At 42.3% G+C, this 57,303-nt stretch overlaps 3 protein-coding genes across 4 annotated transcripts; all 3 read left to right on the forward strand.

Moving 5' to 3' along the window:
- Window positions 1-1,923: 1,923 nt before the first annotated feature.
- On the forward strand, window positions 1,924-10,920 carry tes (testis derived transcript (3 LIM domains)). Its single transcript, XM_058075903.1, has 7 exons — window positions 1,924-2,359; window positions 4,932-5,017; window positions 6,212-6,683; window positions 7,407-7,877; window positions 8,915-9,130; window positions 9,204-9,362; window positions 10,232-10,920. Exons 1-7 carry the CDS (start codon window positions 2,087-2,089, stop codon window positions 10,421-10,423), a joined length of 1,869 nt encoding a protein of 622 aa, XP_057931886.1. The 5' UTR covers window positions 1,924-2,086; the 3' UTR covers window positions 10,424-10,920.
- A 21,742-nt stretch (window positions 10,921-32,662) lies between these two features.
- Window positions 32,663-39,482, forward strand: cav2 (caveolin 2). Of its 2 annotated transcripts, none has more exons than XM_058076546.1 (4): window positions 32,663-32,838; window positions 33,750-33,996; window positions 34,172-34,359; window positions 37,140-39,482. In XM_058076546.1, the coding sequence occupies exons 1-4, from the start codon at window positions 32,792-32,794 to the stop codon at window positions 37,288-37,290; spliced, it is 633 nt and encodes a 210-aa protein (XP_057932529.1). In that variant the 5' UTR covers window positions 32,663-32,791; the 3' UTR covers window positions 37,291-39,482. The 2 variants fall into 2 exon arrangements, with proteins under 2 accessions (XP_057932529.1, XP_057932530.1); XM_058076547.1 differs by lacking the exon at window positions 32,663-32,838 and adding an exon at window positions 32,958-33,237.
- Window positions 39,483-41,389: 1,907 nt separating this feature from the next.
- cav1 (caveolin 1) lies at window positions 41,390-49,348 on the forward strand. Its single transcript, XM_058076514.1, has 3 exons — window positions 41,390-41,599; window positions 42,345-42,515; window positions 47,966-49,348. The coding sequence occupies exons 1-3, from the start codon at window positions 41,564-41,566 to the stop codon at window positions 48,305-48,307; spliced, it is 549 nt and encodes a 182-aa protein (XP_057932497.1). The 5' UTR covers window positions 41,390-41,563; the 3' UTR covers window positions 48,308-49,348.
- Window positions 49,349-57,303: the final 7,955 nt, after the last annotated feature.

Genomic DNA, 57,303 nt, shown 5'->3' on the forward strand with positions numbered 1-57,303 from the left:
GGGTGTCATTTTCCACTACTGAAAAATCAAAGGCTACAGGAGGCATTACTTGTCATTACTTGATATTACTTTTGTTGTTTTTTGTTGAAAATTATAATTTTTTGCAATACAAAGAAATTAACTTTAATTGTTCTATACATATTTAGACTTAATACATTCAACACCACAGCCAATACTTAATTATTCCCCTGTAATATTGTAGTATTGTTGACACTTTCGCTAATGGATTTGTCCACAGCTCTATTGACCCATCAGGAAAGAAAGTTAATTTACGGTGGAGATTTTTTTTTTTTTGAAAATTATTTCTAAATGTGTTGTGGGCCAATAAACAAGCAGAATGTCAGAAATGACTCCTGGGCTGCACTTTGGAAAATCTTGTTGATAGGCCACAGGTCCATATCACTATATATAAAATACATTACGGAACTTAAAATTCCTTAACACACATGAAATGTGGGAACATTGCTAGTTACAAACATATGGTTGGCACTTGTCCACCGTAGGAGCTTGAGCAAGATTCTGACTCAGATTCAGACTTTGACTCAAATATATGACTTCGTTCACCATATTTAGCACTTCAAGAGAGGTGACAATATTCCGAATTGTCAGACCCCATCAGTCACTAAGAAGGATGAAGATCCATCGAGTCTGCATGGTTTGATGTGTATACCAGAAGTGTAAGATCCTTATCAATTATGTTGTTGAAAACTGTCCAGAAACATCAAGGAATAAAATAGATACAGTAGATGCACAACAGTAATTATTTTTTACAAATAAAGGAAGAAGAAGACACCTACAGTAGCACCTTCCTCTTTTGTGGCCTTGCCGCTTCACTTCAAGCGCATAAGTCCACATTAGGTAAAAAACGAAGACAAGCCTTGAGTGCATGTTAGTGTGAAAGAACATGTGCTCCGTTGGCAGTCTCTTTGTAGGTCCAAATGAAAGATTCTGATAACACACGCTTAAATATATGTTTGCTGCCCACATTCTACCGGCAATGTTCAAATATTGGACATTCCTTTCTTCTCTCATATCCACTTTATTTAAGTAACCTAGTTAAATAAACCTACATCATTGCTTACAAACTGCAACCTTGTGTTATGTAAGGCAACTGATGTCAATACAGCAAAGTTAAGTGAGCTAAGCGATAAAAACACCTGCTGTACTCTCACACACACAGCAACAATAGACCACCAATCAGTATGTTCTCTTACCTGCTCACTGTGGACATCAGCTCGCTATCTCCCACTTGAGGCATTTCCTGTTGTAATTCTAGTGACTGTGAGACAGCATTATGAAACGCAACTTCCTTTATTTCAACATGTTCTTTAAAGTCAAACTTGAAGATTTGTTAGCAGCGTTTAAATAAGTCATGGAATGCATACAACCAGAGAATATTTGCATGGCTCCACTGCTGTATAGAAGTTTGTCTGTGCCCGGGGGGGCACAGTTGCCGGCCTTGCCTGATGACAAGCAGCGCCCCTGCTTACAACATCATTATTACTATCAATTGCAAACGATGAGTATAGTTTAAAATATTAGTAAAATGAGACCAGACTATTCAATCTACAACATCAGCATCAGACTACATATCTACTGTAACTACAATTGGCATGATTGCCCACAAATAACGTCACAAAAGCAGTTGTTTAACAAGACCATCTGTCTTAAACTGTGTTCCGTGTTAAATAAAACATTAAAAATAGTGTTTGTGTGATGGACATCTTAAAAACGTCAGCAAGAATGTAACCAACTCATTTGAGCCTTTGTTAGGATGAGGCCACGCCTTTACTACACACTGATTGGCTGCCTTTGAGTGCACGGCTGTGCCATCCACGTTGTTATTGGTTCCCCGCAAGTCAGTTAATACGGAAGAGCCTTCACTTCAATGTGAAAGTAACACAGACCTCTGAATGCAATATGCTGAAAGATTACTAGCGGGAAAAGAAAGGAAAAGACCGTTGATTTCAAAATAAAACGTCGCTCGCGTTTCATAATTACGTAAATCACATTGGATTGCCTTTGTGTATAAAACCCACAATGGAATTCAAGACATAATACCTAATTATACTAATTGCAGCGTACGATGTTTACACTTAATCAACGCTTATGGCGTGTTCATATTAATTTTGTGACTTTAAACCGGTTGCTGCTGCCTGTGGTTATAGCTAACTTGACGAGTATACGGAGCCGGTTGACGTTCAGAAGTGAAAGGCTGTGTTCGAAACCACACATCTGTCGTCTCCGGTTCTACTGCTTTGTGTTGCTGACGGCGTCCGCCTCCTTGGAGTCTCCCCGGTTTGGTTGGTGTGTTTTGTATCCGAAAGCAAACATGGAGATCGAGAAGGAAGTGAAGAAGGTGAGTTTCCGGCAAGTCAACGCCCAGTTAAGGTGCGCCAACATACAGCAGGTGGCGTCTCGTCCCCCCAAAAGTTGATAAGTTGTTATATTTGCAGTTTTCACATTTTTATTCTTAATGTTCTTCTTGAGTAACTTTCTTTGTTAATGTGGTTAATCTATCGGGACATTCGTGTTCATGGCGTTTACTCATTTACATTGAGTTGGTTTTACCATGACTTAACTAAATTAGCTAACTCGTCATTTGTTTATTCATACTGTGTTGAGCTAAACTAAATTAGCTAACTCGTCATTTGTTCATTCATACTGTGTTGAGCTAAAAACACTAAACATACCTAAGTTAGTTAGCAGTCAGAGCCATTTTGGCAGCTTGCGAACAACTTGTCTTTTTTCTGACTTAATCTTAATAAAGTATCTGATAATGCCCATCTGTTTGTGTGCTGTTTATGCCATAGAATATGCTTCATTGTGACTTGGTTGACCCAGACAGGCTGCAGATGGGATTTTAATCTGTAGAGGAGATAAATATCTTTTTAAAATGCTGCTGGTGGCCATGACTGATGATCTCCTGTGCTTCTTCATACACTGTCAGCTAAGGCTCATCCATCCATACAATATGCAATACTAAATAACCATCCATGCAGCTGTGTTTGCTCATCAAGGCTCATGTCTCTTGTTTCCTTCATTAAATAGATGTTTGATGGACAGCCCTGACACCATGCATCCACCAGTACCAGCTTGGAGTTTGTTTTTAGAAGATTATGTGTCGCTGTTTGATGTGTCTTCTTTCTCTTTGGGCTTTTCCCTTCAGGGGTCGCCACAACAAATCAATCGCTTCCATCCAACCCTGTCTTCTGCATCTGTCTCTCTCACACCAACTACCCTCATGTCCTCCTTCACTACATCCATAAACCTCCTCTTTGGTCTTCCTCCACGCCTCCTACCTGGCAGCTGTAAACGCAGCCTTCTTGTATCAATATGTTCACTATCTATCCTCTGGACATGTCCCAACCATCTCAGTCTGGCCCCTCTGACTTTATCTAACATGTAATGCCCCTCTGATGTACTCGTTCCTGATCCTATCCATCCTGGTCACTCCCAATGAGAACCTCCACATCCTCATCTCTGCGATTTCCAGTTCTGCTTCCTGTCTTTTCCTCGGTGGCACTGTCCCTCTTCTACCACACATCACGCCCGACATTTATTTGCCACCCGTTCTATCCTGCCTGCACATGCTTCTTCACCTCCTTTTCACAATTTCCGTTGTTCTGAGCTGTTGACCCCAAGTACTTTAAATTCTCCACCTTCTGTATCTCTTCTCCCTGTAACCTCACTCTTCTACTTGCATCCCTCTCATTCACAGACATATACTCGGTCCACTCCTTTCCAGGGCAAGCCTCCACTCTTCTAGCATCTCCTCCACCTGTTCCCTACTCTTCACTACAAATCACAATGTCATCTGCAAACATCATAGTCCATGGAGATTCTTGTCTAACCTCATCTGTCAGGCTGTCCATCACCATAGCAAACAAGAAGGGGCTCAGAGCTGATCCCTGATGCAGTCCCACCTCCACCTTGAACTGTGTTAGTGTGAATTAAGTTGAGGTCGTGGACCAAACAAATATGCACGTAGCACCCAATAACATAATTAAATATTATCTTTATGCAATCCCACATAGTATCAGCATTTGTAACCAAATATGATGTGAAAGACGAAGGGGGAAAATACCATATAGTCGTCTTTAGTTTAAATGGTGTGTTCAAGGACTGTAGAACAAAGTGTGACAGGTTGCCACTTGCAACAAACATGCATTTTTTTTATAAAACAATAGCAAATATTTCCAAAATTTATATCTCTTTACATAAGTTTGACATAGTTATTTACAGGTGGTTTAAGAAAATGTTTAGTCATTGAGCTTGATCCCTGCCTTACAGCATGCTTGATGATAGGATATGGTTTTATTACACATTTGAAAATGCTGTCAAAATTCCACTTTTATAAAATTGGCTACTTTATGTTTATATAAACAAATGTAATAATAGAATCAAATGGTATTGTTGATACACCGTATCAAATAGTATTGAATCATTCTGTTTTTTAAATGTATTGTTTTTTAATTGTGATTACCTCAATGACAGTGTCAATCCAAAAGTGAACATTGTTATTTTTGCAAAGGCTGGGGATTTGAGTTGGATCTCATTCGATTGTGTGCCTAATGGCCGGTAAGTGTTGACAAAAGAGGATGTGTGGCTTGTGAACTGTAACTCTTAAAGTGTCTTGTAAAAGTAGACTTTGCCTGGCATTGAGTCAGCGTATCGAGAAAGCACTGTGAGTCACTGTGAGGGAGAGCATCGTGACAGTTTGGCCATTTGTGGCACGCCTATCTCTTGTAGTGGCCCTTTGGTGTTAATGGAAGCATGTATAAGCCCTGTGGGATACATCGTGGTCACTTACAATCATGCATTTCTAATTTTCACAATGATGGATGACCATCGCCACATGCTCCATCATCATATCATCATTATGATCTGTTTTGTCACTTACCACCTCCTTTGTGAACTTTGTGTTGCAGATGACGCTGGGACATGAGTTTGGGGCGGGAGCGTCCTGCTTGAAGTGTAAAGACAAGTGTGAAGGCTTTGAGCTTCACTTCTGGAGGTTTGTACAAATTTAACATGTCTGAGTAATCCGAATACTATTGAGCATGGTGTGTTACTGCAACTCACTGCAGAAATGTATAAATACACAGTAGAATAGGCAAAGTGAAAATTTAGCCTTGTATATAATAGTAAAAAATGAGCCATGAAGCAGGCATTTATGGAACCATCTTGCTCACTTCAGTGCTGGGAATATTGTCAATAAACTCTAGCAGTGACTAGACCCTTGGTGAAATGTTTCAAAACAAGACAGGACCTGTGTAGACATTTGACTTCAGGCGGTACCTTTTTTAAACAGAACAGTGCGTCACACTTGGGAAGAACTGACTCATATAATAAGATTCCATAGTGTTGCCGTGCTGCTTGAGGCCAGTAGCCTGTGAAAACTCCAGTTCGCCACACTAGTCTCTATGGTCGAGTGATTGTCACAACACAAAGAAACGCTACAAAACACTTGTGTGGGTCCAGTAAAACTAATCTTCTACACTGCTGAGATCTCATTTCAACTTTAAACTAAAAAAACGTGAGTAGGTGAAACTGTGGATTTACTCAAGTCAACATGCAGGAGTTCTGAGTCATGCTCTTCATTATAGCTGACGTCATTTCATCTTGCGCAGCAGTAAATATACAACTGCTTGACATTGTTTGAATGAAAGTCTGGTCTTATTGGTGAGAAATGACGAATAGATATGCTTAGTTATAACTTAGTTAATAGTTATGACAAAATATGGCATCTGCTTTCAAGTTGTGAGAGCTTTAATGGTGTAAGAAGAAGGGAAGCAGAATTAATAATTACATTTATTCCTTCATTTTCTACCGCTTATCCTCATGAGGGTCGCGGGCGGTGCTGGAGCCTATCCCAGCTGTCTTCGGGCGGGAGGCGGGGCACACCCTGGATTGGTCGCCAGCCAATCACAGGGCACATATAGACAATGTGGAGGAAACCAGAGTACCCGGAGAAAACCCACGAACGCACGGGGAGAACATGAAAACTCCACACAGAGATGGTCAAGTGTGGAATTCTCTGGTCTCCTAGCTGTGAGGCCTGCACGCTAACCACTCTCCGCTGTGCAGCCTTCAATAATTACATTTATTCTTAATAACAATCTCGACTTTGAAGGTTCAAGGTGTAATTTTCCAAGATGAGTTTAACAGAGTTAATCAAAGAGTGGTAAGAATTGTTGGTCTGTTGCAGAAAAATCTGTCGGAATTGCAAATGTGGCCTGACGGAGCACAACGTACAGATGATCTCTGAGGAGAACAAGAAGGTCGGCAAGCTGTTCGAGGACACCAAGTACACAGGCCTCATCGCCAAGCTCAAGACGGACGGCGTCTCCATGTACCGCAGCAACGCCATCACCATCACGCTACCCACCCAGGCCACTGCTCACACAGTCTTACCTTCCACCGCATCCAACGCCGTGCATCATGCAGCCTCATCCTCAGCCACCGTGCCTCCAGCCACTGCAGCTGCTTCTGTGCGACCAGCTGCAGACTTTGGGGGGGCAGGGTCCAGGGCTGTTGCTGTTGCCGTTGCCCCACTCAAAGTGACCACAGCGACAGCTTCCATCGGTTCCTCTACAGCTGATGTTGTGCCGGTCGCCCAAGATACCCCCCTGAAGTCTGTCACGTACGATTGGGCCCCCCCTGTGGCGAACAAATATGTGGTAAGTGTTTACACATTGTCAGTAAATGTACTGTACACGGTCATCATACTGACTTAGAGTAATAACCAACATTTGCAGATTAAGTTCTTTCCAATGAGTCTGTACTGTAGCTGCTTTCTTCTCTCTAGAAATTAGCTTAAACCTTCCCTTCATGGTAAACTCTCCTAACTGCGGGACTCTCACTGACTCTGGTAGACGCAGCGGCGAGCTCCCACGCTGCCTGCGGAAAACCACTGCTTGACCAGAGAGTGCTCTGGAATAGACCTCAAACGGACACTTTCCGTTGTGCTGTACAGCCGCTGCAGACGGAACTGTACCACACAGAGCTAGTGTGAGCCCTAAACAGTCAATCTTGTTTATCATTTTGTTCTCATATTTGTACTGCGTCATGTTACCATGACAGTCGATGAACGCTAGAGGGCGCCAAACATCAGGAAGCTAGAAATAATCTATAGTAAACACAAGATGACAATATTAAAATAAACACCTTAAGATTTTAATGTCTACTCTGTAACATTTAGAAGCAGAAATGTTAAATGTTAATACTATATATTTATAAACTCCCCTCTGCTACCACATAATGAGGTCCTGAGGTGTCTGTATTTGTTTAGTCTCAGGCCATATCTTGTTATTAGAACAAGATGGTTGTTTTCCTCATCCTCTGCTGTTCTTCAACCATCATCCTTAATCGACATTTTCTTATCCTCCCTCCCTGTTTTGCAGGCGGTGCGCTACATTGAGCTGCTCCCACCAGAGAAGCGCCCTGTGGCGGGCTCGGAAGGAGCTGCTTACCGTCGTCAGCAAATGGCCCACCAGCTACCCGAACATGACCAGGACCCCGCCAAGTGCCACGAGCTGAGCCCGGCCGAGGTCAAGCAAATGCAGCAGTACGTGCGCAAGTACAAGGATGAGGCCCTGGGGATTGGGGACGTCAGGTTACCCGAGGAGATGGTTCTGGTGCAGGCGGCGGCGGGTCAGAGTGGACCACTTGGTGCTGGTGCAGCTGGAGGGGCTAAAGGTGGAGCTGTATCCACCAGAGTGGGCTTGAAAGATGCTGCTGGAGTTGGAGGGACTGGAGATGGGGCCACTTCAGCAGGTTCAGGTACAGCTGGAGGCAATGTGGGTACTGCAGCCACCGCTGGAGCCATGGTTGCCCCTGGAGCGCAACAAACTGGACCCTCACAGCAAAACTTTGTAAGAACATTTATTTTTCTTCTAATATTTGTCTCATTTTATGATAAAAAATGAAGTAAATGAGATAAGTAAGCACAAGGTGGAGCTATTTTACAGTTCAGAATTATTTCCTGTGGGTAGCTCTAATTTAAGATCTCAAAGTAACCTGTACCCTTTCCCCCCCAAACAGGAAGTTCTGTGATTGTAAGTTGAAAGGTCAAACCTTTCTTTTGTCACATCAAAGTGGTACACTTTGACGCTGACATCGACCCAGTGACAGATGTTAAACTGTTTGTGAGCATTGTGTGCTTCTTGGCACCAGATTGGTGTTTTGTTAGTGGCCTAACAATGACTACAACACGCTACCATCATTAACCTATCAGCAACAATTAGCTGATATTTAGTTCATATTTCCTGTCATTCTGTGCTTTTTGGCCTCTCGTCTACATAAAAACTGCCTTGTAGGTCAGAACGTGAGCCAGGGTTAGCTATTTACCAGTCAATGTAGCACTTACAGTACATGCTGACTGGGAAATTACCAGTATACACGCATGCATCCATATCATTAATATTGAAGTGTGATTCAGGAGTAACTAAATTTGACTATTTCTGCCTTCGCTGGACCGGCGTTCACTTTATTAATTAGTAATTTTCATCATAGTTTTTGTCAACAACGTAAACCAAGATGCTAACTAATCAAAACAGACATACATAAATAAAAGGCCTATTTTTGTCAGGTATCCTCCACAAATCTGTCAAAGTCTGTGTTAGTGACCAGCTCTCCTTTGCCAAAATCATCCAACCACCTCACAGGTGTGGCATAGCAAGGTGCTGATTAGACTGAATGGCTTTGTTGGCCACAGTAAAAGGCCATCCCAAAATGTGTAGTTTTACCACAGCAGCACAGTGCTATGGATGTCGCAAGTGTTTTTTGTGTACATAGAAAATGAAAATAAAATGTATCTTACATATGCAGTTGGAATTGCATGTCTGACTACATCTTCCTTAATAGCATGGTAGTGCCACATGACCATCATGTTGTTTGTCTTCCCTCCCAGTCATGCCACCACTGCAAGCAGCCGATGCGTATGGGTGACCCTGCCGTGTACGCCGAGCGTGCAGGCTACGACAAGATGTGGCACCCAGCATGCTTTGTGTGCTGCACGTGCAACGAGCTGCTGGTGGACATGATCTACTTCTGGAAGAGGGGCAAGCTCTACTGCGGCCGTCACTACGGTGACAGTGAGAAGCCACGCTGTGCCGGTTGCGATGAGGTAAAGGGACAGATTTGGTTAGCGTGATGCAAGCATGTCATAGTGCTCATTGTGTGTTGTCGTGCATCTACAGCTGATCTTCAGTAACGAGTACACTCAGGCTGAGGGTCAGAACTGGCACCTGAAGCACTTCTGCTGCTTCGAGTGCGACCTCATCTTGGCGGGAGAGACCTACGTGATGGAACAGGAAAAGCCTGTCTGCACTCCCTGCTACATGAACAACTACGCTGTGGTGAGACACTGAACACACTCCACTTGGTCTGTCTGTAATACTGGAAAAAAAGCCTCCAAGATGCTTTTATATTGGCATTCTTACAGATACGGAACTGCTGTTTTAATCATTTGAGACATGAAATAGGTTAATATTATGAAGATGATATCGGTGGCATAAATATCAGCATAAAAATATGATATCGGTTGACATTGGTAGCAAGATTTTTTTTCATTCATTCATTCATTTTCTACTGCTTTTTGCGGGCTGTGCTGGAGCCTATCCCAGCTGTCTTCGGGCAAGAGGCGGGGTACACCCTGGACTGGACGCCAGCCAATCACAGGGCAAATATAGACAACCATTCACACTCATATTCATACCTATGGACAATTTGGAGTCACCAATTAACCTAGCATGTTTTTGGAATGTGGGAGGAAACCGGAGTACCTGGAGAAAACCCACGCATGCACGTAGAGAACATGCAAACTCCACACATATATGGCCGAGGGTGGAATTGAACCCTGGTCTCCTAGCTGTGAGGTCTGCGCGCTAACCACTCACACTCATATTCATATCTATGGACAATTTGGAGTTGGACTTTTAAAACAAATGTCACAGCCAAAGCCTAATGGCGAGTATTTGTCAGATGCCACCATGACAATCTAATTGCTGATGCTCTATCCATTAGCTTCACAACATCGCATTCCACTGCAGAAGATATGTCACGTTACACATATCGGTGTTGGCTGATATTGGTATCAGAAATTGAGAGTTGGATAATATCGGCATATCAGTTATGGGCAAAAAAGCCAATATCAGACATCCCTTGTAAGTATTTAAGTCAAAGGTATGTTAAAGAATTTGCTGACATGTGTCTTTGATCTGGACAGAAATGCTCATCCTGCCAGCAGTCGGTGGACCCAGAGGCCCAACGCGTGTCGTACGGCGACTACCACTGGCACGCGGCAGCCCAGTGCTTTAAGTGCTCAGGGTGCAGCAAGTGTCTGATTGGCCAACGCTTCATGGCGGTGAAGGCTTGCCTCTTCTGCTCTGTGGAGTGCAAGAAGAACAGCGCTGCCTAGATGCTCCTAAAGGTACCACACTCGGAACCAGAACTCTGTGACAGTCGTGGTGAGGTAAACATGTCAATTAGTCTACAAAAAGAGCCAAATGGTGTTGGGCCATCAAGTCTACTGCTCTTTTGTTTTGTACCCCAGCTCTCATATAACCGTAATAGCACTGATAAAGCAGCAACACAACTTTCTCACGCTTTCAACTGCTGACCGTCACCATGCAACATTCCTATAGCCTCATATTGCTGCCTTAAAATATTAATTTCTGCTTTTGATAATGACTCAATACTTTTTGAATGTTTTTTTTAATACACTTTCTCAGGAAGCATTGTGAGGATGATACATGACCCGCTACACAATGTCAATAGTAAAGTTTCGGCTGCCATTCCTCAGCTATAGTTCATACAGTAATGCATCATTATGCACATATTAAAGAGAACTGTGATACAATGACAGGATGGCTGTATTTCATTGAAATCTGTAATAAAAGTCTTTAAAAATGCAAATATTCATCCTTTTTAAGTCAGGACAAATACAAACTTAACACTGACATTAAGTAAGGTGTCAAATAAGACAAGTGGAAGTTCCTGCGTAGCTTTCCTCTTTTCACTTTCTTGGTGGAAACTGTGAACAATTCTAGGAAGCTTCATCTCTGATGACCTCCATTGTGTCACATGGCTTCCTCAAGCCTCAGGCTGAACGGCTGCTTGACCTCTCTTTCTTGGCCTGCCACATCCAGGCCAGGAGTTACAGGATGATATGACGGCTCCATCAGTGTTCGGGCTAAATAGTCCATCATTGACTGCAGTTGCTCCATTGACATCCAGGGGGCGACAGTGTTTGCAAGAAGCTGTTCATCGAACTTTCCCCTGCAGGGAGGTTTACATGTCAATGATTTCATAACACAATAAATGACCGAAGGCGTGGCCACCTTGTGATGGACAAGTAGCCACATAGCATCCCATGTCAAAATATGTCCGTGTCAGTGGTTGGAGCTGTGGAACTAAGGTTTTGTACGACTTTAGAGGGGTATTTTACTCAAATTTTACTATTTTACCTGACTTGAGCTTTCACTGTTTATTCTTTTGAAAGAGGTTATTTAAACGTGATAGTATGGTGTCAGGTTGTTGCCACTGATGTCATGTTTAGTTTTGCATTTTATATTGTTTGGAGGCAAAGATTTGCATCATCTTGCAATAATTTGCATGATGTGCAAACAATGTTCACAATTCTATAGGACCAAAAAACAAAGTAGTCCAGCCTTCATATATTCCACCTCATTGACATGAACTTCAAAGATACTTGTTGTACTAGTACATACTGTTTTTTCCCCATAATTCCGCAGTTTTATGTAAGAGCACCTGTTGAACAAATGTCTAACACACATCACCCAAAGCATCTCTACTGATTCTATTAGAACCACATTTTCACAAAGCAGTTCGGGCCGGTGGGGGGGTTTGGAAGTCTAAATGGTGATGTGGCTGGGCAGGATCAACTACACGATGCCACAAAAGCGAATACACCCCTCACATTTTTGCAAATATTTTATATGCTTTCACGGGGCAACACTCGAGAAATTACACTTGGATAATAGAGCATAAAGGGGTCGCTATACAGCTTGGATGCTAGTGTAAATTTAAATAAACACCAAACCATTCATGTTGAAACAGTAAATAGTGAGTAGAGCCAGTGCTGTCAACTTGGTGACGAAACCTCATGATATTCCAAACTTTTAACGTATTTTCTCAAAAGCGATTGGCCACAAATCTAGCAACTATGCTGGCGTCGTTGGAGACTTTTCTGGTACAAACCTGATCAAAAACAAATTGAACGACCTCGTCCTCTTCAATGCCACAAATCTGCCCTTTAGACTTTGCCAAGAGAGCATCAAACATGGGACATTGAAAGGTGGAAAAAAAAAGTTTTATTCTCTCATGAGAAAAAATGACCTTGATCGACCGGAAAAAATGGCCACATAACATCAATGAAGGAGAAGCATCAGAAAGCGTTTGTGTTCATTAATTTCAACCATGGACAGTGTGTGATGGCTCGCAATTGTTTGGGTGAAGTTCTGGTTTGGTATTTATATACTGGTTAAAAATAACCCTGTGAGAAATTTATAGTAAAGTAATTTGTAAGAAGTTTATATAACTTTAAAAAGAAATCATGGAGACATTCAGATATATTTCATCCAAAAACTTTGGTTAGCACCCTCATTAGAACTTTTTTTGACCCTTCCTCTGAAAAAATTGGAATTGAGAATAGTTTGGAAACGGAGTCTAAACCAGAATAACTCAAATTCAAATGGTGGTGGCGGTGGATCTCGCCCTGTTTCACAGAGCACGATCTAAAAAGTAAATGTTTCTTAATATTCATTAAATTACTAATTATATTCATTCCTCATTTGGGCCCTGTCATTATGTCAGGACATGTGATCAGAGAACGTTTTGTGATTAAAACACTGCATGGGTGGAGGCTGGGGGCGAGTCTGGATGTAATTATTACGCTTGTCCTTTCTGTCCACCGATCAACACACCACACTGTCTAGCTCTGCCCTTTAGGTACACTACCACAGTGCTTGGCACCCACACAGGATGTGGAAACATCTTTACTTTTTCCAGATGAAATTGATGACTTGGACTGTTTACATTTCAAAATAAGTTCACACGCTAACTTCCCAGTGTTTCAGTTAGTATGCTATGTGTTCCCATGACAAGCAACCTTTGTACTCATAGGCTAGACTGTGGCGCTGTTTGTGGGCATTGTACAGTACACCAGTACACCCAACCCCCCCACCCCCCCCCCCCCCCCCACCACTACCACCACCACCACCACACACACACACACACACACACTTCCCATTACATGTTTCCCTTTCCTGCCATTGTCTCAGCTGCACTAGCAAACATGGAAAGTGGAAAAAAGGTGCAGTGGAATTCCAATCAAGCAATACATTCAAGGGCCTTCACTGTGATGAGTGAGCCATTGTGTAGTAATGTAGTGCATGTGCACATTTACAATATACAATGCAACGTTTGGCATGGTTCAAGGTGACAGGTATTGTTATCATCATCCATTTTCTATACTGCTTATCCTCACTAGGGTCGTGTGCATGCTGGAGGCTATCCCAGCTGACTTTGGGCGAGAGGTTCACCCTGAACTAGTCGCCAGCCAATCATAGGGCACATATAGACAAACAACCATTCACACTCACATTCATACCTATGGACAATTTGGAGTCACCAATTAACCTAGCATGTTTTTGGAATGTGGGAGGAAACCGGAGTAGCCGGAGAAAACCCACGCATGCACGGGGAGAACATTCAAACTCCACACAGAGATACCTGAGCAGGGTATTGGTATGTGGTCTGCACGCTAATCACTCATCCACTGTGCAGCCCGGTATTGTTATCATGTTTAAAAAAAAAAAAAATACACAAGCAGAGTTCCATTGCATTTCGGTGCAGATCCAAGTATTTTGGAATTTTTGAGTCAAGCTGAAACTATTCCCACCCCCTATCAGAGCACAGTTGGTCTAAACCTTACAATGTATTTGTTGCTTGGCAAAAATCCTGTGGCTAATTATTTATGCACCAGTGCCATTTCTACAATGAAAGTAGGCCCGTTTTGGTCTGTGATGTCCCCTTAACCACTTCCCTGCTGAGAAAGGACAGGGAGAGGTGGCAGATGCCGGAAGTTAAATTTTGAGGAAAAACACATTTTAAACGCAAAATAATCAAACAAGTTCAGTTTTGTAAAGAAATGACAACTTTGTAAAGGAATCAACCTGCAGTTGCATGCAAAAAATCACCACCTCCACCAACTTCTTATCCTCAGCTTTCTTATCAGAAGGAAACTTCCCAGTCCAGAGACTACCTCCCTAACGTTTTTTTGACCTCGGGTTCTTTACACGCTTACTTGCCCTCATTAACCTTGACCTGCACTCATCCCGCTCCGTGAGTGTGGCCCCCAGATAAGACCACCTCCTCCTCACGAGGAGAAGAAGTGTACGAGCGTGGCAAAGTGAGGCAGGAATGTGGTGAAGCCTTGTATGGTCATAAAAATGGACCGCTGCCTCTCTTCTATTTTTTTATAACCTTCACTGGAAGATTCCTTCTGCTTCTCATACTGTACGTTCTCACAAAGGAGAGCGATACACTGACCACTCCTACCATAGAAGTTTGGTTTTAATGAGCACATTCCAGCTTGCAAGCATGACCACACAACACAACAAGGCCCACAGTCTAACATTCATTTAAATGTTGTTCCACATAAACACTTTCTCAAGCTGTCACTTGAATGCCACTGTAACCGGTACCTGCATTGGAGCCAATGGGGAGCCTGAAGAGGGAAAAAAAATCTGGAAAAAGAAAAAAACAATTTAGGATCAATGAATAATAAAATACAACATAATCTGGTGATGCTGTTCCATCCACTCCAGTTATACACAGTACAAAGTGGGCGCGAAGCAGTAAGCTTTTTTCACTACTGCTCCAGCTGCTCCAGCTGCTGGAGCTGGTGGGTCACTGCCCCACAAGCAGCATCACTTTTCAATATTTAGCTATGTTACAACTCGAAAATTGAATAAATTCTATACGCAACACCCAATAATAACAGCATAACAATTATTAATTAATTAATTAATTAATTATTTTTAAACGCAAATGTATTCAAAATACATAATTATACATAGCCGAGTGGTTAGTATGTGGTTCAATTCCACCATCGGCCATCTCTGTGTGGAGTTTGCATGTTCTCCCCGTGTGCGTGGGTTTTCTCCGGGTACTCCGGTTTCCTCCCACATTCCAAAAACATGCTAGGTTAATTGGTGACTCCAAATTGTCCATAGGTATGAATGTGAGTGTGAATGGTTGTTTGTCTATATGTGCCCTGTGATTGGCTGGCGTCCAGTCCAGCGTGTACCCCGCCTCTCGCCCGAGACAGCTGGGATAGGATCCAGCATGCCCGTGACCCTAGTGAGGATAAGCGGTAGAAAATGAATGAATAATTATACATAATACATGACATGCATGTTGTCTTTTGAATTAATCAATTAATTAATTTTCTACCGCTTTTCCTCATGTGGGTCGCAGGGGTGCTGGAGCCTATCCCAGCTGTCTTCGGGCGAGAGGCGGGGTACACCCTGGACTGGTCACCAGCCAATCACAGGGCACATATAGACAAACAACCATTCACACTCACCTTTTGAATTAATTGTAATATATATTTTTATATTGCATATTATGTATTAATTGATTTTTGTGTCAAATTAATAATTTGATAATAAAATAATATGTGTAGTATATGATATGCACATACTTTAGTGACACTTAGACATAGTCATTATTAAGAAAATACTAAAGTATGTGTATGAGTTGATGTCCTAACTAAGGTGAGCAGTTAGCACTCCACACCAACAGGGGCAGCAGAGGAGGACTGTACAGTCCCAACTGAAAAAAGAGGAAATGCTAACATACTTTGCAGGAGCTAAGCGTCAAAATGTAGGTCAATTTGTGTAGACGTAAAAAGACCACAGGGGGATCCTATGGACCCTCATGGAGTCTCTGGGTTACATTGTCCTTCAAGATTGTCTTCTGTCTTGCTTCCACACTCGTTCACAAATTTCATGACTGAACGACCTTTGACCTCCTCCAGGTGCCGAAATCCTCACTTCCACCAAATGAGGAAGCTCACATGGAGGTGACATGCACGCGTGCGCACACACACATACACACTAGAACTGTATTGAAACACACACACACACACACACCAGATCTGTATTCATGTCATATTGTAATTGTAATCTCTGCTTTTGTCCCTTGTGGGGCTTCTCCCATCACTGCAGCTAATTAATCTGTAGCTCCTTATGTTTAATTACATCATTATTACTGCTGTGGTTTCGACTGAAGGGTTAGAGTAAGCGTACAGTAAATGTTTGTAAAAGTATTTTGTTTACTCTCTCATCATTCCCCGCATGCCTCTTACAAACAAGTCTTGCATAGAGAGTTTTGGTTGAACCGGCTAACAAGTGCATGGCTGTCATACCTACAGGGTGAAGGAATGAAAGTTAGTCTTTGTAACACTTAGTCCACTTTGAACACACACTAACTAGATTCTTTACTTTGGAGAGACAAGGTGGGAAATTCAAGCGTTAATCTTCAAATGTTTGAAATTCGACCACAGAGATGTTAGTCTGATGGAAGTTGGCCTTGGCAGCATCCTTGCACTTTCATTCTTTGAGGCTTAGCTCATCATCAGTGTAAATTTATAGAGGAAGGACAGAATCCACTGACTAAAATTCTGATTAAGGCCTGAATCTTGCCAGTTGTGGCACTGGTTATATGGGTACTCTGGGTACCCACATTTGAAAAACATGTATGTTATGTTAATTGGATATTCTACATCAGGGGTCTCAAACTCAATTTACCTGGGGGCCACTGGAGCTAGGGTCTGGGCAAGGCTGGGCCGCATCAGGTTTTCCAGAAAAAAAAAAATGCATTTATTAAAAACAGAAAAATATACAAACTTTTTCAGTGCTTTGGTTCGATTTTCTACAATAAAAGCTCTGATAAAACATTCCACTGTTCTCAAATATCTTAATTTCTATTTTTCTGCACAAAATAAGATGAAAAATAAATAAACAAATCAAGAATAAATAAAATCAATCAATCAGTTATAAATAAATATAATAATAATAATAATAAAATAATAAAAACTTAAGAAACCACATATAGTTGGTGGGTAGACAAATTATTTTTTTCAGATAAAAATTAACAAAGCATTAGAGCCCTGTAGACATGACAAAACACGACTATAGTCACATTTATACTTTTTTTATTTACAACATATTGCGCAACTGCAGGGTCTTGAGACACATGCTAACTCGCAAACTAGAGAGCTAGCGACCTAAACGATAGCCTTCAAGTTATTTCCTTTAAACTTAAATAGCCAAAAACTTACCACTTCCACACGTATAGCGAGGATAACTATTAACAGTTATTTAACCTTTAACATGAACATTAATCAAACGTAATAATTTTTTCTGGGTGCATGATACCATACAGCATCCATATCAAACTTGCGCGGGCCGCACTAACATTAAACTTTCATATCAAGGCAGGGGCCTCAATTGGCCCGCGGGCCGCGTGTTTGAGACCCCTGTTCTACATTGTCCATGTGTGAATGCGTTTTAGTGGTGGGCAAAATCGTTCATTTCAGTGAACCGGATCATTCCGGTTAATTCAGTGAAAAGATCCGGTCATTTCAGTCAATTGGTCGTTAGCCTGTGATCTCCCCCTGTGCATAGACCCGGTCAGCTGTATCGAGTCAGTCCGTCCGAACTCCCCACCCTACTATTCTCGGTCCCGGTCTTTCTGATGGTCCCGGTCTTTCTGATGGTCCCGGTCTTTCTGATGGTCTTTCAGTCAGCTAAGCCCACCTACCCACAGAGCGAGGCACGCCGATTGGATAAGACAGGCAAGCACAGAGATAGCCCCGCCCTGCAAAAGGAACGATGAACTGACTCTCCAGCCAATCAAAAAAAGCATTTACAACTGAGCAGACTGAACGAGTATTTTGTATTTTAGAAGCGGTGACCTCGTTCATTCTGTTCACAAAAAATAACTAGTTCTTTTGACCCGTTCGTTCATGACTGACACACCACTAGCTTGTTTGTATATTCTGTATGTCAGAGGAGGGAGTCTGTCAGTATTTTGCAAGTCTCCAGAAAGTCTTTAATTTTAATTAATTTTTTTCTCTCATGTAAAAGACATGCAAGTCCAAGTCAATAATAGTGCACAGTAGTGGTAAACATACTCAGTGATGAAGTCCAAGTCTGACCTTTGTGTGTGTCCTGTGATTGACTGGTGATGGGTCCAGTTTGCACCATGCCTGTCACCCAAGGTCAGCCAGAATAGGCTCCAGCACATATTGGAGCCTAAATGAGGACAAGTGGTATAGAAAATGTTTCAAAAAGCTACTAGTCTTCATTATGCATGAGAACAGAAGCATACAGCTGCTTCATGTCATCACTGACTGTTGTGTTTGTGTGTTCTCATTCATACGGTACCTCCCTGAGACGGAACATGTAAGCTGGTACCACCTGGAGATGGAAAGGTGAATTAGAGTGAGTCACGTGAGGGTGTATGCGGAGTATCTTTGCCAAAATGTCAGCAGGATTACAGAGGAATGTTGAAGTCAGGAGGCCGTGCCATCTCTGCATCAGAACTCAGCAGCGTAAGAAACTCTTTTTCCAAGCTATTCCCCCCCAGGGGCAGAGCCAAATTGCTCTAGTGAGTCATTAGGTACACTACAAATTGGGGGGATAAAAGTGGAAAATGTACAACAATGACATCATGTGTAACGTTGTTCTCCTGAGGCCCAGCTTTCATGCCTGAAAAATGTTAAATTGGGTCCAATCATGGCGGGCACCTTGACCTGTTCATGCTGCTTTGTGACATTGTGGAAACTTTGTTTGACCGCTCAATGGAAGCCTGTTTGCAAGATGTAGGGGGGTTGGTCGGGGTCCCTTTCATGGCTGCCTGTCTGGATGACTGCTTTGACCCAATTGGCGGAACATTCTGCATCAACCATAGGCATAGAAATAGGACATCCTTGAAATTAATATTGAACAACACAAAGATGCTAATTAGTGGCCCATTTAGTATGTCCATGGCCCTATGCACACTACTAGCTTCATTCCCTGCGTTTGAGAATCCTTGGGTGGGCTCTGGTTGAAAGTGAACAAAAACCTCTAAGCATTTTGTTTTGGCTTTATAGATACATTGTTGCTTCCTTTGACAGTCCTAATCATTGTTTGTCCACATTTTACTCAATTACTTTAAGTAAGGAGTCTTACTTGTCTGTTACAAATAATCTGTTCCAGTGTAAAACTGAACCCAATTTTTTTTTGGGTCAAAAGAACATTCATTCATTCATTCATTTTCTACCGCTTTTCCTCACGAGGGTTGCAGGGGTGCTGGAGCCTATCCCAGCTGTCTTTGGGCAAAAGGCGGGGTACACCCTGGACTGGTGGCCAGCCAATCACAGGGCACATATAGACAAACAACCATTCACACTCACATTCATACCTATGGACAATTTGGAGTCACCAATTAACCTAGCATGTTTTTGGAATGTGGGAGGAAACCGGAGTACCCGGAGAAAACCCACGCATGCACGGAGAGAACATGCAAACTCCACACAGAGATAGCCGAGGGTGGTATTGAACCCTGGTCTCCTAGCTGTGAGGTCTGTGTGCTAACCACTCGTCCGCCGTGCCACCGTCAAAAGAACATTTTTGATAAAAACGAAGAAAAACAAATGCGTTTCCAAGAGGACTTCTAACAAGTCAATGCAGTCCTCCCCCAAGGCCAATAATGTCAGATAGTGGTAAACTCCCTCCTTAGTGGCTATTTTTTCTCGCTTTTGGCTTTTCACTGTCCGGAGTCGCTGGAACAAGTCAACCGCATGAATGATGCAGGAAATTGAGCCCATGTGCTCTACAATAAGAGGTACTAGATATGTGTACCATCATAAAACCAGGGACTTCGGGGCTTATATATTATTGGAACCCTGCGGTTTAAACAGCAGCGCAGCTAATTTATAATCTTGTGACATCTCCGTTACTTCACAACTACTACTGATTGTTTAAATACTGTGCCAAGCACACGTAGCCAGTCATGCACTCACAATGAGCCAGTCAACCCACTGGAAATCGCAGGAGGTCATTATGTATAACAGTGTAACAATAACAGTCTGACTCACTGTGTCATCTTACTAAGAACACTAAACTCATCACACAGCAACTTGACACTTAAAAGGTATACCTGGCAAATATACACATGTTTGTGTATTTATAAGGTGTGCCTTTTGAGTATTAAGTTGCTGTGATCAGTTAGCGTTTTTAATAAGATGACACCGTTATTCAGACTGTTATACTGAGTAATGATCTCCTCTAATTTCCTACAAAATTAGGATTTTTTTTTTCGAGCTCCTGATTGCCGCTTGTCAAATAAAAAGCTGCCTTGTCCTCACCGACTCGTGCGCGCCACAATATTTTAGGACGTGGACTGCATGGTGGACTAGTGTTGTCGCCCCAAACGTTCCCACATCATTCCATGTCAGGATATCATTCTTGTTTGGGGAAGAGGACACATGAACAGGAGGTTCAGTGTTTGTGCTCCCATCAGGATCCACTTTGGCCTCCTAAATGTCCTCAGTAAATCCTGCAGACTCACAAAGACGAGCACCATGGAGCTGTACAAAGAATGAACAGTGTGTGTGTGAGTGTGTGTTATTGCACTTTACAGCCATTGTGTGAGACTGTGTGAGCCCCGCCCAGCCAGTCTCTCATCTCCAGCTATTGTTTCAGCTGTTTTCCTTTGGCCTGTCAGAACATTCACTGCATTCCAACGCTCAGGTGCTTTTGGAAAGTTTGCACTCCGACAACAACTTCCATGATCTTCCATGTGCTTGACCTGCCCCTCGTTCCATTCACTGCCTACTCTCTCCATTCTGTTCTTGTCCATCTTGAACTTATGCACTTATGTTTATGATGGTGGATGAACAGCTTTGAGAAGAACAGGAAGAGAGATTAGATGGACCATCAGTGACCTCTGTCCCCACGAATGGTCAAAATTACCCACAGACACGGTGCAACATCTTGAGTGGAAGGAGAAGAAACAAAAATACACTCCATACTTTTCACTTCCTAGCGGTCCAGTTACTTTTGTGCATGTCTTTCTGGGGCTTCCATGATGTGATTCCAGCTCAGGGATGTCCTCCTGAGGTGACTCTTTTTCCAAACATAACATTCCGGCCTTTGCTCTCAGCCGGGACGTCATTGGGATATTTTCCTGGTTGGATTGTGGAAGAGAATCCTCCCAGTGACAATATGTGGAAGAAGCCAGCTGATTCCTGGCTCGTAAAAGTTCCAAAAGCGAACCTCCCTAGGGCGTCGTTTTTATCGGAACACGCACTTACATCCCTGGGACGGCAACACAATAGTTGGATTGAGGACATTGTTAAACTGGAGGACGAGGGCGTGTGAGGAAATCCCTGCACACACAAACATCATTCCACCAACGTCGTTTCATCCGGAGTGGGGCCACCACGTGGCTGTGGGGGTGTCCTCGGATGTTTGACGCTCCCATTTGCCAGTTTCTCTCTCTGGGTTTTCCCTTTTTTATGTTGGAGAGCAGATGTGAGATTGTGTCACTCAGTGTGTGTGTGTGTGTCTGTGGTGAGAGGCTTTGGAAGGAATTCCATGGGATGAGAGGGTTTCCCTGTCAGCCTTTTGACAAACTCTCCTCTTTCCAACGTAGAATTCCCGCACATATGGCAAAAGGCATCATTACTCTTTCCTTCCTCCTCCCTTCTTAGCGCTTCACGTCCAAACATTTGCCTGAAGTGTTGCTTTAGAAAGATAACGTTGAAGAACTATGTCTGCTTTTCCTCACACACGTATTTGACATGTATCGGTTCCTTACAGAAACCACCAAAATTAAACTCAAGTGGAGCTCTATTCGCCCCCAGTGGCTGGTAATGAAAATGTCCTGTTTAGGAAAACCACCCAACCATCTACTCCCAAGTCTTTGTGGAATGTTCTTGCTGAAAAATGGAGCAATATTGACTCAAAATTCACAGAAACATGGTGAAAGGTTGCAGATGTAGCATCCAACATGGCGGCCACTCCATGACGTGCAGATCAGGCCACTACTTACATTCTGTTCGCTTCTCTACAAAAATTTCAACTGAATAAAGAGTGGACTTCATTCAGTTAATATTTCACTTTAGGCTAGCTCAGTGATCCCAGACGGAATTGTTCAGGCGTATCCAAGGCCACCCCCAGGGTCCAAAGTGAAACAGCGCGCAGTCGGGAAAGAGCCTGTCATCCCTCTGTTATGTAATCTCATTGTCATGGCAACCAGCTACCAACATTCGCCACACCAGAGGGGAAAAAGTTGGAGTGGTTTTTTGTGGCAATTGACATCAGCTGTGGGGAATTCTGCCTCCTGTATTGTGGCTTGTCTCGTGTGTGTGTGTGTTACATCACCTTGGTCATTCTGTTAAGCTTGAAGAAGCTGAATAAATACATAGCATGCTTGTATGAAGAAGAAGGGAAATGTGAGTCACTGAGCAGAGAGAGGAAAGTAGTACTTTTTATGAGGTCTGGGGGAAAAGTGTGTTTTAAATGTGAAATATTTACACTCTCCTGGCTGCTTTACACCACTGGAGAGCTTAGATTTGTCTTTGAGCACAAATGGAACGTCTACTGTATATCCTAGTAGGACATGTTCTGGTTAATATCCCCCACTTTGATGTACTCCAGAAAGATGCAGCACACATCTAAAGGCAGAAGAGAACACATCATGCAACCATGAAGTGGAGATGTACATGCTTTTATTTTGTTGAGTAGGTCACATATAGTGGAAATCGTCTTGCTTTTATTTTGTTGAATAGGTCATATATACAGGTCGCACAGTGGACGAGTGGTTAGCATGTTAGCTACATTCACAGGGTTCTGTTCTCCGCTTGGACATCTCTGTGTGGAGTTTGCATGTTCTCCCCGTGCATGCGTGGGTTTTCTCCGGGTACTCCGGTTTCCTCCCACATTCCAAAAACATGCTAGGTTAATTGGTGACTCCAAATTGTCCATAGGTATGAATGTGAGTGTGAATGGTTGTTTGTCTATATGTGCCCTGTGATTGGCTGGCGACCAGTCCAGGGTGTACCCCGCCTCTTGCCCGAAGACCCCTGGGATAGGCTCCAGCACCCCGCGACCCTTCTGAGGATAAGCGGCATAGAATATGGATGGATGGATGTCACATATAGTAGGAAAGTCGATGCCTTTATTTTGTAGAATAGGCCACATACAGTGAAGTGCATGCTTTTGTTAACATTTGTTTGTTAAATATCAATTAAAGCTGCAACGTCCATGATTATACTGTGTTAAATAGGACGCATATAGGGAAAATGTCCATGCTTTTATTTTGTTAAATCACTCACTATAAAGCGGAGATGTCTATGTTTTTATTTTGTTGAGTCAGTCATGATAATGCGAGATGGTCATGCTTTTATTTTGTTGAGTAAATCCCCATATTAGTATTGTGGAGATGTTCTATTTGACAGGTTTTGGTGGTTTCATGTCAAGCAGCAACGTAGTCATCTTCCATGTGTGCTGCATAACAAACATCTGCATGGTGTTGGACTATTATGGGATGTTTGGAGTGCTGGTGGTTCCTGATGTTCCATGTTGGAGGTCTTTTCTCCTCCCTGCTTCTGTGCAACATTCCAGGAAAAAGAGGAGTGGAGGACATTTCACACTTTCTTGCTGCACTGCAGCGCTTGTGGGAGGCTGGGTGAGGTTTCCAGGGGTCAAAGTTCACAGCTGCTGACTTAGCACATATGAATGACTAGTGTTTTGTTCAATGTATGTAAATATACGATCATATGAGATCATTCTGACGAGCAGGTTGATGTTGCTAGCATGACACGTTCAATTTATGACGACTAAAAGGACAACATTTGTGATCAAGTCAACAAGGTCACCTGACATGGCGACTGAAGCAGTGTGTGATGAGATCACACTGCAGGAATTCTCACACGCACACACACACATTGTCCACACACTCAGACCGTCCACAGCGGTCCACTCAGGAAGTATGTAGCTGAGATAACGAGGCGTGGTGTGTATTTGTTTTTGTGTGAACATCAGCCATATGATCTCAAAAATGGAGCACTAATGTGCAGTGGCTAATTAATGACAGCTAACAGGAAGCATGCGCTTTGTTGTGGTGCGGCCAGGCGCTTTATCGCGGACCCTCAGCATCCCCGGTCTGACAGCATGTTATCGGATCAAAGATCAGCTGCTGATCTTTTAGCATTAGCGCTAGCTTAGCATCACATCCATCCAATCTGTATACGGTTTTAAAGAGTGTTGCTGTAATATAACTGCATGCATGTACTGTTAGCATGTGGACTCTAACAATGCCATCTATAAAAAGCCTCACTGGCTCGCCCTTCTTCCCACAATCCTTCTCGCTGGCTCTCAAGCACAGCGGCCGACGCACACTTTCCTGGCCCGGGTTCAGGAAATTGTCGCTCCAAATAAGGAGGAGGAGGATGTCAGCTTGGAGACGGCCGTTTTGCCTTGGAGACAATAATAATAAAACACACACTGCCTGCTTGTGTTATCAGGACACCAGTGTGTGTACATCTGCATGATCAAGAGCAGGGGTGTCAAACACGCGGCCTGCGGGCTAAATGTGGCCCGCAGGCCACTAGTTTGAGGCCCCCGCCTTGATATGAAAGTTTAATGTTAGTGCGGCCCGCGCAAGTTTGATATGGATGCTGTATGGTATCATGTACCCAGAAAAAATTATTACGTTTGATTAATGTTCATGTTAAAGGTTAAATAACTGTTAATAGTTATCCTCCCTATCCGTGTGGAAGTGGTAAGTTTTTGGCTATTTAAGTTTAAAGGAAATAACTTGAAGTGCATATTTTAATCTTCTGTAATCTTCTGAGACCGTTGTTATGTTGTTGTTGTGGTTTCACGCTGTTTAGTGATAATGATGAACAATACAACACAGTGACATAAACAGGCCTATTTTTCATAGACACTACTCATACATTTTACGTCGACAAAAGCGGTCTGCCATGTATGTCGATGTTGACTTAAGACGGCGCATTTTAGTAATAGGACTTAATGAGTTGGTCCACATAGACAGGAAGTCAACGTAAACTCCATTTTCTATAGGAATGACACCTTTGTTTCTCACATGTATGTTGATGTCGACATAAGCAGGCACTTTTTAGTAAAATGGAAAACACGGTGGACCAGAATGACCTGATGTTGGTCCACATAGACAGGATGTCAACATAAACTGACCCATTTTGTCATAGAAACGATTTTTTGACCTTTTTGGCTCTCACATAAGCAGTCAATCATTTATGTCGACGTCAACTCAAGTGGGCACTTATTCATTAATAAGAAGTGGACCAAGATATTGACATGAACTGATCAACTCAACTGAAATTTTTTTTAATAAATGACCCATTTGGCTTTCACATTTTCATTAATTCATTCATTTTTTACCTCACGAGGGTCGCGGGGGTGCTGGAGCCTATCCCAGCTGTCTCCGGGTGAGAGGCGGGGTACACCCTGGACTGGTCGCCAGCCAATCACAGGGCACATATAGACAAACAACCATTCACACTTACATTCATACCTATGGACAATTTGGAGTCGCCAATTAACCTAGCATGTTTTTGGAATGCGGGAGGAAACCGGAGTACTTGCATGCACGGGGAGAACATGCAAACTCCGCACAGAGATGGCCGAGGGTGGGATTGAACCCAGGTCTCCTAGCTGTGAGGTCTGCGTGCTAACCACTCGATCGCCGTGCAGCCCGCTTTCACATTTTATGTCGACCAAAGTGGTCCAACATGTATTTTGACTTAAGTTGGTACTTTTTTATAATATGTGTAACACGGTGGACCGGGACTTGACTGAGTCTTGCTAAGATGAAGATTTGGTGACTAAGGACTCTTGTCCATCCTCTCATTCATTCATTAGGAGTTGTGTGTCCCAATACTTATTTTTCCAAGTTGTGCATTTAGTAGACTTGTTATTGGGTAATATGTGCCTTTTTAAAATGACTGACTACTTTAATCCTGACATCCATGTTGACATTGCACTTGGTGGTCTTTTGGTTTGGGAGACATGCCTCCCTTCCATGGGCGTCCTGCAGCTCTTGTTGGTTTGGAGACGGTTTGTGGAAAAAGAAAAAAAAAAACATCTCTAAAAATATCCCGCAGCAGCCATTTTCCCCAAGGTGGGGCATGTGCAGGTAACAGAGCGTTGCCTGTGTGTGAGTGAAGGCGAGTCGTGCGTGGTAATTACACAGCAAGTCGGGACATTTGTAGTCTGCTGGAGGAGGACAACATGGCTGCAGCTAGGTGACACTCTTGCTGCTCCTCGTGAGGAGATTCTGCAGCGTTTTGGATTCAAAGGGTTATCACGTTCTCGTGCCTGCTGCCAACTTTGGTGAAAATCACAAAAACTTAATTACTTTGCCCATATATGGGCATCATTTCAGATCAATATGAAGTTGTAATGATAGATAAACATTCATGGGAGGGTGGGAGGCGGGGTCACCAGGTAGCATCAACAACACAACAAATTCTTTCCCGCTGCCTTAAAAAGAAGCTTTGTGCTCTTTTGAGACGCTTCCAGACGTGAACTTCCAATGTGAATGCATCATTCAGGAGGACTGGAATTCTTTGGAAAACTACCAGCAAGCCTGTGTGTGTGTGTGTGTGTGTGTTCCTTTCCCACCATGTTTTTGCAGACATTTGGCCACATGATTAGGTACACAAGCTAATGAGATCCAATACAAAAATTCTGCCTCACAATCAACCAGCACAGTCCCAAAGATCAGCGAGTAGCTTGCGATTGACCGGTTGGTGACCCCTGTACTACTGTATATGACTTTAGAACAGGGGTCTCAAACTCAATTTACCTGGGGGCCACTGGAGCTAGGGTTTGGGTCATTTTCTACTGCTTATCATCACAAGGGTTGTGGAGGTGTTGGAGCCTATGCCAGCTGTCTTCGGGCGGAAGCGGGGTACACCCTGGACTGGTCGCCAGCCAATCACAGGGCACATATAGACAAACAACCATTCACACTCACATTCATACCTATGGACAATTTGGAGTCGCCAATTAACCTAGCATGTTTTTGGAATGTGGGAGGAAACCGGAGTACTCGGAGAAAACCCACGCACACACGGGGAGAACATGCAAACTCCACACAGAGATGGCCGCGGGTGGGATTGAACTCGGGTCTCCTAGCTGTGAGGTCTGTGCACTAATCACTCAACTGCCGTACAGCCTGGGACGCATCAGGTTTAAAAAAAAAATGTATAAAAACAGAAAAAAATTTATAAACTGTCTTCAATGCTTGTGCTTCTGCTATACCATACACATTTTCAGCACTTTGGTTCTGGTTTTCCACAAGAAAAGCTCTGATAAAACATTCCGCTGTTCTCAAATATCTTAATATTTATTTACTACACAAAATAAGATGAAAAAATAAACAATTTAAGCTGTCATTTCTGGGTTCATGATACCGATACAGTATCCATATCAAACCCATGCGGGCTGCACTAACATTAAACTTTCATATCAAGGCGGGGGCCTCAAACTAGCGTCCTGTGGGCTGCATTTGGCCCGCGGGCCGCGTGTTTGAGACCCCTGCTTTAGCAGGATTCATTCATTCTTTTTCTACCGCTTTTCCCTCACAAGGGTCACGGGGGTGCTGGAGCCTATCCCAGCTGTCTTCGGGCGAGAGGCGGGGTATACCCTGGACTGGTCGCCAGCCAATCACAGGGCACATATAGACAAACAACCATTCACACTCTCATTCATACCTATGGTCAATTTGGAGTCGCCAATTAACCTAGCATGTTTTTGGAATGTGGGAGGAAACCGGAGTACCCGGAGAAAACCCACGCATGCACGGGGAGAACATGCAAACTCCACACAGAGATGGGTGAGGGTGGAATTGAACCCTGGTCTCCTAGCTGTGAGGTATGCGCGCTAACCACTAGACCACCGTGCCGCCGCTTTAGAAGGATATATATTTTTTAAATGAATAATTGCCCAAAGCGCTGGAGGTATCACAGGATTTAAAAATGAAAGATATGATCCAAGCGGGTGCCTTACTGCACGCAAGTTTGCTCACTGTTCAAAATAGCAAAATGCCAGCCATCATAGGATCATTTTTTTTAATGAACTGAATTTACCTTGAATATGATTCTAGACGCCAACTCCTGGCGTCACCTGTTGCTGCATGTATAACTGTTGAATGTCGGCATCATCCACTGATTGGACACATGAAAAGCACAATTTATCATCCTCGGTTGAGTTGTTTTTTGGGGGGGGAATTCGGCTTCCTCCTGCAGGAACATTCCTGTGATAGGCTCGTTCTATGCTCCTCTTGCACACGTCTTGTTGTTGCCAAGAGAACGCCATGCAGACTTGCATTCCACTGCCTGCCCCAGGCTGACGGAACATCGAGGAGAGCAGAAGCTGACATCTATAAACACTTATTTACAACTGTCTTCCACATGTGTGTGTGTGTGTGTGTGTGTATGTTGGGTGTGTCTCAGGCCGAGTGCATTTGTGTCAGGATTAAGGGTATGAGTAAGCTCCTGCAGGATTTCCTGGCAAATGTCAAGTGTGTGTGTTGAGTGGCAGATGATGATCATGATGATGATGATGCACCGTCGATGTGTGCTTTTGCTTATCAGCAGAGTGTACGTTTGTCTTCAAAGTGCATGAATAGAAGAGGATTATTTGTCGTCTCAATTTTTGGACACACCACTGCTTGTTCCAAATGCAACATGCATTGCAAAATGTCAGCATGTCCAGACAGTGTGACATCAGCCTGGACACGCTCTGAAACATTTTATGTCTCAAGAGGAGCAACTTCTGCAAGAATGTGCAATCCATTTCTTACTTTCAACCCGCATTTTTGTCTTCATTGGCATCATTTGGAATGGAATGGAATGGCCTTTATTGTCATTATACAAGATGTACAACGAGATTGGAGAGCTTCTCCTTTCAGTGCAGTAGTCAAGTTTAAAAAAAACAAGTATATAAAAGTAGAGTAAAAAAGACAATTTAACCGGATATATACAAGATATCCAAAATATACACATAGTATTGCACAGGAGCATATGCAGGAGCAGATATATTAGTTTTAGTGCAGTGATAAATGGGTCATAGTGCAAATAATGACTGGTGTATACAGATGAGTAAAGTCACATATGAGTGTATTGCAATGGGTTATCAAATAAATAAATATGATTTTGTTATCATTATAACAAAAAAATAGTATGGATGTCCCATAATATTGATATTATTGGTCAATGTTGCCTTACAAATTAGGTGATGGTATCATTTTTTGTGCTGATAATGATATTGGTGCCATGCTATCTAAATATGAAATTTACATTGGTTGTAAAGGGCAACATCCATCGATAGTTCTAAACAAGTACATGAGACAATCATTTACTAGTCACCAATGTGTAGGTGATGTGATCCAAAAAGTTGTAACCCAGGGCGATAGAAAGTGAGGATAGAGCAGCTGAGACATGCTGCGGCACGCTGGAGATATCTTCAACATGTATCAAGCCTCAAGCACTTCTATCATAATTTCGTTCTACTCTTACCTTGTTGCTGGTTCCATGCAACCTTAGAATCATCCACTGGGACTGATAGTTAGTCTCCAATCTGTGGACTTGGAGCACTTCCTGGACCTTATCAGATCATTTTGGAGCCTACAGTTGTAGTAGATGGAGGTAAAATATCCATCACATGTGCTCTGGATGATAAATTATTAAAGAATGAGGAGTTGCCAGGAATCATCTCAACGCGTCCTGATTTTTGGCAGCGCAGCAAAGGACTGAGTAGCAAATGTAGCAAATGAAACTTTGCTACAAAACTACTTCACTTTTGTGTCGCAAGCAGGACTTTAAAGCTGCCATACCTGCTGGTTCATATTGATGTTGTGACACCCTTCAATGTTGAGTGCAACATTCGGGTACTGACTGTGTACTGTCCAGTGTGAACACACTTAAAAGTCACTTTCATCCAATTCCTAATGCGGTGGATACAGTAGGTGATGCTGGCATTAACATTAAAGACACATAAGAGTCTCCATGGTGGGAAAAGGTTTGAGGGTCTTTCAGAGATCATTGTGAACATTTTTGGGAGACTGGGAGACGCCTGACTGCATTCTCGCCCTGCAGATGTTGCTTGGAGATATTAGTGACATCTTAGAATGTGTCGTCGAGAAAACATTTTTTACCATTAAAGTGGTGATGGTTGTCTTCTCAAAAGCCACTTTGGACTAAGCCACTTTGGATTTAGACCTTGTCTGTATACTGACAGAACTTCACTGGTGGTTGGCGTTGATGGTTGAATGCCAATAACTAAGAGCACCACTGGTTATTTGTGTCACTCATACCAAAACCAACCACACAAACAACTACACATGTGAACATACTGTAAATATAGACACTAGTGGTTATGTGTACACACAGGACAAACTTGTTTGAACACATACATGAGTGCATATCTCCCAGCCCTCATGTTTCAGCCAGCATTGTATTCTACCTTGCCCACGGATTATATTATAGAAACTAAACTTGGATATTCTTTGGAGTAGTCAGTGTACAGCATCACAAGAGAGTAGCAAGATAATGGTGTCTTGTCTACAATTAAGCATGGTGATGTGAGCATTGCATAAAGGATTGTTAGTCAAGATCTGGTTGTGCATGAGTGCTACTGGGATGGGGGAGAAGCGGTTTGTTGAGGAAAACATTATTGCATAAATACCTGCAAATAGGAGTAGCAAGATAATTGTATCTTGCCTACAATCAAGCAAGGTGGTGTTAGTGTCAAGGTCGGGTTCTGCATGAGTGCCACTGGGATGGGGGAGATGCGGTTTGTTGAGGAAAACATTATTGCATAAATACCTGCAAATAGAAGTGAGTAGCAAGATAATTGTATCTTGCCTACAATCAAGCATGGTGGTGTTAGTGTCAACGTGTGGGGCTGCATGAGTGCTACTGGGACGGGGGAGCTGTGGTTCATTGAGGAAAACATTATTTCCTAAACAAAATGTGTCAATACTCACACATGGTGGTGTCATGGTCTGGGGCTGCTCGAGTGCACTGGTACTCTGGGAGCTGCGGTTCATTGAGGGGCAAGATGCAGTCCAGTTTCTGCTTACAAGTGGATAGTAAAGCTATACTGGCTGCACTACACTGACTACTCTAAAGAACATCTATAGTTGTGTCCCTTGACAAGAAATGTTAGGGCCGGCCTTACTTTTGTCATAAAATGTGAAGAGGAACAAAAGATGACTCCACACACTGTGTGTATGTGTGGTAATCCAACAGGATTGTGTTGTTGTATTGTGTTCAACCTGATGACTGATGTATTTCTGCTTGGCTGTCATTCATCCAAAACTGGTCCACTTTCTCATGCTGCGCCCGTTCCAGATTGAGGACACAAAAGACAGAAAGGTGGTGAAGCTGCCGAGTCAACAAACGGCATGAAAGGTGACACAGCTGACTGCCGGGCATTGTGGCTAGCATGACCATGTGTCTGTTTAGCGCAGCGGGGTAGTGAGGAGATCAAAGTGAAGATCATTGTTTCAAGCTTCCAGACAAGCTAAGCTATGCTAATAAAACATTAGAAAGAACATTTGTACCAAAACATATTTTCATTACTATGACAGGCTTAGTATGACTATAATAACATAAATACTGCACATACAGTATATATTAATATTAATATTACTTATACTTAAGTATAAGTAATGAATACAGTATATAGTAATACAAATATACTTGATGTGTTATCCCATGTGGTTTTCTACAATATTTCTCACTTGTTGGCTTCCCAGTGTTTACTGTCATCATAGTTTTTGACTTGGACAGTATGAAAACACTATAAATATTAATAATACATAGATTCATATTAAGGGTACAGTACACCTAAAGGAGTTTAGATAAACAATTTCTATTCCTCACATCATACCGAAAGATCTGCTTTTCAATACATGTACCATTACACCCCGATTAAATATATATGATGTTATTATGATGTGCTGAGAATGAGCGTATGCAATACGTGTGTGTATATCATAATATTCAATTTGAGACAAACTGGGTTTTTCTTATAATAATAATGGGAATTTTGTAATTTATTTTAAAAGATATACATCTCATGTAGGTTGATGAATATTTTGAAGAATATTCATTCATTTATTCATTTTCTACCGCTTTTCCTCATGAGGGTCGCGGGGGTGCTGGAGCCTATCCCAGTTGTCTTCGGGCGAGAGGCGGGGTACACCCTGGACTGGTCGCCAGCCAATCACAGAGCACATATAGACAAACAACATGCAAACTCCACACAGAGATGGCCGAGAGTGGAATTGAACCCTGGTCTCCTAGCTGTGAGGTCTGCGCGCTAACCACTCGACCGCCATGCCGCCATTTTGAAGAATATGCTAAATAAAAAATCTATGAATAAATACATAATACAGTGGAACCTCGGTTAGCATGTTTTGGATGAAAATTTGCAGCCAAATTTTCCCTTGGTTTACGGGCGTTTTCCAGTTAGCATACAATACAACATGCTTCTTGTCGCCTTATTAACTCATTTCCTACCAAAGATGTATTTTTTATACCCAAATGCCCACTCCCAAAGACACATTTCTACGTACGTTTTTTACATTTTTTTGCACAAGAGGCCAAAACAAGTGATGACTTGAAAATCAGTCAAAATCATCAACAATGGCTAGTACCAAGAGTGACGGCTTTTCAAAAATGGCGGGGATTGAGTGAGTTAATACACTGTGTGTCCAACTGTGTTCCCATTGTGTTAGTTTTTTGTTTTTTTTTTATAACCAAACGTCCTTAGCTTCTAACAAAGAAGCTAGCTTGCTACGGAAGTCTATCCATAGATAGGCTACACTTCCGTAGCAAGCTAGCTAAAATCCAAGAAGCTAGCTTGCTACGGAAGTCTATCCATAGATAGGCTACACTTTCGTAGCAAGCTAGCTTCTTGGATGTCATCAGCAAGTGACATGTTTTGCCATTAGTTATTCCTTCAATTCAATAGTGTTTTTCACCTTCTTTATGAAAATGCTGGCACTTTGCCTTCCATTTTGGGTTATATATGAATTCATGGTAAAACAGTGTCTGCTTTTGGAACACACATCAAGAATCACGTCATGAAGGTAAAGGGAAACCTTAAATGTTCATTTATGCTTTTCGTTCATCATTTATATGCATTAGGAATTGTTTATGGCATGTCAAACTACAATTGTAAAACTATAAAAACTGGTTTTGTGTTAAAATCTTTGGCTTTCTGGAACAGATTAATTGGATTTACGTTATTTGTTATGGGAAAAATAGATTGACTTAGCGTCCATTTTGGTTCCAGTTCATGATGCTAACCAGTGGTTCTACTGTAACCATATTTTTTGGCATATATGTTTTAAAAATATTTTGTACATTTCTATGCCAATATTTGACCAAATAAAACAATTTTATTTGATTTGAAGGATAGAAAAGGGCAAATTTGTTGCTGCTATTCCTTGTGGGACTAGTAAATGCAGTGTAGGAGTTCTATCGATCTTTCACTCGATATATGTAAGTGGTGTTTTGCAAGACTACAAGAGTACAAAGCTGTCATACAGGTGTCACTCAGTCATCGTGTTCTCCGTCCACGCTGGGTGATTCCACTCAGGGCGGGGTGCTGCTGCACGGAGCAGCTCACTGCGCGGCACACCAGAACCGGCACCGGGACCACTAGGACTAAGACCATTACCAGCACCGGGACAAAGATGGGCGTGGAGAAGGAGAAATCGGACACAAGTGTCATCATGGACGAAGATGAGTTCAACAGGTCTATCGAACCCATCCTGACCAAGAAAGGGAAAGTGTTCGCTGCCGCACCGGACCGAGATCCGAACGACATCAACGCACACCTCAAGGTAGACTTCTTGTTGTGCTAACTTGGTGGCAAAAGTCCGCCTTCAGCCTCCATTGTGTTTAAAAAGATTTAATGTCGCTGCCGATCAATACGCGGAAGTTTGGTGTGACGTCTCTGTCCTGGAATCACACGTGACTCGGTTTTTTTTTCGGTCTTTCCGTCCTTCGTGGAGTCAGGTGGGCTTCGAGGACGTCATCGCCGAGCCCACGTCCACTAGGACCTTCGATAAAGTGTGGATCGCCAGCCACGCCCTCTTCGAAGTGGTCAAGTTCATCTTCTACCGACTACTCACTGCCCTGCTGGCCGTGCCTCTGGCCTTCATCCTCGGACTGCTCTTCGCCATCCTCAGCCTCATCCACATCTGGTAGGACCAGGATGCTGGGTTGGAGAGACTCTGGTCTTGGGATCTTGGGGGGCTGAAATGTTACAAAATGCGTGAGAAACAGATACCTTTAGTGTATGACTTCTGAAATAACATATTTATTATTATTTTTATTAATGTGAGTCAGCACCATCATAAGTACAAGGAGAACATTTTCAGAGAATATAATGTCCAAATATAGCAGGTAAATGTCACAATTTTAAGAAAAGAAATTTAAGGAATGACAAAAAATAAATTACTAATTTTAGCAGAATAAAATATAAACTTGACAAGAATACACCCACAATATTAAATGGAAAAAAACAAAATTTTAAGATAAAGTCAAAACAGAGCTGCATGGTGGTTAAATGGTTATCATGTGGGCCACACAGTCAAGCGATCTGATGTCTACTCTGGCATCTCTGTATGGAGTTTGCGTGTTCCCGTGTGTGCGTGGGTTTCTCTCCAGTTTCTTCCCACATTCCAAAAACATGCTAGGTTAATTGGCGACTCCAAACAAATTGTCCATAGGTATGAATGTGAGTGTGAATGGTTGTTTGTCTATATGTGCCCTGTGATTGGCTGGCGACCAGTCCAGGGTGTACTCCGCCTCTCGCCCGAAGACAGCTGGGATAGGCTCCAGCATACTTGCGCGGCCCTAGAGAAGATAAGTGGTACAGAAAATTGATGGATGGATGGAAAGTCTGGATCTTTATTCAATTTTTTTTTGTTTTCCAGTAAATTGTTAGAAATATTTGTTGTGCTGTCCTGCTAACAAACATTTACATTTCCCGAGTGGAGTCAAAGAAGCCTAAAAATACAATGAAGTTGCACTTAAATTCACTGAATTGTGTTGAAAACCAATCGGAAGAGTAATAAAATGAAAGCAAGCTTGCAGGACATTATTATGGGATGTTAGCTCACAAAGCAAACATTGACATAAGCTCTGTAAACATCTGACGTTGACACACTTGACTTAACTTACACTTAACTATTTTTTGACAATGACATCATCATCTTCCATAGCCGGCTCTGCTCAATAGTACTCTCATTGTCCACTCTTTGAAGAGAGCACCTGCCAAAAAGTGAGCCGGCCTTTTGGAAAATTGGAGCACACGTGAGAAAAGCGCCTTGTGTTGGGTTCTAGAAGATGACTTTCACTCCTGACTGGAACATTCTTCACATGCGTCTCGTGACTTTTCACACCCGCGACCGCCACGTTAGAGCAAAGAAGTCTCAGGAGGTCGTCTTGCGGGGTGGAGGCGGAAGGAAGAGACATGACACACAGGAGGAAACGCTCGCTAACTTTGTGATGCCAGACAAATTGGAAGTGGAGAACTTTTTTGATGGATGGAAAACATTTTTTCGCAAGGAGCTAGGAAAGTTAGCCGCTAATACGACGTATAAACTGTAAATATTGAAGTGCTATGTATTATAGTTTGCATGTGAGGTGGATACATAGACTAAAGTCATGCATATTTTGGGATTGAACCTGAAACATTCATTCATTCATTTTCTACTGCTTATCCTCACGAGGGTCGCGGGGGTGCTGGAGCCTATCCCAGCTGTCTTCGGGCGAGAGGCGGGGTACACCCTGGACTGGTCGCCAGCCAATCACAGGGCACATATAGACAAACAACTATTCACATTCATACCTATGGACAATTTGGAGTCACCAATTAACCTGGCATGTTTTTGGAATGTGGGAATGTGTGGTAACCGGAATCCCCGTGCATGCTCGGGGAGAACATGCAAACTCCACACAGAGATGGCCGAGGATGGCGTTAAACTCGAGTCTCCTGGCTGTGAGGTCTGCGCGCTAACCACTCTACCGCCGTGCAGCCGAGCCTGAAACAGATCAAACTAAATGTTCAAAGCCTTTCAAATCAATGGGATTCTTTGGTTTCCAGAACTAATACTTGAGCGTTCCAAATAGATGTGATGTGACCACCAAGGAACCCGCTGTGGCTTGACCTTAAACATGGTATACCTCAGACTCCATTGTGTTGAATGTCAAAATCCACATTCTTTGATAAACCAACAGAAACAATCCTGGAAAGGTTGACAAATATCTTTAGAGGATATGCTTCAAAATCGGTAGAGACCAAGGATTTCTGTGGAATGGAATCAGCCAATAAAAACGGAATAGACTATTAAAAGGGGAATCCCACGGAAATTGACATAATGTGAATGAAATGCTGTCATCGTGAAGATGTCATCGCTCAATTGGTATGGTATTTATTTGGTTCAGACATGTTACATGAAGGAGCATCACGTGGTTACATTTACACAATTCAGCATGCCTGAAAAGAAGTAGGGAGTAGCAGAGCTTAGATTTAATCCTACCCCTTCCCCATGTCAATTACTGATATTTCATTCACACCAACTTTTACCTACTTATCTATACGGTTTATACAACAGTGCTTCCTGTTTCCCGGTGTGCTTTGGCGTACTGTTGCTGTAAATGGCTATTAAATTACAAGTTTTGATTTCATTAGTTGTTGCTTATTCTGCATTATTCGATGGTAGTGTATTATCTGGTTTTATCTACCTATTACATTTCTGTGTGATGTTTTAGCACTTTCTTTAAGACACTGTGAGTAAGAATCGTATGTGGAATATTGGAATGGAATTTGGGTAAAAATGACACTAGAACCCCACTTGGTAGACATCGATAAACTTCGATAAAATGAGTGAATCTATGATTGTTTCTAGAAGGTTCCGAGACCTTCTTGACCATAACCCTCATTGTTGACCTTTCATCCACCCCTCCCCTCCTCCAGGGTGGTGATGCCGGCTATCCAGAGCCTCCTGATGCTGTTGCCATCAGTGCAGGTGGTGTGGAGGAGCCTGACGGACATGTTTGTCATGCCCTTCTTCCGCAGCATGGGCAAGACCTTGTCCTCCATCCACGTCCAAACCATGGACCACTGACAAGGACAAGAAGAAATAAGCTTGTTAAGCTCTGCATGAGAAGTCACAAGCTGCTGCCATACATTGGATCCATACCAACGCTAATGATGACCTAATCCAACCATGAAGACGTTGAATGTGTCACCCAGATGGACTCATTTGGAGATGTTTATGATGTTTCAGAGGTTTCTTGCTTTGGGGATTGGATGTGAATGACCTTCTCCAAGATGGCATGAAGGGCTTATTCATTACTCTTATGTCCTTCAGGTGTATGGCTGACCTCCTGCAGCTCGTTGAGGCAATTGGTCTCATTTGTGGTCCAGCCTTTACCAAAGAATGTTAGGACCACGTTGAAGAGAAGACTAAATTAAATATTATGACAGTAAAGTCCAAATATTACATTAGTGAAATATTAATTTTACAAGATTGTGTTTATAATATTACAAATAAAATATAATTTTACGAGTAAGTAAAGTGAATAATTTATTACAAGACCAGAATTTTTATTTTAGCTTAAATATTATATGAATTAAATTAAAATTTTACAGGAATGCACTTATAATTTTCAGACTATAACGTCAAAATATTACGTTTGTATGTTTTCATTTGACACAGAGTTGTAGGAGAAACTATGGTATTGGTTTTGATTCATTCTTTCAGGTTCCATTTGCGTGTCACATGTTTACAATTAACAACTCATCATATCCAAAAAGAAGTCGGAATAACCAGATATTATTACATTTATTTAATCCTACTCCTGTGTAATATATAATATTATGACAATTCACTCAAAATATCACAGGGGGAAAAGTCTCAATTGAGAGAAAATATTACAACAATTGTGTGTGAATTTTACCAGAATTAAGCTGCGATATTGCGAGAAAAGAATAATTTAATTTGACTATTTTGGGGGGAAATGTGGAAATTCTGAGAATAAATTGAAATTTTTACAGTATTACAATTATGTATGGAACTTACTAGAAGAAGTTGTGGTATTACAAAGAGAAAAACAACAGCATTTTATGAGACTTAAATGAAAATATTAGAGGAAAGAATTCTAATTCTGGGAGGATGTAGTAAAAATATGACAACAATCCTGTATAACGTAAAGCCATGAAATTACGAGGGCAGAAAAAAAACATTTTCGGTAGGTGTGTGAGGATTAGGGTCACCATAATTGAGAACCGGTCTAGAATAAAAGTTTGTGGATAATAAAGGTTTGTGTTGAAGTTAAGATAGTGAAGATGAAACATCTTGAAGAAACTTGAAACATCTTATCATCAGAGTTATATTAATATTAATTAGTATTAAATTATTTTCAACATGGGATGGATGTACTCTATATCAGTGGTTCTCACACCATCACCCCTCAATGACAAACAGCAACCCAAATTGCTGACATTTTTCAACTAAAACCTTGTCTTAAATATCTTATATTTAATGGGCCTGATTGCAAGAAGTACACGGCTGTTGAGATACTTGTACTTGTACTTTTACTCCAAATTGTCCATAGGTATGAATGTGAGTGTGGTTGTTTGTCTATCTGTGCCCTGTGATTGGCTGGCGACCAGTCCAGGGTGTACCCCGCCTCTCGCCCGAAGACAGCTGGGATAGGCTCCAGCACCCCCGCGACCGTCGTGAGGATAAGCGGTAGAAAATGAATGAATGATTTGACAGAAAATATGTGTGTAAAGGTCTTTGGTACATAGTATATATACCTGGACTTGGACCTAGATGAGATTCAGTCAACTTTGTCAAAGCAGTTTCTTCTGTAGACCACCCCTCTACCTGGGTCAATGGCTCAAACTGGTCATTAAACTGTATCTGAGTCTTACAGTTGTAGCTCTCTCTGGTCAAGCCGGAGCGGAGCTCGCTTCTGTGTCTACCGAAGTGGCTCTTTCTGGCAAGCCGGACTTGATCAGGACCGGAGCCGCAATGAACTCAGTGTGAGCCCAGACTAATTCTTCATTCAGCAGGACACATTTTCCTCACACATCATGTGGTTGATCCAATACTTTTGTCTTTGATCACTATCTATCTGTGTCATTATTTGCTAAGGGCGCATGTCATTAAGGAATGGATGGTGTTAGCTTAAGCGGCTTAGTTGCTGCTGAGTCATGTCATGATTGTTGTGTATGGAAATGAAAAAGATACAAATGTCGCAAACTTACAGGCTGCTTGTGTCAAACTAATAAAAATACAGATAGATTGAATGACGTTTGACTTGCCGTTCTAAATCCTTTGAACATTTTCCTCATAGGAAATTATGGGACAAATCTGTTCCAGGCTTAAACTAGATTAATTACGTGTGCAGGCAATGTTTGATGTCACATTTGAACGATCAAGTGCCATACAAGTGGAAAAAGAAGTGAAGTACTGTTAATATTAAGCAAAGTGGCCTGGAATGTCTCATTTTCTGTTCACATGAACTGGATCTTTCCCCAAGTGGGGGAGTTTAAGTACCTCAAGGTCTTGTTCATGAGTGAGGGAAGGATGGAAAATGACATTGACAGTTGAATTGGTGGGTTGCATGGCGGTCTAGTGTTTAGCGCACAGACCTCACAGCTAGGGGACCTGAGTTCAATCCCACCATCTCTGTGAGGAGGTTACATGTTCTCCCCGTGCATGCGTGGGTTTTCTCTGGCACATACCAAAAACATGCTAGGTTAATTGGTGAATGTGAGTGTGAATGCTTGTTTGTCTATATGTGCCCTGTGATTGGCTGGCGACTAGTCCTCTCGCTCAAAGATGGCTGGGATGGGCTCCAGCACACATCCTCGTGGGGATAAGCAGTGGAAAATGAATGAATGAAAGGTGAATTGGTGCGGCATCTTATAAGTGCTGCGGACTCACCTGTTGTGCCGATAGCTGCCTAACCCACTTTAATCACTTTATTGTTGATTAAAAGTTGATAAACGGTATAGGAGTTGCTTATAAATGGTGATTTATCATTTTTTAAATGTCCACTTTGAACATAGAGACATATATGGTGGATCCTGAATCTGATCCAGAAGTAGAGACTGGACAGTCTGAAGTTTCTCAAGAAAAGAGGTTACTTCAAGACGCCTCTCGATGGTAAGTATAGTTTTAGCATTTTAGTTTTAGCATCGGTAATGTAGTCATTACACGTTTTTTGCAGGACTACAAGGGTTTAAAAACAAAGGTAGACTCACTGATTGTGGCGGGAAATGGCTATTTGCAACTCCAGACTCTGTGAACTTGTAATTTGCACCACACTCCCTGTATGCACATTCTATAATGCTACACAGACAACTGCTTTTGTTCCATGACTTATACAAAATGAACACAGTTAGGACACTGATAAATTGTTGCTTACAGCTTGTTCTTCTGATTCTTCAACAAAGCAACGTTGGAAAGGCATAGGGCTTCAGCAAGTTTGTCGGCTAGTCCAGCTGGATACTGACCAGTCCAGTGTGAAATGCCGTTGACAGATTAAAATGCATTTCTTTTGCTGATAGGGAACCAGGAACTCAAACCACTTCAGCCTGATGTTTACCTCGCTAGGAATTGTAGCTTAGCTTTCCTTATACTCGAAGAAACACTTCCTGGGAGACATTGCTATAACATCATAAACAGAAAAGCAGCAGAGATTAGGGGAGGGCAGAGGGTGTATCTGGCCTACAGCACACACCCATATAAGGAAGCCTGGTACTCTGTGACATCACAAATAGCCAGTGTTAGAACAATCTCTGAAACCGAACATTCAGAGCTTCTTTTAGGGATCACTTCCAAATGCGCAAATGTCATTATATGAAACTTTGGCATCGTTTAACACGATAATAATTACATAATTTGTTTCCATATTTTTTTCCTTTGTATGACTTTTCTTCCTCATAATTTTAAGCCTTTTTCTTGAATAAGAAATTGTTTTCTGGAGTATATTTTACATTTTTCCACGTGTCAGCAGAGTGTTAAATAGACTTGATCTGGTGGGTGCTGAATGGCGCATGTAAACACCTTGTCTCTCCCAATTAACGCTCAGGTTTGAGCCAACAAGAAGCTTCTTGTTCTTGTAATTCCACCCAACCCTCCACCCCCCTGCCTCACGCACGCACACACTCACACGCATCACAGCGAAGCTGACTTGACATCATCAGTTCGTCTTCGGCATCCTACAGGACTCCTGTATCATTCTAATCACGTTGAGTTGGAATAAATCAGCGTGGGAAGACCCCCCCTCCCCTCCTCTTTCTCTTCTTCTCCTCCTGCAGTTTGCTTCCCACGTCTGCTTCCTTTTTTTGTGACTTTCAGGTTCCACTCCAAGAAGGACATCATGGCAGGAGGACTGAAGAGCGGCGATCCAGAGGAGGTATAAAGTGGCCTCTTTTTTATAGTTTTATTTATTTTTGGTTGCGTTTGAGCACCAAATGTTGGGTTTTTTTGATTTCCACGAACAGTTTGACGTTCTGTCACCTGACCATGAAGCTGCTGTGACACCATCTGATTGAATGTGAGGAACCCACGCGGATGCATTAGAGGGGCAGTGCGAGCCGTGACCTTTTTGTTGCTTTTTATTAACTCTGCTTGCGGAATGTTGCGCGTATTTTTCGTGCGAAAAAGCGAATGGAGGTGTGTGGTAGCGGGGGGGACCCCTCTGAGGGGGTCTGTGGCTCACGCAGGACGAGCATTTACGTCATCAAAATGAGCAGCGTGCGTGCCATTTGCCAGCATTTGACATTTGACGTGCAGGAGCAGCAGCAGCGGGACTATAGCGCAACCAGGCACTCTCTTTACGCACGCACTTAAGCGGTAAAGGTCGCGAGGACAGCCCGTGTTTGTGCAATCCTTTTATGCTGTAGGTGTTAAAACAACCGCTGGTTGTGAGAAATAAAGTAGTGTTTAAAGTAGAATGTTGTGGTGACTAATTACGCGTTAGAAGCTTGTTGACAGGGCGTCTAACTTGAGGGTGAAGACCCCCTGCGGCCGCTGTGAGGGGTGTGGCACTACACCCCAGCTTGTGGCGGCTCCTCTCTCTCTCTCTCTCTCTCTCCTTCCTACTCTTCCTCCTCCTCCTCGTCGTCCTCACTCGCTCTCCTTCTTGTGGACTCTGACAGGAGTTTGTGCACTCGCCCTTCATCCGAAAGCAAGGCAACATTTACAAGCCCTACAACAAGGACATGGACAACGACAGCATCAACGAAAAGTCCATGATGGATGACGTGCACACGAAGGAGATCGATCTAGTCAACCGGGACCCGAAGCACATCAACGACGACGTGGTCAAGGTGAGTTTTTCGGATTTTAAAAGTGTGAAAGCGAGGGAGGTGTGAACACTGCTCTTGTGAGTGACTTTATCCAATTAGGACAAAGATACATTGGCACATGTCTGAACAGCCAGCAGCGGAAGCATGACCAAATTTCCTGTTGTTGGCGCTCAGCTTGTTTTTTTCCATAAGAGCGACTGCTCATTTTTTAATTTAATCTTTAAATGAAGTGACTTGCTGGAATTTTGGCGCCCCCTCTGTCTTGTAGCCGCAACAGCAGCTTCTTTTCTCAAATGTTAGGGATGTCTTTGAAAAACCTAGAAAAGCAGGGAAACACCCATGTAGGGCAGTTCCAACCACACCCCGCCGTGCTTCCATTCTTCTCCCTGCTGCCCATGTGACCTCTAGCAGCAAATCATAAGGGATGATCTGCAGGGTGCTGCTAGTGACCACAATGGCGGGACCTTAATTCAGTTTCTTTTGGTGATGGAAACAACGAGAATAATTCATCTCACAAGATTAATAACATATATCTTTTCATCTTGAGTCGTTTAAAACTGCTTTTGAGAGGTGAGATGAGATTCATAGAAATACAGCTCTAGCCCAGAGATCCTACATCACAGCATATCATAGCAATGTCCAGATACCATGTCAAAATGCACCCTAGTGGCTGATAAGCAGAATAGTGGGTGACAGCAGAGCAATCTTACAGGATACACATTAAATACACTCAAACCTTGGTTTTCAAAAATTTTCGCCAAAATTATGCCTTGGTTTTCCCACACTGTCTGTTTTTCATAAAGTATTACACATAACAAACTAGTCTGTTCGTCTTTTAATGTATCATTCCATGAAATTGAGTGTCCACGCAAAAGCACTGTATGCGTTTATGACTCACTTTCTGACACTTTTTTAATTGAGTGTAACTACTAAATAACTCACCATGGGGCCAATGAAAGTTGCGAGTGCCAGCGATTTGATTGACAAGGTGAGAAACATATAGAATTCGATCTTGCCACGATGTACCGGAGGTCTACAGCAACATTAAGACATTTATAATTACTTTGCATTGTTTTCTATAATTGTTTACCTATAATTGTCTATCAAATATTTGCTATTTATGGCTGTCTGGAATGGAGTCATTGAATTCATGTTATTTCCTATGGGGAAAAAAATTGCCATATGTATCAGTTTTAGTTGAACCTTTTGGAACGAATAACAAAAACCAAGGTATCACTAGTCTTAAAATGAAAACATTTATCACCAGTAAGTGATTAACCATAATGTCCAGTCCAGATCATGCTTTAACTGTTGTAATACAGTCAAAATACTATGAAAAAGCAAGGGGATGACTGAGAAAGCCGATAATAACGGCAAATACATCACAGCATATCATAGCAGTCCTCATACCTCATATTAAAAAAAATAAAAAAAACGTAAACTGTATTATGGAAAGCAGGAAGTGAACAAATGTAACAGTTACTGATTGTAAAAGTACCAGATGGAGGGGTAGGATTTAATAAGCTTTGCTTCTTCCTACTCCTTTTGGACATGTGGAACTGTGAACTGATTATGGGATGCACTCAATTGTAATCTGATGCATGTTCAAATGAAATAAAACCATTACCATTACCATTACCATACAGTATATTGTCAAGATATAGATATATGTCCTCTCGTGGCTAATAAACAGACACATGGACAACATCAGAGCAATCTTATAGGGCACACAGGTGAAGTAGTTGGAAATTAAACATTTTACCACCAGACGTTTACCATCCTGTCAATGGGCATTAACACACTCAACATCACATTGAAATTCTACATTATTAACATACAACATAACATTCTTATGCTTAAAAGTATAGTACTTTTCTTTGCAAGTGTAAAAAAAAGGAATTCCTTCTCAGACTTGGCAGCTTCCTGTGGTAGCATGTCAAGTATTCCAAGTAGAGGAATACCTTTGCAGTCATCGCCCCCCCTTCGCCTGCAAGTTAGCTCTAGTGAGTTGAAGTTTCCACTGCATTGCTTTGTTGGAGAAAATGTTGGGAAGCTCAGTGGTGATTTGAGGTCACTGACTCAGCCTTGCCAAGCACAAGCAGGGAATCCCTCCCAGCGAGTCACCACACATGCATGCACACTCGTGTATATGTGGCTACGTGCACAATCATGGGTGGTGCAAGGGAGCCGCAGCTTCCGCAGCTGGTCTCAATCACCTGGCCACATCACAACCACCATCACACTGGTTGTGACTTGATTCTAGTGCGCCGTTTCCATCGCTAAGTGGGCACTACATCCAGTAGATCAGGGGTCTCAAACTCAATTTACCTGGGGGCCACTGGAGCTCGGGTCTGGGCGAGACTGGGCCGCATCAGGTTTTCCAAAAAAAAAAAAAAAACGCATTTATTAACAGAAAAATGAAAAAACTTTGCTTTGGTTCTAATTTTCTACAATAAAAGCTCTGATAAAACATTCCACTGTTCTCAAATATCTTACTTTTTATTTTTCTACACAAAATAAGATGAAAAATAAATAAACAAATCAAGAATAAAGAAAATCAATCAATCAGTAATAAATATAATAATAATAATACAACGGCAAATAATAAAAACTTAAGAAACCACATATAGTTGGTGGGTAGACCAATTATTTTTTCTGATTAAAATTAACAAAGCATTATTAGAGCCCTGTAGACATGACAAAACACGACTATAGTCACATTTATACTCTTTTTATTTACAACATATTGCGCAACTGCAGGGTCTTGAGACACATGCTAACTCGCAAACTAGAGAGCTAGCAACCTAAACGGTAGCCTTCAAGTTATTTCCTTTCAACTTAAATAGCCAAAAACTTACCACTTCCACACGGATAGGGAGGATAACTATTAACAGTTATTTAACCTTTAACATGAACATTAATCAAACGTAATAATTTTTTCTGGGTACATGATACCATACAGCATCCATATCAAACTTGCGCGGGCCGCACTAACATTAAACTTTCATATCAAGGCGGGGGCCTCAAACTAGTGTCCTGCGGGCCACAATTGGCCCACGGGCCACGTGTTTGAGACCCCTGCAGTAGATGATCTTTAATGACCTTGTTCATGTCTAATTTACTGTATAAAGACTTGACACATTGTTGACGTGTCTGTTAGTGTCTTTAGTCATGCTCAGAGGATGCTGGTGCCAGCAACTCATACAGTGGTTTGTACTGACAAATACATACATATTATCAGGATCGCCATAGCATTTCAAATTATGTAGAGGGCATGACAGATAATAATTGAGAAATGCAGACTTGGACTTGGATGCAGACTTACTGCTTTGAATGTGAGTCCATTTATGTACTTGACCAAGCTTCCTGTCCATATTCTTCCTCTTCTCTGTAAACACCATGTTCTAGCATGACACTAGCAGACATATTTTGGGGAAAATTGTGCCACCTATGGGCATTTAAGTTCAAATGTTCCACTATTTTGCAGCAGCACTCATTAAAAATCAATAGTGATCAATAATATTCAACTGTCCATGAAGGTGCTCCTGTCTGATCCATGAAGCCACATTGTCTGCCGACATTTTGGAGATAGCGCTCCGAGAATAGCACAACGCTGTGTTTATGCAACAATACGGTTGCCACGGTGACACAGGTCACATGCGACCACGAGACTATGATTGGGCTGAAAGAGCAGCTTTTAGATGTTACTGATATTCATTAATAACGGTTTATTTGTAACAGTCAAGCAGAGCATCTGTCCTCTACAAACAATCTTATAGTGGACGCTGTAGAACAACAATCACAAAGACTTCCAGCAGGAATGCAAATAAACGACGGAGTGTTTTAACAAGGAGAATGTCAAACAGTTTGAGTGTGATGAAGTGTAGTGTGTCCAGCATGGTGCTTTTATATAAGAGAAAAGTTTAGTAAACCTCGACTAACTAGGCCTACTTCTTAACATTATTGTTAGTCTCCTTTCATGAGTTGACTAAAGCCGCTAAATATGTAAATCAAACTATGAAAAGGCAAAATTATCTGTAAATCAAAGACACAAGCAGCCCCCTACACATTGTAGTCTTACAGACTTACCACGCGGTGACAATCCTGCCGACCAATCAATGGAGAGCTGTGTGTTTATGTGTAACTTCACCCTTAGTTAGCATCCTGTTACACTGTTACACCAACAGTAGTGATGGTGCTAAAAAGTGGGATGGATATTTCATGATCCTTTACAATGGAAATGCCGGAAAATTTGTACCATACAAAATTCTAATGTACTGCTGGGTTTAAAGTAGTCTGTAATATACAAACAAATCAAAATAAATAATAATATAAAAAAAAATCAAAATAATTAATAAATAAAAATCAAAACAAATCTGAACAAATATGTTTGTTCAGATATATACTTTTTAGGGCGGCACGGTGGTCAAGTGGTTAGCACACAGACCTCACAGCTAGGAGACCAGGGTTCAATTCCACCCTCGGCCATCTCTGTGTGGAGTTTGCATGTTCTCCCCATGGGTTTTCTCCGGGTACTCCGATTTCCTCCCACATTCCAAAAACATGCTAGGTTAATTGGTGACTCCAAATTGTCCATAGGTATGAATGTGAGTGTGAATGGTTGTTTGTCTATATGTGCCCTGTGATTGGCTGGCCACCAGTCCAGAGTGTACCCCGCCTCTCGCCCAAAGACAGCTGGGATAGGCTCCAGCACCCCCGCGACCCTTGTGAGGAAAAGCGGTAGAAAATGAATGAATATACTTTTTAAACTTCAACTAAGAAAATTCAAATTTGTATAAGTACTACTGTATTATGATATATTGTGATGTATAAACTGTGGTTAAAAGACTAAAATACAAGAGTTGATAACATCCCGGCAGGTCAGTGTGAAGGTACCTGTGACACTGACTAGCAACTCCATGACGACGCTTGCTCCATTAGTAGCGATGAGCTGAGCTCCTACATGACAGTCCAAAGTCTCCAAGGTTCTGGAGTACAAATATTGACAGTGAGCTGATAAAGCAGCCCAAGAGGATGAGAGGGAACGTCTGTGTAGTGTTGTTGACCTCCAGCAGCCTGGAACTTGCAGGCCACTTAGACAGGAAGAAGCAGGAATTACGTGTTTGTCAAAGATTGAGAATATGGTTCCAGGTGATTTGTCTACATAAATTGATTTAGGACTCTGATGTTGTTGTCTCCAGGAAGCATCCATGTCTTGTACTGTTTCAGTGTTCTTGAAATGTTCCTTTCTTAGTGTTTTTATGGATGCTAGTTAGATACTGTCCTCATCTTGCAGGGGTTTTCATGAGGTAGTTGTTGATCTTTTTGCACTTTTTATTTGTTATGGTATGCATACTATATGTTTTTCTTCCCTCCTTTTTGCAGTTCCGCATAAAAGATACGCCAGTTGTGGTTTCTCAAACAGTCTATGTCCAAGACCTCCTTCATCCTGGTCTTCTTGCGTTCCTCAGGTAGACTTTGAGGATGTGATCGCCGAGCCGGCAGGGACGTACAGCTTTGACGGCGTGTGGAAGGCGAGCTTCACCACCTTCACGGTCACCAAGTACTGGTTCTACCGCCTGCTGACGGCAGTGATAGGCATCCCGCTGGCGCTGGTGTGGGGCATCTTCTTCGCCATCCTGTCCTTCGTGCACATCTGGGCGGTCGTGCCATGCATCAAGAGCTACCTGATCGAGATCCACTGCGTGAGCCGCGTGTACTCCATCTGCGTGCACACCTTCTGCGACCCGTTGTTCGAAGCCATGGGAAAGTGCTTCAGCAATGTGCGGATCAGCACCATCAAGGAAGTGTAGGCTCCCAAAGAAGGAGGATTCATGGGGAAATGGGGAAGGGGGTGTGGGCTTAGAGCGACACAGATGGATGGAGGACATTGTCATATTTGGTGAAAAGGGGGCATGTTATCACTGTACTTCTTTTTGGTGGTGGTAACAGGAAATCAATGAGAAGAGGTGGTCTATGTTTGTGTTCTGGATCTTTGCCTCATTTTTAATCTATTAAGCAAACATCTCCACATTCACCTTCTCTGTGTTTGCTTGTGGAGCCGCTGGCCAGGCGGGACGGTGGCCCAAATCCTGCTGACACCACACAAAACCAAACAAGCATGCAGCAACGCCACCCCACCCTCCATCCCCATGCCCCCCATGACCTCCAAAAACACCCCTCCCTCCTCCCCTACCTGGCTTTGCTGCAGTCTGACACACTGAACCTACCTGCCTTTTTATTTCCTGCATGGCGCTGCAACACGCCGTCCGCCGCCTGCTGCTGCTGCTCACTTGCTTCACCTTCAAAAAATGTTTCAATTTCACCTTTTGGCTTCTTTTTTCTTGTAGTCTTCTGCCCGACACATCAATAATATGAAGAACTTTGGGCAGCTAGCTAGCATCCATGTGCAACTTGACTTGGACTCTCTGTTATAGTGCATTAAAATGACAACTATGCAATAACCTGAATTCCCAGGAACATTCTATTTCTTGCGTGCTGGCATCAACCTAGCTGGCGAGCAGTTGACAATATAGCAAGACTTGATGCGGACTTGCTTTGCTTTCATTCCTGTGTGTGAATACAGGTTGTTGGTGGTTAACACATTTTTCTGTTTTTCTTTTGTTTTCTTAACCGTGACAAAAAGTTATTTTTGTGTCCGCATTTGAACATTCAATGTGACATCCAATGGCGGAGCCAGAAGTTGTTTTTTTTTATTGAGGTGGCCATGTGAGACCAAGTTGTTACTTGAAATCTCTAGATGCCGAGTGGGGTGGCCGGAGAGTGACCATGGGTGGCCGTGGCCACCTTTTAGCTCTGCCGCTGGTGACGTCTCCCATCAAAGTGATGGAAGGGGGGGGGGGGGGGGGGGGGGGGGGGGCTGTGAATGCTGCATGCTTTTTTTCAAGTTTGCACGCTTTAACTCACCTTCAGTCTACCTGCTGTCCCTTTTTTTTCTCCCATGGGGGGTGGGAGGGTAATAACGCCACACCCGGCTTCTTGAATTGAGGCTCAAAAGGTGATATTTTTTTTATTATAAGACTTGTTTTATTTTCCTTCCTTGCCTTTACTGTACAAATATCATGCAGAGCACATTAAAGTTGAATATGACCACATGGGTGTCAGCTGTTTTCGATCAGGTCACACACGAAGAGTAAACACTAAACAGCACACACACAAAAACATTTTAGACTGTCGTGTGTACGCCCGACCAATAGATGGCGCTGTAGAATCTAACCAAGAGAACACAATCACAAGCCTTCCCGCCAGTTACGACTAGAACAATGTGAATCAACGAAAGGGGGAATCAAACAAACGCAACGAGTGGCCTTGCGCCTCAACATCACACTAAGCTAAACCCCAAAACGATTTTGGTCAAGAAACAGAAAATGGCGCGCATTGAGGCGTCATACAAAGAAGCCAAGCCAGACGACAACCCGCCTACAATTCGACAGCGAACTTTTGGGACATCTTTACAGCAGGATCACAGGTACAAACTCATCATCTGATAAAACATCCTTTATTCACTCACACTCACACATGAGGTTCAAGTGACTTATGGACTGGTCGTATCGCCATGAAAACAAATTCCTCGGAGGAATTTGGATTTATCGAAAGGGCACCATGTCGCGACTTCCGGGTTATGTACAGCGATCTGGCACGTTTATCGCAGGCCACGTGAACGTGACGTAGGTCAGTGTTTGTTGAGCCATATATATTTATCATAAATATGATACTTATTTATTATTTTATTGTCCGGTCAGTGTGAGGAGGTATTGAAGATAATAACATAACTTGCTTATAGTCATAAATGCATAGATTTAGTTATTGAACCATATATATATACACCGCTACTTTGTTGTTAATGCAGCCTTTAGATATGTATGCCACTTTCATTGATGTGTGTTTTATGTTTGTATCCACACAAAGAGTCTTAATAAGTCGAAATAATATAACTTGTTGTTTCGCTGAAACGATAATTTAACAAGCAGACTGGAAAGTGACACTTCACTTACCTGTGTTTCTTTAATTACGTAGTTTTTTTGTTTTTATGTACTTGTCGAATTGTACTTGCATTGAAGCTGATTTTGCCTGAAGGATTTTACTTATATTTGGTTTACTGTGCAATACTGTAGGTCATTTATCAGTGATGGATTTGGGTTTTTTGAAGTGAAGACCGGAGTGAACATGGACACTTGAATTTTACAATTACAGTTACATAGAGTAACATTTAAATAACTGCCAGCAAAACGCAACAGACACAAGAAATCTCCATGCATGAATGGATGAAGCTGCTGTATAATTAACTGATCTCCACAACTTCGTGGTATAGAGCACCCCCCTCTAGCGGCTACAATTTGAACTACATAAATATGAGCTTTGGTTGTATGGTAGTTGCTAAAAGTCTGCTTTGAAAAATTAATTGATAGAAGCCTTTAACTGATGCCGAGTTTTGAGATATTACACACTTAAAAAGTATTATGGGAAGATTGATATGAAGGCGACAACTACTTTAACACCGGGATACTATTTTAACTTTTTTATGTATTCCATTTTGTCACAGATCACCGACATCATTAGTAATCACACAGAATAGAAAGGCACAGTCTTAAATTAAAGATTTATAAAACATTTTGAAAACAGGCTGAGTAGGAGTACATAAAAAAGGCAATCCTACATGTCATTTATTTTAGTCAATGGGCCACTCGGGAGCCTTTAAGGGCTTTTGAAAGTTTCTCATAACTCTTTAACAAGACCACATGCTGGAGTGGAATCAACAGAGACGCCCTACAAATACACACTGCTTGTATTTTTGTAATATATGGAGTAATTTTGTTCTCATAACGCTATGGAGCAGTGCTGGATTTTTTCCAATAAACTGCCATCGATGAGTTTAAAGTCACGTTTCTACTTTTAGTATGTCACAAGTATTATTATTATTATCTGGTTTGCATTGCTGGGAGGAAGCCAAGCTTGTTTTCGGTGAAGGTTGGCCTTCACCAAAGCTGCTGTTTGTCACCGATTCTGTTCCTAATTTTCATGGAGATGATTTCTATGCCCAGCCAAGGTGTCGAGGGGGTCCAGTTTGGGGGCCTTCACAGACGATGTGGTCCTGATGGCTTCATCAGGCTGTGACCTTCAGCGTTTACTGGGGCGGTTTGCATCTGAGTGTGAAGGTTGAGGGATGAGACTCAGCACAAATCCAAATCCAAAGCGGTTTTCATCGGAAAAGGGTGGTGGCATCCTGCGCGTTGGAGTGAGGTCCTGCCCCAGGTGGAGGAGTTCAAGTATCTCAGCATGAGGTAGACAGGCGGATCGGTGCAGCTTCTGCAATAATGCGGTTGCTGTGCCGGACCGTCGTGGTGAAGAGGGAGCTGAGCCGGTCGAGCTATGTTCCCACCCTCATCTGTGGTCATCAGTCATCTCGGTGGGATTAGGAGACTTGGAGTTTGACTCACCCCGGGATCACAATGGATAAGGCGGGCCGCTGGAAGAATTCTCTAAGATTGAAATGCCTGTTGTAGGCACAGGACCACTGCCATGACAGATCCTGTGTGAGCCCAGGGTCAGGCACAAGATGGCCCAATCCGTGAATGTTCTATCTCACCTGACATTCAAAATAACAGAACCCAAATTATTTTGTTTGATGCTCTAGGTATACAATACAGACAAATATTGGCAGCGGAAAGAGGACAAGAAAATGTGGAATCTTTGCAGAAGACCTTCCACAAGTCTCTCTATTTGTGATGTCAATTTGTGTTCCTTGTTTGTCTTTGTCAAAGCGAGAACAGCATTGATGTTACTGATATACTATGAGAGTATCTCAACATGTGTCCTTAAAGATCCCGCCTTGGCTCAATCACACCGTTGAGTTTATTTGATGGCTGCCGGCGTCTACACGAGCGGCATCCAGCTTGTCAGATGCAGACGACGCATGTTTGTCTGCAGGCGGGGCGGCTGGCTGTGTGATGCAAAGTCATTTCCTGGCATGTGTGCGATTGTCATCCTTCGATATCCTGTTTGTGGTCACAACAGGCTAGCATCAGGCTAGCATCAAGATGCCAGAAAGGATGTCAGGGTGACATGAGCTACATGCTCAGTTCTCAATGACGATGATAACGCTGGATGATAAAACACGAGCATACAAATCTGTCCATCAGCAGGATGAGGCCAGAACACTTCATTGCAGTTCACTGTCCTAAGTCAGCACTCAACAAAACCGCTTGATTCATTAACAAGCTCACATGCACTCTCCTTAGGTGCAAGTGTGCTCATCAAACCGAGTGTGTCTTCATGATGAACCACAATGATCCTTTTCAGCTCTTCATTCTCATGAGAGAACTATACTCATTAGCCTGATGTTGAATTGAGAAGAAAAAAATCCTACTACCCTCCAGCAGATGGAGACAAAGCTTCATTTCAGGACAGGTTAAAGCAGCAAAAAGAAACAGCAAAAGAAATTCACTAAAATGATGGTTTGCAGCAATTGTAAAATACTTTTAATTGTAAATATATATGGATACAACTTTTACATTTATAAAAATTAGTTTCAAATGTTTTATTTTATTAAAATTAGTTTACAGTATATTTAAAAAATAGTTTTGTTGCTTTTCTGATAAATCAGTTTTTTTTTAACTCACAAGAACAACAACCTCAGAGAATGTGAAACCAGTTGTTGTTTTGAAAGGCATGAAATAAAAAACAGTCTTGTGGTGTGCGTCTATGCAGATTGTTGACCAAGAGGCCAGATGTTACCGGAACCATGAAGATGCATATGACCCGCCGCAGAACCAGCAAAGATGTGCTGCACTGTCACACTTCCGTCTCCAACAAGATGATGGAGTCTGACAGCCGAGGTTTGTTGTTGTACATTCTGATCATGGTCCAGGTCATCCCACAGGATCTGGAAGTAAGACCAGAACGGGAAGCTCTTAAAAGGTCCTGACATGCTTGTATATGTTGAAATATATGTGAGTCATGTGTGCAAATGGAAATATTTGTTTTGACAAGCCAGCTGCATGCACAGAAAATAGAAATAGTGCATAGTTGTTGTGTTGCAGGTGTTGTGGTTGCAGAATAGCATGCTGGATTAGTACTAGAAACAGCACAGCACCGCGGGTTTTCCGACATTCTGCATGGCAACTTCACGAGGTCCACCACACAGTCGTGGTCCTTCCTCGCTCTTTTCCTGCTCCGCACTCTGGCATAACAACGCTTACGGCCACAAGAGCCACAAAGACACACCCATTGGGTGCACACACACACACACACACACACACACTTGACACACCCAGATGAGAGTGTGTGTGAAAGACTGTGGGCGGCTGAGGAAAAGCAAAACCGTGTTCTCTAATCAAACCAACAATGAAGATGTGAAGCTTTTGGCTCTTCATCATTAGCTTGCACTACTTTTCTGTGAGAACTTACACCTAGAAGCAGTTTTCAATGATGTGTAGTACCGGAGAAAGTCCTGAAAATAACACAAATGAGCATTGTCTGCATTAAAATCATATAGAGAAACACCAGCTTTGTGCTGCAATGTCTATGCGTATAATTTGGGCAGTAGACATCAAAGAAGTGGCACCTTAATGGCCACTTTTCAAGGAGTGTCTTTTCATGATGTCATTAAGGAAAAACCTTCTTCATGGACATGATACCGCCTCTGACCTGCCTCTATGCTGCCTCGAGCTAAGTGAACCCGCCCTATGTAGTCATCTACCAATTAAAAAAAAATAAGCAAGCTTTGCTACACATCTTAAAATCGAGGTCTGCTGACTGTCAGCGTGCTACAAACTTGGGAGCTTTAACATTGATCATATGGTGTTACTTCAGTGAATAGGCTAACCTAGCGTGATGTTGCTGCGAGTGTAATGTTAGCAGTGTAGCTCACATACGTACCTATGCTATCGTTGCTAACGTTTGACTTCTTACATTATGGGGATTTTAAGTTATGGTAGACATTAAAGCTGTACGGTATATTTCCGAAAATATTGCCCAAATTTCAATTTGTACAGCCTCAGCTGTATTGGACCTCGGTCGTTTTAACTATGTTGAACTCAAACAAGCTATCAAAATTGTGTATCTTTGAAACTTGCTGAAGTACAGACTTGTTACGTACACAAAGGTTTTATGTGACGTCTTTTGGGATGGTGGTTCAAAAGCGGATATTTTGTACAACTTGCAGGTCTATAAAACAAGAATGTATACAGTGACATAAATCAGCCATAAAGATCTGCTAACTGTGCGTCCATATCCACTACATCCATGAGAGCTGTAAGTTTGACCGTTTATCTTCAGTGAATAGCGTAGCCTAGCATGATGTTTCTGTTAAAATATGACTATAAAAATGGATAAAATGCAGAACCATGCTTCTTTGAGACAAAACCTCTGTCAGAGAACAGGTGTCAATAAACACAGCTAATTTGCATTAAAGTTACAGACACACAAAATAGCGTGTTCCCAGTAGGGTTTACTAAAAGCACATCAATCAAGGACAACACACTTCCAATATGTTATTGTGGGAACTCTGACACTTACATGATATTGGTGAAAAACATTATGGGTGCATTTCTTTTCCAATTGGTCAAACCTTTTGGGATTATTTATCACTCTCAAGGCCTATTGGTTTTCAAGGATAAACTGTTTGGGGTTGCCTCTCTTTCAGGGATTGCATGCAGTCCCACATCCACAGGATGAACCCTATTGATTAGGAATGACATCCAAAGCTACAAGCTGCTTCGGGTAGGCCACAGGTCATGTATAGGGCCTGTATATTTTGTTACGTTAGTTTAGCGGGGGTGACACAATGTGTTTTAGAGGCGTAGTTGTTGTTGTATACAAACACAGCTAATGTTAATTCCAAGTTAAACAGCCCGTGTTTGAATAGCATAGTGGTCATCAGCACACGTTAAGTTAAATGTTTTTTCCTCTACAGTTGTGTTTGACATGTTGACCATGAGAGTGCTCTTCAATCACTCAGCACTCTTAACTAATGATGAGGATGACGCACAGGTTGTCCTCTGGGGACATAGAGAGGTAATGAACTAAGCTTGATTGACTCTGGTGTGAGACCCTTGTGTGAATGCACACAGATAAGCATTCACATTGATACTACTGTATATGTGTATTGTTGTCATGTGCTGTGATGTTCATGACATATGTGACGCACTGAGGAGTGATGTTATTTCATGTCAGTCGGTTAGATCAGGGGTGTCCAAAGTAAAACAAATGGATTATTAATTATATATATGATTAGATATTGACATTTGCTTTGTCACCTATAACAGAAAGCTAATGTGTGGATGTTTTTTCATTGTGTTGCACACCCCTAGTTTAGACACTCATTATCAGGTCATGATCATGGGACTGTGTCCATCATGATGGTGGAGGTAGTGATGATGGTGGCAGTTGTGCATCTGCCCTGCTTTCTTTCAGGAAGTGGGACAAAGGAATGTTTGGCTGCCGCCCGCTGTGATTCACGACTGAGGCACACTCACAGTCGCTTTAGTTCGGCCGGCCTCCACGGCGTAGCTTGTTATTTACGGCCCAGCGAGTCGTTTCAATGTTATGACTCACGGAGTTTGTGGAGTGAAGTGTCAGGTGCAAAGGAAGTCACCACCACCATCATCATTTCTCACCCCCTTGTTCACTAAACTTTACTTCACGTTTCACACAACAAACTTACTTACTCAACAATTATCTACAGTATGTAACTATCTATGTTTGTATTATTTCTATTTAACTGTTATCTAACTTATGTGAATGTGAATATTTTTCCCATTTGCCGCCCACTGGAGGCTATGGTGCCCTTAGCATCTGCCCATGCAGACGTCAAATAGCACATTTTCATGGCTTGCGTTTTTTCAAAATATATTATAAATCATGCTGGTTCATGGTTGAATACGTACTGTTTGGTGAGACACACAAGCACCAGACTTGATCGCTGGAACAACAGGCTTTTATTTCAGGTTTGATTTATTTTTCTACAGGCACAATAATAACGACATAACAATCGTAATAAAAGTCATCACAACAATAACACGGGTCACTGCTGTGACTGTAATCTTCACTTTGAACCTTTGACATCACTTCCTGTCCTCCACACCTACAGAACATATTTATTTCAACACACAATCATGACTTTTATTTCTGGCTTAAATCGATTATTTTCTGTTTGCTAGAAAACAGGTTTTCTATGCTCTAACTACAAAAATATTTGATTTATAAATAAGGCATCTTTGCGGTCGGATTGTCGAACTGCATAAGCAAGGCCTCTTGCAGTGTGCTATTACTGCTGATGTTGGAAGCAGTAAGACAGTCATTCTACATTTTTTGAAAGATCCTGAGGATTACGGAACAAAAAGTCAGGTGGTAGACCCAAAAAATGAGGAGAGGACATCAAGGCGCAGGGCGACCCAAATAAATGCCCTTACTGGTGCCAACTGGAGCGCAATAATCGTCAGACGGCATCTGCGGGAAAGGGTTTCAAAAACAAATTCAAAGACCTCATCTCCTTCAACGCCACAAAACTGCCCCATTTAGACTTTGCCAGGGAGCATCAAACATGGGACATTGAAAGGTGGAAAAAACCTTGACGGTCCAGATGGCTTCTAACGTTCTGGCATGGAGATCCCACATGAGATGTTTTCTACCCGGCACAGTGGAGGGGGGTCCATTATGATCTGGGGTGCTTTTTCATTCAGTGGAGTGTCGTCAAACGGCGAATGGTTACGTGCAGATGTTGCAGCGGGCATCCCCCATGACTGAAGACCCTCGTCTGTGTGGTAACAGCTGGGTTTTTCACCAGGAC

The sequence above is a fragment of the Doryrhamphus excisus genome, chromosome 6 (assembly GCF_030265055.1).
Source record: "Doryrhamphus excisus isolate RoL2022-K1 chromosome 6, RoL_Dexc_1.0, whole genome shotgun sequence".
Classification (NCBI taxonomy): Eukaryota; Metazoa; Chordata; class Actinopteri; order Syngnathiformes; family Syngnathidae; genus Doryrhamphus; species Doryrhamphus excisus.

What these genes read in the sequence shown, in the direction of transcription:
- tes (XM_058075903.1), top strand. Translation starts at nt 2,087, where the DNA reads ATGTTTACACTTAATCAACGCTTATGGCGTGTTCATATTAATTTTGTG. An exon ending in CTGTGGCGAACAAATATGTG is followed by an intron (nt 6,684 to 7,406) that starts GTAAGTGTTTAC and finishes CCTGTTTTGCAG; the next exon opens with GCGGTGCGCTACATTGAGCT. An exon ending in ACATGAACAACTACGCTGTG is followed by an intron (nt 9,363 to 10,231) that starts GTGAGACACTGA and finishes TGATCTGGACAG; the next exon opens with AAATGCTCATCCTGCCAGCA.
- cav2 (XM_058076546.1), top strand. Translation starts at nt 32,792, where the DNA reads ATGGCTAGTACCAAGAGTGACGGCTTTTCAAAAATGGCGGGGATTGA. An exon ending in TCAAAAATGGCGGGGATTGA is followed by an intron (nt 32,839 to 33,749) that starts GTGAGTTAATAC and finishes GATTCCACTCAG; the next exon opens with GGCGGGGTGCTGCTGCACGG. An exon ending in CTCAGCCTCATCCACATCTG is followed by an intron (nt 34,360 to 37,139) that starts GTAGGACCAGGA and finishes CCCCTCCTCCAG; the next exon opens with GGTGGTGATGCCGGCTATCC.
- cav1 (XM_058076514.1), top strand. Translation starts at nt 41,564, where the DNA reads ATGGCAGGAGGACTGAAGAGCGGCGATCCAGAGGAG. An exon ending in AGAGCGGCGATCCAGAGGAG is followed by an intron (nt 41,600 to 42,344) that starts GTATAAAGTGGC and finishes GGACTCTGACAG; the next exon opens with GAGTTTGTGCACTCGCCCTT. An exon ending in TCAACGACGACGTGGTCAAG is followed by an intron (nt 42,516 to 47,965) that starts GTGAGTTTTTCG and finishes TGCGTTCCTCAG; the next exon opens with GTAGACTTTGAGGATGTGAT.